The sequence below is a fragment of the Nesoenas mayeri genome, assembly GCF_963082525.1.
Source record: "Nesoenas mayeri genome assembly, chromosome: 2".
Classification (NCBI taxonomy): Eukaryota; Metazoa; Chordata; class Aves; order Columbiformes; family Columbidae; genus Nesoenas; species Nesoenas mayeri.
In genome coordinates, this window is record NC_137543.1 from 58,389,344 (window position 1) to 58,461,432 (window position 72,089).

General features: G+C 35.7%; 1 protein-coding gene across 1 annotated transcript; it reads right to left on the minus strand.

Annotated features, from left to right (window-relative positions):
* Window positions 1-15,325: 15,325 nt before the first annotated feature.
* Window positions 15,326-55,911, minus strand: CDH19 (cadherin 19; the record flags this gene model as incomplete). Its single annotated transcript, XM_080338675.1, has 11 exons — window positions 55,435-55,911; window positions 51,297-51,591; window positions 44,396-44,515; window positions 43,615-43,779; window positions 42,736-42,920; window positions 41,219-41,472; window positions 37,981-38,117; window positions 30,921-31,042; window positions 22,365-22,482; window positions 20,010-20,261; window positions 15,326-15,816 (listed from the first exon to the last, which is right to left on the minus strand). The coding sequence occupies exons 1-11, from the start codon at window positions 55,630-55,632 to the stop codon at window positions 15,326-15,328; spliced, it is 2,337 nt and encodes a 778-aa protein (XP_080194801.1). The 5' UTR covers window positions 55,633-55,911.
* Between the last annotated feature and the right edge of the window lie 16,178 nt (window positions 55,912-72,089).

Consider the following 72,089-nt stretch of genomic DNA (forward strand, 5'->3'; position numbering starts at 1 on the left):
TGTGTGAGATTTTACTGTGAGACTGGTATTTAAATACAGTAGAAGATAGAGCATAAGTGAAAAGTAAAATCTTGTAACAACAGGTCATAGAAACCATTTCCAGGCACATGAGGGACAAGAAGGTGATTGGGAGATTTGGTGTAGTCAGCAGGTACTCACAAAATGGAAGCCATGCTTGACCATCATGATAGCCTTCTACAATGAAATAACTGTCTGGGTAGATGCAGTGAGAGCAGTGGATATTGCATACTTTGCCTTCAGGAAGGGGTTGAGTCCTCTTCCACATCTTTAATGATTTGAATAATGGGGCATCCTCATCAAGTTTGTGGATGGCATAAAGTTGGGAGGAGTAGCTGATATGCCAAAAGGTTATGCTGCCTTCCAGAGATACCTTAATAGGCTGGAGAAAACAGTGGACAGGAATGTCATGCAGGTCAGCACAGGGAAGTAAAAAGTTCTGAACCCAGGGAGGAACAACCTCCCCAGTATACACTGGGGAGTGATGCTGACAGCACAAGTATATTCTGGGGGCTGACCAACTGGAAGGCAACTTTGCAGAAAAGGACCTGGAGTTCCTGGTGACCACCAAGTTGAACATGAGGTAGCAATGTGCCCTGGTGGCAAAAAAGCCTAACGGTATCCTGAGACTCATTAGGCAAAGTATTGCCAGTAGGTTGAGTGAGGTGATCCTTCTCCTCTACTCAGCACTAGTGAGACCACACCTCTGTGGCCTCAACCTACTGTGTTGATTTCTGGGCTCTCCAGTACAAAAGAGACTGGAAACAGTCCAACAAAGTGCCACAAAGATGATGAAGTGACTAGAGCATCTCTCCTATGCGGAAAAGCTGAGAGACCTGGGACAGATTAGTCTGGAGAAGAGAAGGGTCAGAGAGGGGATCTTACCAATCTGTACAAACACATGAAGGAAGGGCATAAACAAGACAGAGTCAGGCTCTTTTTAGGCACTCAGTGGCAGAGCAAAAGGCAATGAGCACATGTGGAAAGACAGAGGGTTCCCTCTGAACATCAGGAAACACTGGCTTTTTTTACCGTGAAGCTGACACAGCACTGGCACAGGTTGCCTAGAAAGGCTGTGGAAACACTCAAAAGACATCTGGACACGGTCCTGAGCAAACAGGTACAGGTGTCCTTACTTGAGCAAGGACCTCCAAAGGTTCCTTTTGACTGTAACCATTCTGTGATTCTGTGGAAGTATAGCACAAGCAGTTTCAAATACCTGTTTTGTGAAACAGAATATGTGTGTTTTCAGCTTTTCATGAAGATCTGTAAAGGTGGCTTGTGAAGAACTGAGGAGAAAACCTTAGAGGCTTTCCCCTCACCAAGACTAGATATGGCAGTACAGGCCAATAGCTAAATAATACGAATTTTATAAAGAGTGGTGTAATCATTCCTCTCAAAAAGATAATTCAAAGGAGTAGTAGAAGGCTGAAAAATTAAGAGTGAAATGTAAAAATAAATATTGTAAAATCAGAGAATGTTGCAAAGTCAGAGAAACTATTACTGAACTGAAACGAGAGTTTCAGAGGAAAAATAATAGAGTATAGATACTCATTAAGACTTCAAAGACAACTAGAAAGAAAAAAAAATGCTTTTTGTATTTTAAACTAATATTTTCCTGCAGGATTTTGTAATTTCGAGTGATCCTTTTCCTGTTTTTCTTATCAAAACATTTTTAAAAACAACAGAATTATGAAAAGTTATGTAGTTTAAAATGTTGAGAAGTTTGAGCTTTCAATAGTTTGTCCTTATAGACTATTGATTTTAAAAATCTAAGTATTTAATCTTTTTTTGAAAATAAAATGAAAATATTACTTTGACAGCTGCCTCCTGCAGACAGATGTTAATATGTAACAGAACAAAAATATTAATGTATTTTAAAATGCACATCAATTGAAATGATAAGACAGCAACCAAGAAGGAAGTTAATATTAAAGCCAATGCTTGAAAGTTTGGAATGAGTGGAAGAGAAACACACCGAAACAGCCATTACCATAGACTAGGATTGTCTTACTTGTCTCTGGGCTCATGCTGTAATCCTTTCATACCTGACAAACTGAAATGAATGTCGTGTCATAGTCCCAAATTTTCATTATGAAGACATATACATATTATATATATATATATGGAGCTAATATAATAGCTGTAAAATTTCTCACCCCAGAAACTTCTACTAAGAAGAACATGAATGAAGAGTAATTTCAATAAAACTGAATGAGCGAGTGCCATCAGCTGTGATAGCTGGTGATAAAAATCCTGTCACAGACTGAAGAACCAGAATTTGTCATTCCTGTTTGGTGCCAACTATCTGCCTTGGGATATCAGCCAAGCAACCTGATGGGCTCAATGGACCCTTCATGTGCAATTTTGTAAAACAGGTTCAGGGCAAAGGCTGCCAGCTGCATGGAAGTCTCTATCAGAGTTGCTTCATATGGTATTTTTGAATAATTGGGATTTTTTTATTCCCCTTACACAGACAGTACAGGCAAAGCTTATCATGCTTTAGGGAAGTTCAGTCCAGAATCATGTTCCTTCTGGCTATCATTCCAATCTTTTGAGCACTACATTTGTTTCTCTTGTTGTTTTTAATTGTTTGTTTGTTTGTTTGCTTGCTTGTTTGCTTGTTTGTTTGTTTGTTTGTTTTTTAGCACAATCATCAAGCCTTACTTACTCTCAGCCAAGTAAACCACCACGGAGGAAATTAGGTTTATTCAGAAAATCACATAGCCTTCAGACAGCGTGAGGTCACTAGGCTAAATAATCTCTCTTTTTGTCCTCTAGACTTTCTTAGTGGGCAAAACACAGTATGCAAAAAGAACAAATCTTACTCTTTGTATTTGAGTAGTAGCCAAAAACATGTTCCTGTAGTGCTAAAAAACACAAGCAAGGATTTTCATACAGAACACAGATGTAGAAACTTAACGTCATCATGCAGAAAGTGGTTTTCTCCTTCCTTACCCTTCCCACAAAGAAGTATCCCTCGCTTCATACTATGAGTCTTGGAACAAGTCACCACCATGTGCCCCTGGTGCTGTAAGAATGTGCATCTGTGTTTCTCATGGAAGGCGCTGCTCAGAGCAAGGTGTTTTGCATGAGCTCTGACCTCATTACCAACAAGGAGGATGAGACAGGTGCTTTTTGCCAATCCTAAGCTCTGCCTGCTTTAAGAAAAAGCTGGATATTTTATTCACAATTCCCTTTCCCTGGCCTTTGGCTGTCCTACAGAAACCACTGCAACCTCTTGACAGCAGGACACCCATCGTGTTAGAGAAGCAAAGACAGCTCAGTTGATAACCCCTTTTATTATTTATTTTTCTTTTTTTTTTTCTTATTTTTTTTCTTTTTTTCTTTTTTTCTTTTTTTTTTTTTATTATGAGAATCCTTCCTTTATTATTTTACTCAGAGATCTTTCTAAGTAATACTCTCTCTTTGTTTGGTTTGTTGATTTGTGCAGTATTTCAAAGCTCTTCATTTATAGCAATAACATTTCTCTATTGGCTAGAATTGCTTATTCTTCATTCTTTTTATTTATAACAATAATAATGACAAAACAAAACAAGCATCTGCTTCACTGCAGTAAATTATCTGGCTTTCTATGCTCTGTGCAGAGTAAAAATAGATGAAGTTTTTTTCATAAAGTGAATGCTTTCAGGCTATAGTCTGCTTGACATAAGTACTGCTCAAAGGCAGAATTTAACCTTTGTTCTTTCATGGCTGGTTTGAAGTGCTCAGCTACACTCCCATAATTTTCAGCAATTTCTGGCCCTGAGTTTCTGTAAGTCTTATATGACCAATTAATTAGAAAAAAAGAGCACCACTTGAAGAAACAAGTGATTTATAATGGAAGGTCCACTTCTGCAATTTGCAGTGTTATTGGATGCTGTTAGAGTAGTTAACTCACAAAATACTAATGCCAATTCCCCTGAGAAGCTGCTCTTTTGAATTTGACCTCTAATAGTATAATAATCCTCATGGAATAAGTCAGGGCTAGGCTAAAGCTAGAGCACCTACCTGCAGAGAAGTGTAGGCAGGCAGGTGTAGGTATGTCAAGGCAGCCACACATAAGCCAGTTATGTTTCTGAAGCTGCATACAGGAGATGGGTTTAGATCAAGTTAGTATACTTTCTTGCTAATGAGGGTTTATTTCTGTGTTTGAATGGTAATACGGTTTCTATACTTACAGCTGGCTGGCATCTGGACAGCTCAGATCATGGTGGGAATATTCACATGATACTCTACATGTATCTATTTATTTGTACGTACATACATACACCTGAACTAGGGTGACAGGAATTAAACATCACCTGTGCAGACCCCTACCTGTGCCACACTTCTGTTGCCACCTTCCCAGTAACGTCTCCCACAGGAGAGCATGCTACACAACTTTTTGCTGCATTGGGTATCCCTTTGCACAGCATTTTTGGTGAACTCATCAAGCCTTCCTGGTCCCTTGCACAGAAGCTCTTATTGTCTGTGTATATTGTAAAGTAAATAATTTTCAGCCGTTGAAGGGTGCGGATCAATATCCAGACTAACAATTTGTTTTTACAGTTAGTTTTATGATGACTATACTTTTAGAAACTGGAGGCAAAAGCATTTCGGGAGGCAGATAAAAGTTGCACTTACAGTGGAATAAATGGGGGGAAAAAAAACAGAATGCAAGTTTGAATATCCTGTAATCAAACTGAATTGATGGGCATTTCTGAGACAAAATAACAACAGCTACATTCAACAACCTTGGATTACATAGGTCTTAAGACCTCTACAATGATTCTATACCTGTTTCAAGAAGAGTAACACTGTAAAACATCAAATAATTTAGCCTATTGCATATAGAAGAGTACTAAAATTAACAAAATCACTTTCTCATAAACAGAGACTGAATGATCCAGGCTGCTGTTGGGTGATGGCCAGTCAACTTGCAATTCAAAAGTCAACTTTTAGAACTGTATAGGTGGACATTTTCTGAGCATGATTGTTCTTAATTGTTTAATGTCCGAAAGTCAGTTAGAGGCTTGAAGCCAGTCATTTCCAAAACCTTTGACAAGACCTTCAGTAACTTTTCAGTCCTTATTATTTACTGTTTTTCTCCTCTCCTCTAACTGAACCCATATAGATAAACCACAAAGAAGCCTGATTTAACAGTGGATGCTGCAGTAACAGTTATGTGTGATTCAACAGAAAAGACACTTGGAAAGGAAAATAACTGAAATATTGAAGTTTGAAAGCCTTGTGTGAGTCTATTTTGAAATGAATCCTTTAAGAAAGAATAAGCATTATGTGCACAATTGGTTTATGAGAAGCTAAAAGAAAAAAAAAAAAAAAAAAGAGGATGTAGGATCAAGACATTCCATATGAAAATAGTGTATTTCTAAGCAAAGTGTTCAGTTGATAACTGACACAAGCTTATTAAAACCTAGAATTAAAAATCCCATCCTGCTGCCTCTGAAAAGTTAATCACAGTATGAAGCTAATACTGGATATCAGGATTTTCCCACCAATAAGCTCTGTGATATATAAAGTAATATAAAGTAGAACCTACTGTAGCACATCTATACTTTATATACTAAGACTTGAACCCATATGAACCATCTGAATTTTTTTAAAATAAGGAAAAAGAATAAAGAAAATGAAAAAGAACCACAATAATCAGCATTTAAGTTAATATAGGAGCATGAAAGGATGTATATAATCATCTGCTTAGTGGAAGCTGATTGTGCAGTAATTCTCAATAAGGACTGTCTCTTCAGGTTTCTTGTAATGAAAATTCACGACTTAACAGCATATTGTTGCCTGCACCTTTATACTTCATCAGGTACATTTTGACAGCATTCCTACCCTTCAACATATTGAACTTCCAATTTGATGTTGTCCATGAACTTTCTTAAGCTGCACAGCCTACCATTTCTATGTTTTGTTTTTCTACAAACACATATTAAAGTGTCGGCAAAAAGTTGTTTGCACCACTTAAATAATAAAAATACCAAACCAAACCAAACCAAAAAAAACAAAAACAAAGGGAAAGCCTGTACTTTGACCTAATCTCTGTACTAACAGCTTTCTAGATAAGTACATGGTTATACTACTTATTGTGTACCTTTCTTTTTTTCCCAGCTATGATATTTCTGGATGTAACTATTACATTTGGTGAAAACTATCCCTAAAGCTAAATTGTCTAATATGTTGCTTTCCCTTCTGAATTAACTGAACAAAAGAGTTGACAGTGAGTATCATATTAGCATGTGAAATTCCATGCTCAAACAACTATTACGTCTCCCTGTTCACTAGTGGTATTTGGACACCTCTTGTTTTGGTTGTTGTCCATTTTTTTTAATGGAAATCTTAACAAATTCATTCTATCATTCATACAAATGAGTGACCTTTGTCAGAGCAGGACACCTACAAACAGCCACAGAGCAATGTTTGCCTATGTCTTGGTTCAGCTGGGATACAGTTAATTTTCTTCCTAGTAGATGGTATAGTTCTGTGGTTTTGATTTAGTATGAGAATAATGTTGATAATACACTGATGTTTTGATTATTGCTAAGCGATGTTTATACCAAGTCAAGGACTTTTCAGCAAGGAGGCTGGAGATGCATGTGATGCCAGGAAAGGACAAAGCCAGGACAGCTGACCCAGACTGGCCAAAGGTTTATATACTGAGTATGACAACATGTGATATGGAACCATACTCAGTATATAAACCTGAGGAGCTGGCCAAGGTGGGGCACAATCACTGCTTGGGAATGGCTGGGCACCAGTCAGCAGGTGGTGACCAATTGCATTGTGTATCACTCATTTTGTATATTCTTTTATCCTTATTATTATTGTTGTTCTGTCTTTTGCTGTCATATTAAACTGTATTTATCTCAACCCATGAGATTTTTGTTTTGTTTGTTTTTGTTTGTTTGTTTTTTGTTTGTTTTTTTTTTTGTTGTTGTTGTTGTTTTGTTTTGGTTTTGGTTTTGTTTTTCCCTATTTTCTCCCTCATCCTACTGTGGGTAGAGGGAGTAGATAACGAATGTCTGTGTGATGTTTAATTGCCTACCGGGTTAAATCATAACACCCTGCCATTTCAGCATATTGTTGCCTGCACCTTTATACTTCATCAGGTACATTTTGACAGCATTCCTACCCTTCAACATATTGAACTTCCAATTTGATGTTGTCCATGAACTTTCTTAAGCTGCACAGCCTACCATTACGCAGGGAATTGTTGAAGATGATAATCAGTATTAAGTTCAGCAACAACCAAATCCAAAGGAACACCACTACACTAGAAACTGGTGAAGTGTAGTGAGCCCAGTGGTCTAGCCAGTTTCTCATCCATATTGTAGTCCATGCAGCCAACCATACTGATCTTCTAGTTTAGGTAGAGTACCTCTTAACCAGTCCATAGCATTAGTCCTGTAACTAACCCATCAGATTCATACATTAAACAGCTGCCACTTGGCATGCCAGAAGCTCCCAGATTGCTTGCACCCTACTGTGTTGCCCTCCAAGCAGATGTTGAGGTGATTGAGGTCAGCTATGAGAACCAATATAATGTCTGTCTTTTTTTTTTTTTCTTTCTGTGTGAGCTGGCATAAAGATTTGATTATCTTTTCCTTAGATGATTCCTGTAGATGAGGAATATCCATTCTTATATATTTCTAAACTGTCTTGCTTTAACTGTCAAATTATTTAAAATAAAAACAGTAATAATAATAAAACTCAACAGGAATATGAGATCAGATCATCTGCATGCAACCATCCTGGTTATATCTACCTTAAAAACACCTTTCCTATTATCAGCTCCCGATTAAGGGTTACAAAATGTTTCCTAGTACATTACCACAAGCTTAAGAGTTACAGTAAAATATCTGTAACATGCTACACTAAGAGAGTAAGATGATGGAAAGCATCTCTGATGTCCCAGGTGTCTTTGACAGCAGGAAAATTGTCAAGTGTTGTCGAGGTTTTGATTGCGAGGTGACAATAAAACCATGGCAGATGTATTGTTAACCCCTTCTCCCCTGCCTTCCCCCTTCAGCCCGTCCCTCTCCCCACTTCCCACTAAGGACAGGTAATCAGGAGGAAAAAAAGGAGAGAGAGAAGAGAGTTGGAAAAATTAAAAATGTTTTACTAATGTTACTGATAAAATAGAGGAAAATAATACAAAATATATAAAACCAATCTTGAAAGTCCCGGCAAATTGGAATTGCTCCAGCATATTGTAGGGTCGGCACCCAAAGTCCTGGACTGGACTCTTCAGCCAACTGGAACTGGATTCAGTCTGTCACTAGGCCTCAGTTCTCAGGGACAACTAGCAAGGTACTCTCCTAATGTCGGCCATAAGGAAAAGGGACGATATCCTCGTGATCTCCCACTTTAATATGAAATATTCACAGGAATGGGATGTTATACTCCATTGGTCAGTTTCTGGGCACCTGTTTCTTGTTGCCCCTCTCACGATATTTGTGTCCATTTTTATCAATAACCTCACATTACATTGCTATGTTTACCAAAACATGTATCTGTTTTTCCAGGAAAATGAAGCTAATATGAAAGCTTTATCTGACAGGCAAATTCACTAAAAAAGAAACTTGTGTTTAACAAAACCGAGATAGGTGTTTATTGGGTAGTTTGTGCCCTGCAAAGGGAAAATGAAGGTCCAAATTCTTCTTTTATTACAGCTTAATTTGTAAAACACCTGGTAAACTCCATTTCTGATTATGTTTCAAACTGCATTCCACAGCGGTATTTCTACATGCTGGCTGAGTTTTTAGTTCCCTCCTGCTCTTTCCCTTTTTTTTTTTTTTTATTTTTATTTATTTTTTTTTTTTAATAGCACACAAAAATAAGCATCAAGGAAATTCTCTGAGCAAAAAGTGCACATCTGTCAGAATCCTACTAACCAGTAAACCAATAAGGAGGGGAAATTTGTAAAGCTCAAATTGTTCTGTATGATCTTTTAAGTAAACCAAGAAAGTGTGAATTTTACAAGGAATGTCAGAAGCAGTTAATTTATGTCCTGGACACTGCAAAATAAAATTAGAAAAGTGGTACAAACTGGATGCAGTTTTCAGTGTCCAGAAGTATTGTTCCTTTCCGTTGATCCCACTGCTCAGGCCTAATATCCCACAACGATTTGCTTCATCCCTAAGCAGTGAAGTGGGGCTCCAGAGTGCTCTGCTACAACAGCTAATCGGTGCATTTTGATTGTCCTCACAGTGGCTTGCATTATGAAGCACTTTCACTAGACAGCAAAAAAGAAAACAAACAAACAAACAAACAAACAAACAAAAAAGCAAACAAGAAATCATCAGCCAATTAGATCCTTCTTTGAATTTCTACTCTTCCAAAATTTTGCAAGTTTATAACAGAAGTATTCACTTTGTGGATCTTCTTTAGAAGATTTGCTCTCTAATCAGCAGGTCCTCATTGTCTCTCTCTCTCTCCAATAACAATGGAAAATTACTATTACAATCCATTTGCAGTAAGTATTGCAGACTGCTTGTGGGTTTTTTTGTTGATTATTTGGTTGGGGTTTTTTTTAGCAAATCTCAACCATCTAGCACATAGGAGCAGCTATACAGCAGAAGGCTGAGGAACTTTTCAACTGGGAGCAAGTATCTCTGAACCAAAACATATGTTGAACAGTCAGGAACTTCGTATTGCCAATATAACCTTAGGAAGGTTATGGAAACACAATTCTGGCAAATATTTACATATTGTCTTAGTTCTAATGTTAGTTACTTTTTGTCTGGTAACTTAGACCAACAGAAAGGTCAGGGTTATCCTCTCCTTTCAGAGGTGATTACTCTTCCAGAAATTGTAGGAGACATTTAATTCTTAGTTTCTGATTGCGATTTCCATTTGAAAATCTTTCAGGGATTATACACTTGTAGGTAGTAAGTATGGAGATGCCACTGTTTGTAAGAGGTTTAGTGTCACAGAATCACAGAATAGTTTGGTCTGGAAGGGACCTTTGGAGATGATAGAGTCCAACTCTCCTGCTAAAGCAGGTTCACCTAAAGCAGATTGCCCAGGAATGTGTTCAGACAGGTTTTGAATGTTTCCAGAGAAGGAGATTCTACAACCTCCCTGGGCAGCCTGTTTCAGTTCTCTGTCACCCTCAAAATAGAGAATTTTCTACTCATATTCAGATGGAACCTCCAATGTTTCAGTCTGTGCCAGTTACCCATTGTCCTATAATTGGACACCGCTTGAAAAGAGCCTAAGCCCATTCTCTTGACACCCACCATTGAGATATTTATAAACACTGATGAGATTCCCTCTCAGTTTTTTCTTCTCCAGACTGAACAGACCCAGCTCCCTCAGTCTTTCCTCATAGGAAAGGTGCTCCAGGCTCCTAATCATTTTTGTAGCTTGCCACTGGACTCCCTCCAGTAATTCCTCGCCCTCCTCAAACTGAGGAGCACAGAACTGGACACAGTACTCCAGATACAGCCTTCACCAGGGCAGAATGGAGGTGGAGCATAACCTCCCTTGACCTGCTGGTCACACTTTTCCTAATTCACCCCAGGATACCATTTGCTTTCTTGGCCACAAGATCACATTGCTGGCTTATGGTCAACCTGTTGCCCACTAGGACTCCCAGGTCCTCCTTTGCAATGTTGCTTTTCAGTAGGTCAGTCCCCAACCTCCATTGGTGCATGAGGTCGGTACTCCCTAGGTGAAGGACCCTACACTTGCCCTTGCTGAATTTCACCAGGTTTTTCTCTCCCAGCCCTCCAGCCTGTCCAGATCATGCTCAATGGCAGCACAACCTTCTGCTGTATCAACCATTCCTCCTAGTTTTGTATCATAAGCAAACTTGCAGAGAGTGCACCCAGTCTCTTCATCCAGGTCATTGATAAACAGGTTGAACAGGACTGGACCCAGTGCTGACCCCAGGGGAACACCACTAGCTACAGGCCTCCAACTAGACTCTGCACTGTTGATCAAACCCCTCTGAGCTCTGCCATCCATCCAGTTCTAAATCCATCTCACTGTGCACTCATTCAACCCACATTTTCTAAGCTTATCTATGAATATGTTGTGGGAGACAGTGTCAAAAGCCTTGCTGAAGTCAAGGTAGACAACATCCACTGCTCTCCTCTCATCTACCTAGTCAGTCATACCATCGTAGAAGAGTATCAGGTTGGTCAAACATGAATTCCCCTTGGTGAATCCATGTTGAGTACTCCTGATAACCTTATTTTCCTCCACGAGCATAAAGATGTTCAGAATGAATTGTTCCATCACCTTTCCAGGATGGAAGATAAGCTGACTGGCCTGTAGTTTCCTGGGTCATCCTTCTTGACCTTTTTGAAGACTGGAGTGACACTGGCTTTCTTCTAGTCCTCAGGCACCTCTCCTATTCTCCACAACCTTTTGAAGATGATGTAGAGTGGCTTAGCAATAACATCTAGCAGCTCTCTAGGCACTCATGGATGTACCCCATAGGAGTCAGGGTACTATAGGCTGCAGGACCTGCCAGTGCCATATATCTTAGTGCCATATATCTAACTGCCTTTGCTGGCAGATATCCCCTTGTCAATTATGGATATTTCTGACTATTGGTATTATTTATTTGCTGTGGTTAAAGTGTTTCATACTGATCTAAGTGGTCTCTCTGTATATGTTTTTTATCCCTCTGTACGCTATAGTTAAATCTTACTGTTCCTTGGACTCTGTATGAGAGATAAGGCTGATATAGACCCATATATGAAGGTGGGTTTTTTTTTCTGAATAAATGTGAGAGTATCCAAATTACTGCTGTAAAATCTGTCAATATAAACATTAGTCCACTCTATTTTTCTTTAAAAAATATAGTTTTACCCATTTTCTGATAGAGAAATCTTACAGACTTTAGTAATAGCTACTCATTTTTTTATATGACTTCTATTCTATTTGTCCATATTCTGGATCAAGGGTTAAATGTATTCTTTGCCAGAACATAAAACTGCATCATCTCCTTCAACTTCTGCTCCTCAGAGACCATACATTAGATCTGACTTTGAAGCATAAAATGCACACTGCCTTTTCAGAAATATTTTACTCTCATCTGACAGGGTTACCCCATACAGTTAAGAATGAGTTTTAAAACAACTACATTTCCAATGCAAATTTTGAAAGCAAAACTAGGAGTATAATGACAGTATCTGTGAGAAAATGCGGTAGGAAAATTATGTGAATTAAAGACTGAGATCATCCTTGGTGACAAGCAGGATTGCTTCTCAGTGTTACGATAATAAAAAGCCTACATTGTAGTATGCAAAATGAAAAGCAAATGAAAACATTTTATTTTGAGTGAATTTATAAATAAAATACCCTTTTCCAGTCACAACAATGAGCCTGAAGGTGCAATGTGCTGTCAAGTGATTTTGTTCTTCTGAATGTTAAGCATTTATTAATATATGCATAGTATTCATTTCCTTGACTTTTAAATAATAAAATCATTAACACAACACTCTGAATCCCTATGAGTGAGAAATGAAACAGGAAGCCAATGTTTTATCAGATATTTCAGTAGTTCTCAACCTATCTCATTACCATGTTACAGAAAAAGAAATATACAGGAACATCTCTTCAAAGCATCCAGAGACAAAAACAGTACGTACAACCATAGTCTTATGATCAGGCAGTAAGTCTTCCTTATATTCCCTCAGGCAGGTCATGAACAGCGCGATATATATTTACCATCTGATACTCTTTTTGCAATCTTCACTTCAGCCAAGAGCATAGCAAATTCTAGTTTCTATCAAATTTTAAAAGATAAAGGTAGGAGAGGATTCTCTTGGGAAAACCATTCCACAGTTTAACAGATCTCATATTCAGTAACTCTGGCTTATAACTTATCTTTATTAATTTCATAATATTAATTTTAGTGATATCTGTTATGTGTTCAGTTTTGGCTTCCTCAGAATGTTTACCCCCTTGAAATAAGCAGACACTTCTACAAAAGTTTTTTGCAGACATTGTATAAAACAATTAAGAAGAGTATATTAAAAGAAGTGTAAAGTTTCAGCTAAAGATCATTCAAGATCCATTTTAGACCATTATTCTCTTTCATATAGAAGTGACTGACAATGGCATACATTGGTTATAAAAATTACATGACAGCGGTATGCACTGGTTACAAAATTATCTCTGAAGTTCCTTCCAATGCAAAGAGGAAATTATAATGGAAGTGCAAATATGGTTGAGTGTTCAAGGCTATTTCCCCACATAAACAGACAAAGTCTCTGGATTGAGACAGGATCAGACGCTATTATCCTTTTTTTGTACTAAATGCAACCTGAAAATACATGGAATTCTATTAATGCCACTGGGACCATCTGTGGAATAAGGATTTATTTAGGGTATAACCCACACAAATCTATAGACCTAATCTTAAAAATGTACTTTTCACCATCTCCAACAACCAGTGCATGTATAGTTGTTCTCTCTCTATTCCCCTCCATGGAACAAATTACTAATATATACAATATTATCTCAAATAAAAGTTATTTTCCCACATCTTTTTGAGAGCTATTAAACGCAAATATTACAGCTGTTAATACAATGTTTTTACTTGTGCAGCTTGTAAAACTGTTTTGTAGCTGCGTATTCACACAGGCATCCTAGCATGAAACTAACAAGAACCATTTTTTTCCTTATAAAGCAGATGCTGCTTCATCTGCCCCTGGTCAGACGACAGCCCTTCCCCTTATTTTTCCAGCTACGAATATCATATATAATGTTTCTGCCCTTACCAGACATCACATTGGAAATCTCTCTCGATTTTCAAGCTCCTCCACATGTTTTATTTTTAGCTGACAGGAATTTAAACTCTGCATTGGCACTTTTCCATTAAGTCTACATGCTTTGGTTTTCTTCAGTGAACAGCAATTGTAGCAAACATTGCAGAGCCTGTCTGTTACATGTCTTTTTTTGTTTGTTGTTTCTATTTGTTCGTTTGCTTTTTTCCTTGCATAAGTATTGCCCGACTCTCCATAGTACTTACCTAAAATCTTATTAAAAAAAAAAGTGGGGGGAACCCCAATTTTGTCTATTCTGATGCCAGCTTTCAGCTCTGCATCAGTAGATTAGATGATGTAGTTTCTGTAAAATAAATAACTGATGGAAGAGAAGTGAATAAAAAACAAGCAGGTTGCTTTTTCAGAAAGGCTGTTTTGAACATGTTTGATGACCCTCAGATGCTGGTGGGTAGTAGTATAAGTAAGAATAAAGAAATATTCTGACACAGCTTTATATTCATTATCAAATGTTTGGAAATAATACAGTGGGAAATTAATGTTGAAGTCTGACTTGAGTCTCTCAGAATGTTTCAAGATCATTTTCAAAGTGGACTAACATCAAAGCATTTTATTATCTTATTATCTGATGTTATACATAAAGTTTTATCACCATCAGCTTAGCATTTTAAAGATTCTTAATGTTGTTATAATAAAACTGACTACTGCAGATAATTTTATATTCCACAATAAAAAAATATATCTGTGCTGGTAAATCTGTTATCTTTTAAACTCTTAATAAAAGGAAAAATACCTGTATTTGGATATCATTTTATTCTAATTACAGTAATATATAATATGGTCAATTGTAATATTTATATTGAATATTGATTCTGACTTGAACTGATTTCTTTTTTCTATCTTATTTGCTAAATTAAGTATTGGTTTATGCATTTTCCAATAACTCCATTAAAAACTAAAATGGCAGCAAATATTTGCTGATGCTATAATAGGTCTTTATTTCTACAATGAGAGGAAAAAAACCCACTTGTTTGAGTTTTACTGTCCTAAGAATAATAAATAGATGATTATGTGAGTGCTTATATTAGAATATTTAGGGTCTATTTTTCACACAAGTGTATTTATATAGTGAAGCATTATACAAATATGCATTTTTAACTTTGGTTAATGAACATATTCAACTGCAACAGCAAAAGTCTTAACTTTGGAAACAGTTTAAAGCTTATGGATGACAGAATATTTGCAATATCCAGTTATGGCTTCTACTCCTCCTTTTGTACTTACAGGATGCAGGTTTTCAGTATCCAAAAGGGGACCTAGATATCCAAAGCAGCACAGTTTGCATTTGGGCACCTAAATAGCCACCAGATTTTCAAACGGGAGACCTCATGACACACCTGGTGCGATTTTTAGAAGATCTCCATATCCAAGATTTTCCAGAAAATACAAACTTGGGCTTTTATTTTTCATGCTTAAATTTGGGATTACCTCCTTTTTAAAAAGCCACAGGTTTTTTTTGGTTGCTGAAGTTTAGGAAACTAAAACAACAAACCAAATGGTACCTAATCCCCCACACTTCTATGGGAAGTGTACATGCCTGCAAGCTGTTTAAAGTGAGGTCCCCAGTCTGTAAGGTAGTCATAACTCTGATCCACATCTGACATGTTTGAACTTAAAGAGCTGAGGGATCCTGCCAAAGAGCCAGTACCCTCAAACGCATAGGTCTGAAGTGAATCATATGGAGGAGCACTAGGATCTGTATTCGCCTCTTCAAGCTTTTCTGAAATGAATTGCCTGAAGATCGCGCTGTCAGGGCCGACTTGTAGAGACTGTCTGTAGAGGCTGTGGATTTCTGTGGTGACCTTCTTCCGAGGTTTGTGGGTTCGCATGACAGTGTGGGTTCTCAGTGCTGAAACATCAAAGGCTTCTGTGTCCTCCTCACCACCTCCTTCGTCATCATACCTGACAATGTTCTCTCTGAATTCTTCAATTTTCTCTGAAAAGGGAGACTTCTTTCTCTGCTGCCTTATGGCTAGAATTGCCAAAAAGAACACTGAAAAAGGGGAAGAGAAGGGAAGGGAAACAAATAAATGGTAACATTTTTTAAGATCAAAGCTATTGCAAAGAGACGCTATTTTGACAAATTTAGAGAGCTGTAATTTTAATGGATTTTTTAATTTTAAGATGAGCATAATATGTGGTGGTAAAATAGCTACAAAGGGACTTTTAAAATAGGTACATGAAATGGAGCAGTTGTTTTGTTAGATAGGAGTTTGAAACTGATAGAAACACAGGCTACGCTTTTTGAAACTGCTTTGTTTTGTCACGTTATATACCAGTTTCACATTCAGAATTTAAATTCTTAATCCTTCCCTTTCTCTCAGATCAAAGCCCCAGGAAGATCAAATGAAATATGAGTCAATGAGTAAGATGTTCTCCTCAGCTGGTTGAATCATTGAATTCCATAGACCATGCAGAGTGTGGTTCAATTATTTCTGTAATACTGTTTGGGAAATCTGAAAACTGTCACTAAATTTTGCCTAATGTTGCAGCAGTACTGACTACCAAGGCATATGAATCAGAGTAGCCTGTTCCTCTGATATATGAAAACTTTTTAAAATTTTATTTTAAAGCATGATTTTTTAGTCCTATCTCATTTATTTTTCTTTTTTTTTTTTTTTTCTGAATGATCCTTTAGAAATAGTACATGACTTTCACAGAGATTAATGATTTCAGTTTTTAACTAACATTTACTGCAGTTCTCTTTAATAAGTAAGTAGTTTGTGAACTGTAATTTTTTTCTCAGGACATCACATGATACAACTACCAACAACGACAAGATTTTGCCTCACTTGGGGATATGAGGGACCTAAACCAGTTCTCTATTTCCACATTTTTACTGTATACTATTTCATTTGATTGGGAGATAACAACACCAAACTTGAATGCATTGGAAACAGGAATTTCTACAATGTACTATATATTTACAAAACCCAGATACTTTCAACTCTCCTTACACTTTGCATAGTGAATGATTTCTAACGGTACACATCATGACACTGGTAAATGGAAAAAAAAAAGGAACTTAAGATTTCATTGGAAAACATACTGTATGTAGAACCTTTTATTATTTCATTTTAATATTCACAAAAATTCATTTGAAGATTTAATGCATTTACAATCATAGAATCATAGAATTGTTTTGGTTGGACCAAATATTTAAGATCATTGAGTCCAGCCACGAACCTAGCACTGTCAAGTCCACTTCTAAACCATGCCCCTAAGAACCTCATCTACTCACCTTTTAAACACTTCCAGGGATGGTGACTCAAACACTTCATTGGGCAGCCTATTCCAAAATATGTGTGTCTAAGAAGAATGTGGTAGATTCTTTTTCTTTTGAATTAATATATTTATCTATATCCCTGCTTTCACTTTTGTGATGTGCATAGGGCCAGTACACACCATGGGTTTGTTCTATATGGAGAGAGGACCTCTCTACATGCAACCAAGAAGCCTTTGATAAATAATTCCACTAACAGACTGGATAATGCAGACTGGATAGTTTGCCTGATCCTCAGTCCAGTAAAATCACAACACAAAGTGACCAAGTTCAGATATCCTGCAACAATCAAAGAAAACTTGAAATGCACACTGACCAGACTGCAAGGTCTGAGGCAGGGACTTCAGTCAGGGGGCTTGCTTTCCAGTACCACTATTGAAGATTGCCTGGGACAAGGAAAGCTCAAATTTAAATAAGATGACTCTGGAAGTACAAGCAAGTCTAGAAAACACAAATCCAATTGTATGTTCCTGTTTCCTCTGTTGGAAACCAAGAGATGAAAGTAGGGGAACTAGTGCATCCCTGGACTTGTTATGGAGTCAAGAAATGGCTAATGTCTGGACAAGAGTACTGCTTTCCAGACATAATAATTATGAGGTACCCCTCTGTTGTTTTCATCCCTTCCCTTTCTATTCAATCTGTTCACAGCAGTAAATAAAAACACACGTATTTTTTGTAGGTCATTCTGTTTCTCCGTTTCTACTGTTTCCTGCATGTCACTTTATCTTGAGAGTTCAAAGCCATATGAAGATGCTGACTCACAATTAACAGGCACACCCATCTAACTTCTGGACAACCCATCTAACTGTGGGACTAAATTACACAGTTCCATTTTAGAATTTTCGATGAGTTCTCACCAAGACATTCAATCAGGAGGTCAAAGGTACAACAGGAAATAAGTGTAGACCCAGTTTCTGTTCCTTCTGCTAAGGAAAATAAGCAGTAACCTTATGTACAGAATGAAAAATATGGGTGATTTTTAACTTGTTAAATTTCTTTTTTCACTGCTGTAAACTCAAAATAATTCCATTAGCTTTATTAGACTTGTTATTCTTGTCTTCTACTGCTACTATGGCAGATCAAAATACAGCATCACAATAGAGCTGCAAGCCTTCATTTTCCAGATTCAGCTTTCTTCTGGTTGATGGTGATATGCTTAGTGTTGTATGATGTTATTTATAGACTAGTAGAGGTCGTACTGTATGAAGGTAGAAAAAAGAATGTTCTTTACCTAGATATCCTTCATATGGAAAAAAAAAAAAGGCTTTACTTAAAATTGTGTGCATCTTTTTCAGTGATATAAGAGTTTAAAAATATTGCTATTGTATTTGATCTCATTAACAAATACATTGAGAAAATAATTTTCACTGAAGGATTTTGTTTCTTAAGGTAATGTAATTTCTGTTATTATTACTTCGTTCTTTCTGGACATTATATTTGTGTAGCTAGATACTATGGTGTAGTTTTCTTGTTTTTTCTTTTGTTTACAATTTTATTGAAAAACAATTTATTATAGGTTTGCACAACTTATAATGATGACTTGATGTCACACTGCTCATTGAAATCCTGATTCTAGCTTCATTTTCTTACTTTGGAGTTACTTGTAGTTTCATTTGTGGCAAAATGGGTTTACTTACATAGTACATTGATTATTTTGTGGTGGTTTTGGATATGGCATTTTATGAAACATACTGCTATAAGCACTGTATGATATGCCATATTATTACACAGGCAACAGGGATTTGGAGGTCTTTCCCTGTTGCTTTATTTGCATCAACTTGAATTTGGTCTTGAGGCCCATGACCATAATCAGTGACCAGGCTCTAAGGTAATTTTGCCTTGGAAAACAAATCTAGCCATCTCTATCACTTCTTTCTTTCATGGCCTCAGAAGCTACCATACCTTAGCCTCACTAACTCTGACAGGTACAGAGTTTCAGGATGGATATTTAAACTTTAGGGAATTATTAGTGCAATGTGCCTGCCATTATAATGTGTCAGTGTCATCAAATCACTCATAGGACACTGCAGGAATATCGTTTTATTGAGAAAAGGTAAATGCATTACAGCAGCGACAGCTACATGCTTCACCAGGTGAAGAAGCTGTTTTCCTGAATACTGTCACTCCAATATGTCTTGCAGCATCCCTGGCCCCATGCAAAGCAGGAACAAGCAGCCTTGGACAGCTAGTCTGGTTTTGAGTGCCATTTGCCAGCCATGCATGACTCTTTGCAGAGGTACAAGCACAACTCCTGTGCGTTTAAAGTGTTTTCAAACCTACTTTTCACATCCACAATCTTCCAAATGTAGTGGAGGCTAACCTGGTCTCTCATGAGAGGAAAAAGGAGATGTCCAACATTTGCAGAAAAATCTGTCTGGAGAGGTAACCTTTTTAATTGATCAAGAAACTCCTTGTTTTGTTTTGGAGTTGGTTTCTTAGAGTATAAGGTTATCTTTTTCTTTTATTATTTTTAATTGTTTTTAGCTTTGTATTTGGCATACCTAAGGCAGAATTTGTAGGGTGATGTGCCTTTTATTATATTCTTATAACTAGCCAATTTTCCTATGTAGCATTGTCTTCACCTTAACCTGGGCTCAAAAGAGACTTTAGATTCCAAAATCTTTATTATTATCAACCCTGCAAAAGTAAGTAGGACCATGACTCAACTGGAGTCAACATTTAGGAAATTGTGTTAAAAATAAAATTTTGCGGAAAACTGGAGGGGCAGATAGTGAATTATAGTTAAGGAAAACAAAAACACAACCAAAGAAGCAACATTTGCCTTATCGCAATTTTTTTTCAATGACACAGTAGTTCCAATCTTCCAGTCAAGAGAACATCTTCATCCCTTAACCAAGTCCGCTGTAAAAAGAAACAGAGTAATTTCTCTTACTTTTACTTACCTAAGAGTATTAGTATGCAAGCCAAAATAGCAACTAAGGCTTCCGTGCTGAGACCCATGGAATACAGGAAAGCTCCATATCTACAGTAGAAGGTGTTAACTTCGGTGTCACAGTTGCAGACAGTGATGGTAAGAGTATTTGTGCTTGTCAGTGGTGGGGTTCCGTTATCCAGAATTAAAATTGGCAAGTAGAAATAAAACTGCTCTTCCCTCCTGAAGCCACTTTTTGCTGTGAAAATTCCAGCTGTGTTATCTAGAAGATAAATTATTATTCATGATACATGTTTATCACTATTTAACAACATTAAAGCTCCAGTGGAATCTGGCCTATTTTAAAAACAACAGTACAGAGTGAAGCTACAGTTTTAAGAAAGTTAAAAATCTAAAACCAGGCACTGACATGTGGAAGATTTTTTTGTGTCAATCATGAATAAATCACATTTATTTTTGACAGATGTATTCTAGGGGCAATAATAATATTTAACATAGGAGCTCTATTTTTAATGTTCAGAGATAAAATATATTCCACTGTGTTCAGTACCTGACACCTGCTCAGACTAATTAATTGGTTCTCAAATAGTTCCCTGTAAGCAGCTGCTACCAATCCAGCAGTTCACAGATGAAATATAGACAGTTTACCAGTTAAGATGTTTCAAAAGTGTGTCTGGCAGCACACAGAGAAAGCAGGTGGCAAGTGAAAGAAGAGAAACCAAGAGAAGATACACTAAATTAGTCTTTTATTTCTTTCTCTGACTCAAATACTGGAACTAGCTGAGCACCTACTATCTAAATTAGCAAAGAGTTGCTAGAGGTTCTTGTCTTGCTCTGTATTTAACTATTAGTGTTTAGAAATCAGTTCTGTACAAAAAAACAGTAAGCAGCTTAAGTTCAGCTCCTGTTGCATATCAGCTCATTCAAATCTGAAAATTAGTTTGTTGCAAATCCAAGTAACCCTGTCTAAATCTGTGTATGATGGAAATGAGAAAAATATATAAATATTTACATGTCAGAATTTTTTAGCATGGCAGGATGAATTACTGAGTGTGAGAATACATGTAAGTGGGAAAAAAAAAAGTTTCTGCCATTGTCTGTATAATACATCTAACCAAACAGTCTACTGAAGTTAGCTCTCTCACATTTAACTTCTAGGTTTCTGTCATAGTTCAGAAAGTAGCTCTGCGTTAAAATGCTCCACACCTGTAGAGTCACTTTTGCTTTTGCCTAAGACTATCCCAAGTCACCTCTCCATTTCTATGCAATGCAGCAGAAAAGGAGAGATTGAGGGCTGATCATACCGTATTTTAAAAGGTTGTGGTTCGGGATTTTTTTAAGGGTCTTTTTTTGTTTGTTTGGTTTTTTTTCCCCATCAGTAGCCACCAAAAGGAACTAGAAGTATTGTCTTGTGTGTGGCTCTGCTCTGGCTTTGCGCAGAATGAGCAAAGGTGGGAAACCCTTGCGGCTTGTATACTATTTGACCTTAATGTAACAACTCATCTCTTTCTGGCACTGAGAGAGAGGTTAATGAGGTTGAGAACTGAAATACATATTAATACATTGACTTTAACTTTGGGGATATTGAGAGAAGTTGTTCACTGTTTAACATAGTCTGAACTTTCCAAAACTTATTTCCACTGATTTATTCATCTAGCCAGATCAATTAAATAATTAGCAAAGTAAATTAGAGCATTGTGTACTTTAGCTGAGTCTGAAGAAGCTCTTCTTTGTAGTCTCAGCAGGCTGACTCTAAGTGGTCATCTTCCCTGAAATTCCACCAGATATTGCACTTGTACATTTTCACCTCAGACTGGTTTTGCTTGATATCTCTCTATATCACTCTTTTAATAAGAGTCTCAATAAATATCAGTGCTGAATATCATTCAAATATATATAGAATATATTTTTATGCTGTCATCAGTAGTTAGTGTATGCAGTTTAAAATATATTAAGGAATAAGATTACATTCTTATTTGTTCTATGTTTTGCCTTGCTGAAGTGATGAAGTAACAGACTTACAGTAACAGCAATCTTCTATGTCTGGTGATCTCGTTTCTTAGACAAATCACTAATTCTAAGAAGAAAGGTGGAATTTTCCACCATATCTTATATTAATAAAATAAATTCTAAGGAATACCAGAGTATTTTTCATTTCAGTATTTTTTTCTTTCCTTGTAATAACACCGTCTTTTGCTGTTTGTGTTACTCTGCTGAAAAAGGAAAATAAACTCCTTGATATTATTGAATTATGTTTTTGAAATTCACTTCATGACATGTTCATATCTTATAATGACAATTTCTACCACTAGAAGCATGTATATTTCATTGAGAAGGTGTTAAAGAGCTACATGAATGACACTACCTTGATTATCTTTGACAGAAAAATGTGAGTTGTTTGTGGCCTCCTGAGCCAATAAGAAGTAAAAATGGTGACCTTCTGGTGAGTCATCTTGATCCACTGCACTGATGCTTTGAATTAGCTGGAAACACAGATAAACAAAATTGTTTAAGAATAAAAGTATTTACTTGCCTTTTAAAACAATAAAAGGACTTATCAGGTAGGTTAAACTCTTGATGCTAGAGATGTGAACTCTGAATACATATTGAATTCGTGTTACGTACTCACAAATGTATATATTATATACCCAAACAGGCTGATAGAGGCTTGTATTCTGAAAATAATCTGCTTTGATTTTTTATCTATTTGAGAGAGGCAGGCATTAAAAACTAGTGAAAATGTAAAAGATTTTCTAGATCAAAAGACCAGGTGTAAATGAAGTTTCCACAAATGGAAAAAATAGCCAAGTATATAGTGTTTTGTTCTTTTTTTTTTCAAGGTGCAAAGTATGTCATTCTACATTTGAAAAATCCCTCTATACAAAACCCATTTCCTTCTGGTCCACAAAGACATTGACATCATTCAACTGATATACTGTAGCTCCAGTAAGTGAGATATAGTGACAAGTTCATGCGCTGAATTGTTGATTCTGTACAACAGATTGATTATGTAACTTGTTGGCTGCTTTTTCTCAAGAGAGCAAAATAGACTTCATTTGCAAATATGTCAAACTAGACAGTAATTGCAAGATTAAATAAAAAATAACAGTTGTAATTCAAAAGAATATGGTTCATCTCTGTAAATAAACAACCAGCCAAAAAGCAGTTATCATAATTAGCAATATTTCTGCTTAAAAATAGGTTATATTTGTTATTTTTGTCAGTAAATATCTAATGATCTGAGCATCAACATATATTAGTGAGTATCCTTAGCAACCAGGAGAAAAGTAAACTGATGCAAACCCACCAACTTTCAGAAAAATAGTGTCCGACTTGACCTTGGCCTCAATTTTACGTCATTTCATGCTTTACATCTATTTGTACCTAAGAGACTTGAAGCCTCAACTTTCCCCAAATCAAAAAGCACCCAAATGGTACAAGCAGTGCTTTAAAAACAAAGCAGTAAGTCAACAGAAGTGACTACAGCCTTCCATCTGTGCCTTTGAAAACTCTTTCCTGATTAAATCATTTTTCAATCAAAGATCTAAGACTTCAGCAAACATTCTTTTTCTTTTCAAGCAAGCTAAGTTTGATTAAAACATCACAGCAGAGTGCAAAATGTGGCTGACACCCCAGAAACTTTATATTCTTAGCACTCCGACCTTTTTATATGTGACATTTATTTCAAATCTGTATTTTTACTCTATGGAAAAATAAGGACCCTTGAGATTTTTTTATTGCCACTAATGAGAGGAGTGATTGTTATTTATGTGCTTGGTGACATTGTACAAAGGATGAAGCTTCCTGAGGGAATTTTTTCTCTTTCCTGAGACCAAAGAAAATAGCTAAGGTGGTACAAATAGAGGTCTAGCCATGCAGGTCAAGAAATCAGTGAAAAGCGATAACTGATCACTCATATTACCTTGATAATAACCCACAGGTTGCATTTTTATAAGAGAATACAGTTCCCAGAATATGCTCAATATGAACAGCAATAGAGAAGAAAAATATTTATCCAGTATAAAACACAAACAATGGCACATTTTCATGATAATATTCTGCCATATACCTCAAAAAATTAAAAAATACTATATTGGTGTTTGTTGATGATCTCCACGGCTGCAGCTGAGAAAAAGCTTTGTATGGATGTATGTCTGTCCATACAATCCAGGGTGTATCAAGATAAAGTGAACATACAGAGTAAAATAGTAATCCACAAAGACATCTTAGACACATCTATTTTGTTTGTTGTTTGTTTGGCTTTTTAGTTCTGTTACTTGGTAGAGAAGAATTGCCTACCAACCAAAAAAAAAAAAAAAAAAAAAAAAAGGTAAATTATAGATATGATTTTTATACTTCATTCTGATTAATAGTTATTTAAGCAGGTATCAGCAATGTCTTTGTAGAGGATATTTTTAGGAGTCTATCATGTTTGAAAATCATAACATTATTGCAGTTGAGAATTAGATACTCTTTTGATATACCATTATTAACTGCAATTAGTTCACATACAGAATGTATTTGCCCCATCAATTTTATCTATACTTGATCCAATAAATAAAATTCTGAGGACTGTGTGTGTCTAGCTGAAAAAATCCCCACCTTCTCTTGTTTTGATTTGTACTGTGCCATTCTACACAAATCTATCTCCTATGGTTATTCTGGACACATTCATATGCCTTTAAGGTTCCACCCTATAAGCAGGGGAATAGTTGGAACATAAGGGGGAATAGTTGGAACATAAGGACAGGGCAAGCCCTTATTGTTTATTTCTTACTGTATTGCTTCCACTAAGATTCAGCAAAACCCAGATGAGTCTATAAAATATTCATCGAGCAATAGGCAGATCTGATTTTGCTGACTCTAAAGGAAAAATCACCCAGAGAGAAGGAAACTGTTTCTTATTTTTCAGGTTTCCTAGGCTTTTGTACATCTAACCTTAGAGATTCTAGTCTTTCACCAGGGAAACTGGCATAAGAGACTGAAAACTGCACTTATTGCTTGCGAGTCAAGGTTTAAAAAACCCCTGCATTTTAGAATGTAAACAAAGAAACAGAATCAATTATGTGTTCCTTCTGCAAAGTTATATCTGTTGCCATATTGACTAGGCTGAAATTTCATTGCTGTAAAATTTATTTCAGGTCTCATTAATCTAGAACCTACATTTCTTCAAAGCTGAGATTAATTTATTCATTTTTTTTTCTTGAAAAACTGATATGAGTTCATGGTGGGTGGGCCTCATTTACTATTTCTTTCCACAGACAGAGATCACCGCTGGGAGCAGCAGGACCTCCTTTGATCAAAGGTCAGAAAAAAATGTGACCTACTATACTCAACTTCCCCATCCACCTGACTAGTTGGCACTTTCAACTGATAAATATCATCTGTGAGGGACTCTAAGATATCAGTAACAGCTCTGATCTCTCATTCATTAATTATTTTGCACCAAAGAGATTTTCTGTAAACCTTTCTGGACTGATGTCTCATTGAATTCTGTTTGTCTTGCAAATAACAAGTTATGGAGTATAGAGTAGTTGACTGCCTGGTAGTCTTGATGAAAATTCATTGAAAGTTTATTTCTTCAACCCAAAGTGGTCTCACTGAATTGGAATTACAGGGGTCTTCAGAAGGAAGAAGAAAGCTTCTCTGTTACAGTCCTTTCTGCTTCTAAGGGCTTTCTCTTGACCAAGTTCAACTTAAGGTATAGACTGCCTGAACAACAATCAGTACTATTAATTTTTATGATAGAGTACTTGAGTGTATACTTTGGAGACCTTTGTCCATGCTTCCATATCAAACCATAGTCTTACTATTCCCTTTAGACAGATGGAAAGAAGAACAAATTTTCCATCTGCCTCTTTCTACTTCAGTTTATTTTGTTTTGTTTTCCACCCAACATCCTTTAATAGGAGCTCTGCTGTGTTTTATGGGATGTAAGAGATCTGATCACTCACCTGTTTTGGGAATACAGGAGGGTTTTGTTCTAATTGGCAGAGGTGTTATGAGTAGTAGGATTTTTCTCGTTGCTTAATTATGTTTGATTATCATCAGAATTTATTGCAGGTAAAATATTAAAATGTTCATTAGTATAACCATCTGCATTTTCCAGGTAGAGCTTCTACCTCAGGACCAAGGTTTTCCTTTTGACTGCTTCTCTATCTTTTTTGATGAGCAAATTGGCACAATATTGATCTAATTTCTCTGGGTCTACTGTAGGGTGTTTCTGCTCAGCTATAAAAAAAAGTGGTCTACATCTCAGCAAAGGAATGACAAACAGAAAGTTCATGCCATGACACTTAGTTGCCTTTTTATGTTTGCTTGTATATGCTGATAAACTCTTCCTACCTGTTCCATCCTGCTATGAGATAATGTTGTTGAATCATGGTCCATATAAAGCAGAAAAAAGGAGTTTTCAATTGGCCACTGTGTCCACTGTTTCAAAATGTCACAAGTTACACACAGTGCATCTTCAAGTGTAGTTTAGAGTCAGGGTCTGTTAGAATATATGATGCTTTCACAGCTTCACCCGGTTTTAATACTCTAAGATAGGGATGTCAAACTCATTTTCACCAGGGGCCACATCAACCTCTTGGCTTCAAGGGGCCAAATGTAATTTTAGGACTGTATGAATGTAGGAGTAGTTAGGAGGAAGAGTTTGACATGCCTGCTCTAAGGGATGTCCTCATTCCATTATTTTTTTTTTTTTCTTTTTAACTGTTTGTTTTCTTATCATTACTGCTCAAATGTTACTTTGTAAATGACAAAGAGAACACAACAAGGTGAAATAATAAACATTACCTTACTAACCTATCACTATCATCTCTGTACTGTCAAAAGTCATTTTATATCACAATTTATTAGAAAGGATCAGTTTTAGCAAACTGCTTGTTTTTAACATTGATCACATACCTCTAGAATTTGGTTAAAGATTTCCCCTCTTTTCTTCTGTCAGCATTTCATTATGTAGAGAAGAAATATCAAATGAGTACTCTTAACTTTCACTGGAACTGATGATTATTTTATTACATGTGAAGTACTGAGTAAATATTTTTTCCCTTATCTCTAACTTGAAGTGCTTTGCACATATAGTCACTTCTTTGGAACTGATAAAAATTACTAGGCAAGCTACAACATCAAAGCCTCTTCACACGTGGTCCCTAAATTACAAGAACTCAGAATTGCCGGAATAAAAATGCACTAGAGAAGACAGCATTAATTCAGAATGTAGGTGTGTCCAGTGTACCTAAAATCTGTTTTCTGCATGTTATGGAGAAAGAAAAAGGGGCTGAAATTACCATGCATACACATAGGTACATTCTGGATGGTCAACTTGCTTACACATAATATACAACATTTGATGCGGCTTATATCAGACTTTCAAGCTGCAATTTCTGGCTGAGTTAATTTATTAATGCCTTAGCAACTCAGTTTTCTGCATCAAATCAATTCTTGCTGAGATGTCTCTAGTGTTATGTTTGGGACAGATTTAGTCTGCTTTGTGTTGTGATTATTTTTACAGAATATTTCCTCTGGAATCCAACAGTCTGTAGTTACCATACACGCACATAAAGGGTAACTATAAATAATTAATATCACATTACGGTCATCATTTACCATGTCTACATGCAGTTATAAAGTCAAAAAGTTAAATCAAAATGGAATCCTGTATCTGGATGCCTTGTTAATATTGTTCTATTTGATCTGATTCTAGTTATAGCTGTAGTAGGATAGGAGTCTACTTCACACAGCAACTTTCACATTCAAGTAATTTTGCAAAGAATGTATTTAATACTAGTGGTGCAGTGAAAGTGCTTTTTCAATGTGCAAAATAACAATTTAGTTGTGGTTAGTATACAGCTGACTTTTGGATTATGGGACAGTATAGAACTATAACAACAAATGGATAGTGAAAAATCCATTCAAAATATCTGATAAACATGATGAATGGATTTTCCATGGTGACAAAAAATAACCTATCTATCTTCTTTACATTCATTTTTATTGTTAAATTTCAGATTATAGTCCCACAGACAAAAATGTAATCCTTTTGTTTGAATGTCTTTTTGAAGCTAAACATGTCTGTAACTCTCACAAAACCACTGTGTAGGGATACGATGATCAACAATTATTCAATAAAAGCAAACAAATAATCTTTCATAATCTTTCAGAAAATTCCGAACTTCAAAACAAGCCTTCTTTTCTGGACTGAAGCCACCATTAACTGCCTCTGAGTTTGGATAGATAGCACAACAATCAATGTTATTCATGATGTGTTTCATATTCTTTATCATAACATAGTGTATGCTAAGGCTATATAAAAATGACTTATTTGCCACATTGTAAACCAGGCCGACACCTAGAAAAAGGTCACACAAATAAGACAATTTATTTTTTGACATTAACTTTCCCTTTGCAGTCCCTTTCCTTTCTTTCCTCCAAATACTATAAATGTGAATATATTTTGGAGTGTCCCATGAAAATAGATACCATTCAGCTGAAATGAGGGAAGGAAGTGAATTCCAGAAGTTCAGAACTTCTCTGAGAATATCTCTCAGCATATCATTTGCAGCTAAATTAATAGCGACAGCTACTTTAGAAACTGAAATATGATAGAGTATCTATAAAAGCTTTAATCTCAACTCATAACATGTAAGTATATTCCTGAGCTCTTTGGAATTGATTGCAGAAATATGGCTAAGATAAAAAGGTATGTAATGTCCTGATTAAGCCCTTCAGCTGCTTAAACTGATTCTTCTGAAATGTAAATTCTGTCGTTCAGTGGACGACCACACCATCTATAAAATCACTTTTGAACCTTTTGGCTTCTTGATGATGAAAATAAAGAAACTTTTTATCCATGAGTGAAGAAAAAAAAAAAAATAATATCGCTGAAGGAGACAGATCAGCTATCAATTATTTTTTTAAAATCAGAAACATTACATAAAATATCATAAACTCTGTAGTAATTATGCACTTCAGTAATAATTTCACATTGCTCTTCCTAATATGATTTGTTAATAAGAAGATTATTTAAAATTACTGTCGTGGTCTTCAAAGGCTTAACGAAATATGTCTATGAATCTCAAAAACCTATAGCAACGAAAAACAAACAAACAAACAAACAAAAAACCCCAAACCAAAACAAACCAAAAACCCCACAAACAAACAACACACTAGAGTAACAAATTGCCTGTCTGTAAAATAGGAAAAACACTCTGCTCATCCCTGATTCAGATATTACAATGTTAAACTGGAATAATTCTGTATCCTTTGCTCAAAGAGTTTATTATTGTTGTTAGTACTACTGTTCTTTACAGTGCCACTTTCTCCGGTGATTGTGAAAATACTTACAGATATGTATACTTAATTTGTTATTGAAAAGTAGACATCAATGGCCTAGCATACAGATGCTATTCTTCAATAAGCAACTGTGGAATAATAAAAGCCTTGGCAAATAAATCACCTGGGTTTTTATATTGTAAGGTAGTCCAAAACATGAATTACAAATATCCATTGTATCAGCTTCCATATTTAATTCATGGTGCCCTGAAGACAAGGAACATGAAGTAGCATTTGCTTTAATGCCTGTACTTTGATCTGTTGATGAGTTACTCAAAGACCAAAAGAAATGGTTTGCTCCAAGCACCTCTGAACCAGAGGTAGCCTTTGCAGAGTGGAAAATTATCAAATGCAGAACAAACAAACCAACTGCTGATAGACACACACTGAAATGGATGCAAAAAGCTATAAAGAAATTATTTTAGCTACAGGGAAAGCTTTATTTAAATGGAGACTAATCAAGGTCAAAGTAACCCAAGCTGGTGTAAAAGAGAGGCTCTGTGATTCAGAAATCAGAGAGCAAAATGTTTGAATGGAACCATCACATGTATCCCAAAGGTCTCTTTCATATGTTCAAATAATACTTTACACTGGTGAAAAAGTATGTAGTTTTTTTCTCTCTATAGCTTTTTGTCGCTGTTCTTTTTGTTGCTCATTTTGTACCTTGTTGTTTTGGTTTGGTTTGGTTTGGTTTTTTTAAATTTTGAACATCCCATTTTCCTTTTCGCAGATTTCTTTTAGACTCCTGTGTGGAGCCTGGCAGAATGCTTATTGCACAGTTTGGTGGGCAGACTGCAGAACTGGATCACTTGGAAAAAAAAAAAAAAAAAAAAAAAAAAAAGAAAGTAAAACTGTAGAGGAAAATTTGTGAAGGAAAATAAAAAGTCAGCAGTGTACCTAGGGGTTTAGGGCATTTATCTCCCCATTCATGTGTGGAGTGAGTAGGAAATCAAAAGAAACATTCAGGGAAGGATGCTTAATACAGCAATCCTGTAAGCTGCCATTTAGGGAAGGTATTGTAAGGGCTGTGACTTAAAGATCTTCAGACTTCCACTGAACTAGACAGGGTTTGAATTCAGTTCACAATAAATATTTTCTAACTGAATAATGCAATGAATCTGGTTTAAATATGGTCTAAGTCTTGTTGTTCCAGACTACATTATACTGTTGGTGTAAATGTAATAGGTTTTACAGAGATTTTACATCTGTGACATCTAGTTTCTTTGGTTGGTTGGGGTTTTTTAGGTTTGGTTTGTTTTATTTTGGTTTGGTTTGGTCTGGTTTGGTCTGGTTTGTTTGTTTTGTTTTTTCCCCTGGAAGTTTCTGCATGTATTTCTCTATTACCTGTTTTGCCAGACAAACAAGGAAATGTATTAATTTTGTTTTAAAGGGGGAGAAATGTATGCCAGTCTTCTGAAATTTAATTTTCAAACCATGCATATACCAAAAAAACCCAATTTTGTAAATTGATTAGGCACAGCCTATACTCACAGTACCAAAATAATATTATGATAAATAGTAACATCTCAGATCAAATCTTCATTGTAATCAGAAAACTGATAGCTAACTCTTTCACACTTACCTGACCAGAAGCTGCATTTTCACAAACAAAAGTTTCATAATATTTGGGGAACTCTGGTGCATGATCATTGACATCAAGAACTTGGATATACACATTTATTTCTGAAATTTTTTCAGGATTTCCTAATGGTTAAAAGAAGACAGAAATCAAGAATTATAAATAATCTACTGTCCATTTCAAAGTAATGTGAACATTAGAACATTTTACTTGAATTCTTTAGAAACAAAAATAATTACTAAGATCTACTGATACGTTTTATTCTAAATCTTTTTAATAAGTTCAACTATACCTTATACATATATATGATTTTTCATGTTCTTATAAGGTTAGGGAAAAAATTCTTATCTGAATTCCCAATCAAAAGAAAGAGATCATTTTAATTTGTTATTGGGATTCTGTTTAAAAAAGTTGGTGGGAATTTGTTTTTCACCAGTCCACACAATAATAGTATAATTTGAAATATATAAGGATATTTCAGATAATATTTAAGATTTTTTCCCTGTTTCATTTGTCAGGTTGGAAACTGATTTAAACATAAAAATAAAATCTGATCTGGAAAAATCCAATGAGGTTTTGTTCATGCAGAACAATTTACTGTACTAGTCATGTACCAAGCTACATGGAAGTGAGGTGTCTAGTTCTCTAAAGATATCTGGTCAAGTACCTTTTTCAGTGCAACAAGAAATAATAAGAGAAGGAGGCAGCCATAAACAAGAACATACAGGGACACAAACCTGAGGGACAAATGGTAAGGGAGGGAGTGATGAGAACCGAGAACTTGAGTGATGGGAACTTGGTCTGGCACACTAACTGACAGGGACACGTTAGAGTGTGAGAAAATGTATTCCTGGGAGCTTATGTTATCAGGGACCTTGTCAATTAGGGAACCAAGGGAGAAAAAGAGGAAAACAGAAACAAAATATACTGAGGCACAGGCTTGACAAAATGTAGAGACAATGACAAGAAACAAACCTCACACTAATCGATGGGCTATTCAGAAAACACAGGGCAACACTTGCAGTTAGTTCAGCCTGGACTTGGAAATGAATAAGACTCTAAACCAGGGGCACCCCAAACCCAGAGGGGTGCAGAAATTGGCGGATTTATGTGGACTCACAAGAGATGTGTAGGGGAAGGGAGAGCAAGGCTGACATAGAGGAATATGAAAGGGGTGAGTCACGTGTAAAACAGAGGTTGTGAGTGTCCCTGGTCTATGGTGCCAGCTACTGGAGTGAGTGAGGGGCACAGGAGCTGAGCGTCCGTATCTTCCCCAAACTGGGTTTATGTGGGCTTATGCATGGATAATTTGCTTACAAAACTTAAGCTGGACGCAGTGGCAAGGAGGGAGTCCTCAGGTCTAGGCCAGAGTATTAGATGGGCAGGGGTCCATGCTGGTATGCTCAGGGGGAGCTTGTGAATGTGGGGTATCTGAGAGATGAGTGTGTGAATGTTGTGTGTTTGCCAGTGAGCATCAAGGTGGACCAGCTGCTGACTTAGAGACCCATGAAGTGGGTAAGAGGACCAGAGGTGCCAGACAGACAGAAGGTCTGTGCAGGTACTAAAGGGATTTGTGAGTGTGTGTGTGTGTGCTTGTGAACCTGGTAAGCATCCTTTGTGTGTGTGTGTGTGTGTGTGTATGCCTGCACTAGTGACCTTCTGCCTCTGGTAGACGAAGACAAGGAATGGAATTGGCTGGCTGTGTTTGTGGTTTACATGAGTCCTGTATGTAGGTTCTGCTGAATGTAGCACCTTGTCTGTGACTGTCTGTGTGATTCCAGCTGTGTCAGTGTCTTCTGTGCATATGTGTGTATCTCTGGGACACGTGTTCAGCTTTGCTCCAGGTTGAACCTGCAGCTGGGAAAGCAGCAGTCATGTCCTTCAACTAGGGCAGACGTGCTGGGTTTGCAAGCACCAGGCTGGGCTCCAGTGGCTGGGCAGGAGGGTCCTGGGCTGGAGCGGCTGGAGGAGATGGCCACACTTTCTTACATCATTTAACATCATGGATACCACAACAATTGGTCACAATCCTTAAGAAAATCCTTAAAAATATCATCTTCTTCTGTAATATTATGAAATTTTTAAGTTTTGTGAGAAAATTTCACCCAAACTCATATGCTTTCAAAATATTTCTGCCTCTGCTACACATGGAGTAATTGATGTGGAGGCTGATACCCAACACTAAACAAGACAGGAAGCTGAGACTCTTGTAGAAAGAAGGGTTTGAATTTGGAACAACAGTGCTGCTCTATCCACTGTCCAAACACACATTTGCAAAGAAGCCTGATTTTGCTCAGGCATGTCTAAGGCATTACTGATGACAGTTTTCATAGACTGGGCTTACAGTTTTGTTCCAAACATTATTTGCACAACAGGTTTATTTCTAGGCATTTTGTACTCATAGAAGCTATTTCTATTGTACAAGTATACTTTATTATTGTGTCTTCAGATATAAAACCTATGTCAATATGACTTATTCCCACATGAAAAGGAAAAGAAACTCTGCTAATATAAGGCACTTTTATTTCTGGATTTACTGCATTTACACACGATTACATTGCTACAGCTATCTTGGACAAGTAAAAGGCAGACCTGACTACATTAGTTTCACAGTACAAAAGTTGGTTGTAGACCATTTCTAAAAAAAATACTTGTTTATGTTATAAAAATGTTCATAAGTATGTTACCAGAAACCAAGACAAGGAAGATCTGCAGGTACTGAACACCTCCTGGGGGCCCTTCACCTGTCAGCACATTGAATCCTCACATTGCATAGCTCTGAGAATTGTCTGCCTTACCCACAATGTAACAGTACTCTAGTAGGCTAGAAGTTTTACTGCAACAGAATCATTCACATTAACTTGGATGTGTTGTTCGTTAAAGACCATAATGAAGGCATTTTTCAGGTGAATAAAATAATTTTAAGACATTCCAGAAATATTAAATGTCTATCAATATCCCAACTTGCTCTGTCCAAAGCAGAAGTATGTCACTAACAAGAATATTCATTGTTGTTAAAATATGCCTCATGGTGCGGACTGGTGTAACTGCTTCTGACCTGCTCAGAAGTCCTTAAGGCATTTTCGTAAATTAGTTAAATGAACCATTAAGAGAAAAACAAAACGTATTCCTTTCTGCCTCACCTCAAATTATATGGGCTTGGCTGGTTCTTATATTGCTTTTTTATGTATAATTCACCAGTTGCTTGAAGCAAACATTTGTTTTCTTGGATCTTATGGAATCTGTGCTGATAGCTTTGAGTGTTTTGCCAAAGGAAATGGCAGCAAAAACAGCTACCACAGAGATAAAGGGCTAGATACTCAGCAGTTCCACATTGCTATTCCTCTTGTGAAATCATTAAAGACGTACTAATTTCCCAACGCTTATGATCTGTCAGACTCATCTCAAAAATACTTCTTTGTGGGATGACATTTCTCTTGTTGAATTCCAACATCCATAATAACACAATAGGCAATGAAACAGTGCTCATTTTATCTTTTAAATATAACAAAAAAGTAGCACACAGACCTTTTAGAAATAATACCAAGAGTTTAGGACTTAACTTCTTCTACTTAAGTCAGAATTGGATGTGTATGGCAGAGATTTGGCTGGATTGGAATGGAAAGGAAAACTTCGTAATGCTCATTAGGAGGCAGGGAATACCTTTGGTGGCTTCAATTGTACACAAAGTGTAATGGGAAGGACCCAGTTATCTTGGCCTGTCCCTAGCTTGCTTGTTTGTAAGAATCATGGATACTATATTGCCTTTAAGACCTACTATTTTCTTGCACATTTATATAGCAACTTCCAGCTTACAGCTGCCATTCACACCTGTTTTCTTCCACTAAATAACCCTTCTTTTTATTTTTATTTTTATATATATATATATATATATTTTTATAATCTTATTTCTACTTCCTTAGTATATTTGGGTTGCTGCATTGTAGTTGTGGGGTTTTTTTTGTCTGTTGGTGGCTGTCTGTGTGGTTTTTGTTTTGCTGGGTTTGTGTTATTTTTTTGCCTTTTTTTTTTTTTTTCCTCAGCATATGGTTAAACAAAAAGGAAGAGCATTTCTCATGTTGTTGGAAGATGACAGTATAGAAGTTTTTAATTTTTCTGAAATCAAGGGAATTTTTTTGGGGGAGGGAGCAACATATTACAAAGCCACTCTTGGATTAAGTATCTGGTATATATTTAATTATTATTTTGGGTGAAGCAGAATTACTCCTTTGGTTGCAATAGAGGAAGACAGTAGGCAACACTTATTTTAACTTTTATCTCTTACATGGGACAATAGTAGTCAGACTTTGAATACAGTTATTTTATTTATGTCCTACATTAGGCTAAAGATCTTTCAATAAGTAGAAAATTTCTTCCTCATAATCTCCATAAGAGAGATCAGAACTTGAAAAATAAGGTATGAGAGAACAGGTTATAAAGTGCAATAGGCTGGATCAGCATGAAGAAGGAAGTTGATGCTTTAATTACTAGAGACCAAAATTAGTAACTTCCTTATTTTGGAGCTATGTGAAATGAAAAGAAGTAACCACCTCTAGAGACAAGGAAGAACTCAATACTTGTAGAGGATTAAAGAAAGCTAGGCATAGTCATCATCCAGTTAAAGGAAACTTGTAGTAATAATAAAAATAATAGAAATAATACTATTTTTGAATTATAATTTAGGCTAAAGAAAAATTACTTCCTGGAGGAAATGGAAACTATATATATAATTTTTTTTTTAAAGGTCGAACCTAAAAACGTAGAAGACTGTCAACAAAAGTATATATGACCAAAGTGGGTTGACACTAAAATAATGAATGTATTATATTACCCATGACAGAAACCTTCAAAGAGCTGTAAGTTCTGTAGTCGTGTAGTAGCTCTGGAACCCACTGTGAAAAGATATTTGCAAAACCCAGTGGAAAAATTACTGTTGTCTCTTGAGGGTAAGCTTGCTTATAACTGGTAGTGTATTTTCCAGTGGACATACAGAAAAATGAGGATTGAAGTAAAATCAAGCTAGTTGCTACCATTGAGAATTTTTGTTGGTCATCTATAGTTCAATAGAGAGAAAGCTGAAGCAGATATTCCTCTTAGGAATTAATTAATTGTCAGTCAATTATTCTCTGACTCAGTAAATCAGTAGCAAGTAAAGTTGATAGCTTAAGGATTTCTTGCTCTCATGCATGGTTAGAATGTTGCTGTTTATGTTTCAGCCTTCTATTAGGTGGAGGCTGATTACAACTAAGTAAAAACTGATCACAGGAAATTATTTCCCCTGAGCTAGAATCATTTTATGCATAAAGTGGAATGAGACTTAACAGCTTGTAGGTTATGACTGTTTGTACTTAAGGTCCAATGAATTAGTTCTACTTATGGGTATCTTTAAATAGGTTATCTCAATCATATGAGGATAGGATGATCCACACCACAAGTCTGCAATAACAGAGGCAAGCTGCTCTTACTAATCTCTGATCCATGTCATTGCAATGGAGGCAAAATGCTTGTGTCCTGTATTAATGCCAGGACATCAATAGGCTCCTGGAGAGGTTGCTATTGTAGTGCTGTTTCAATATATGTTTCAGCTGCAACGAATATCTTGTGTGGATGAAGTATAATGGCATTTTGATTTGGCTGCAGAGAAGCCACAATGTCATCCACCAAGTGTTTCATACACACATTGTGTGTTATGACTGTATTTCAAGGCATAAAATGCTACTAGTTCATAATATACATCATTCCAGGTATGCTCAGACCAAGGTGACCTATCTTCAATGCTTTTGAATATAGTCTTATAGACAGTGACCTTATCATCATTAAAAAAATAAAGATCAAGAATATGAAGATAATGAGGGCTGAGTCTCTCCACAGTAACTTTCATTACTGTGAAAGACTCACTTTCTTTTGCTGCAGGAGACACTTATTAATTTGTAACATTTGGTTCTTTCCTATTTTATTGTTTAACTAAACAATAAGTACAGACCAAAGTCAGCCTGCTGTGTTTCCATAGTGCTATTCAAGACATGACAAAAATACGCCAGAGATCAATTTTACCAACACCTGCCACCTTCACATGAGAAGTAAAATACATTCCTGCTTAAAAACTCTCAGAAAAGCTGAAAAGGAAGATAATGCTACCAGTTCCCAAGCACCAAATACAGATTTCAATGAAAACAGCTACTAGCTATCCTATATTAAACTTCTAGCAGTGATATTTTATATATGTGCAGGAAATGCTCCCTTTGGGGAACAGTGAAATTTATGAATATGTGTTTAAAGTAGTTTTAGCAATAAATAGCATTTAACTGAGATTAAGGACTAAACAAACATGCTAAAGGTATCTGGCAAACCCTGTCTGATTTATCGATTGTACTCTAGTTTCATATGTTTTTTCTCCTTCTGGAGAATGGATGTGATTTTTTTTCTAAATAATATCACAATAATCTTGTTAAACTGCCTTATAAATCAATAGCTGTTAATTTTCTAGGGTGTTGTTCCAGAATTAGGGTAATCAGATCACCAAAAGCACAAATGGAGACAATTTGCATTTGACTTTCAAACAAAACTGATGAGTGAAATCTATATAAAGGATGCTTCACAGATTTAATTGTCACTGAAGAGAAGTCTAACTGATTTAGGCCTTACATTAACAATTAATTTGAGGCACAGGTTTCTGCCTGGTGTTAAATTAGACCCTGGCTAATTTCACACTAGTCAAAAATCCAGTGTGAAATTAACCGGGGTCTAATTTGACATAAGATCTTGCACTGCAGGAGCAATTCATATGCTTCAGTGTAATTTGAAAGCTTTACGATCTCGATCCTATTACAATTTCCTTTCTTTTTTTATAAGGTCATCTTTTATGAAAGAGCACAGGACCTTGGAGCTCAAATACATTCTGCTTCTATTCAACTAATCATTTTAATAATGCTCCTTAATGTAGCAAGCAACAGTAATATAACGAGAAAGGAGCATGTATTCTCCACTTAAAAGAAGGCATATTCAGAGGATAATTACAATTCCCAGTGTATGAAACACAGCGTTCCTTAAATTTCTTACTCACTTGTTTCTGTGGCTGTAACAGTTAAGTTGTGCCAAGAAGCTATCTCTCGGTCCAGAGGTTTAGTTGTAATGATTGTTCCGTTGTGTTCATTGATGCTGAACAATCTCTTTAAATGCATGCCGTGAACAATAGAGTACCTGCACCAAAAAAAGTAAAGAGATTCCTTAATATTGAAACGTTCCGTCAAAAGCAAGGGCATAAAAAGCTATTGTCAGCCGAGAAAACAGAGTTGGGCATACATGCATATAAATTTGCGCTCCAACAACACAGGAGTCATGAAAAATGTACACATATAAACATTTAAAATTCACTGCTGCCAAAATCAAGGCTCTTCTTTTTATAAAACTAAACATGTCTCAGATCTATATTAATGTGAACTGAATCCAAAATGCATTATTCATTCTTACTTCTAAGTCAGGCTCACAGCAGGTGAATGACTTCGTTGAAAAGAAACAGAAAAAGTGCCACTTGTGAAGTGAATAACACTAACAGCTAAGTGGAGGTATAATGGCAAATCTATTTTATCATTGCTGACATGCTCTGATACCAAGGGAACAGGCATTATAAAGAACGACTGACAACTATCTGTAATGAGGTGTCACTTAGGTAAGGTACAAAATCCTAATGCAGGAGACAATTGCAAACAAGTCCAGTTCCTGAGTCTTCACTGAAAAGGCTTGGGATACCATATCCGTATGCAGACATGCACATGCACACCTACATACACACCTGCCATTCAAATTGTTAAACTCTAACCCCTAGTCACAGGCCAGGGGTGGGCTGAAAAAGACACTAAAGATATGGGTTCAAATGGAAAGGATGTTTACACATATTTTTCACAACATATAAAAAAAAAAAAAACCACATACGTCACAGTTCCTAGTAGAGTCTATTTCACTGAAATGAAACCTGCTTGAAGAGTTGAAAGGTTAATACCATTCCAGTTTGCAATTCCAAAATTCAATTATTCCCTCTTTTATTGTACCTTTAATTGTGCTTGACAAAGTCTTTCTGTCTCCTGTTGGCACTTAGATCTCCAGCTCAGATTATGTACCAGTGGTTGGATGACTCTATGACTTGTTATTTGTTTTATCTGTTTTGAAAATCACTTAGAGCATAATTCAAGGAACCAGTACCACACAGTCAGTGAAACTTCTTATCATCTGAGCCAAAGATGTGATATTTTTAACCTTCTGGTTTAGGGTTTTACTCTTTTTTTTTTTTTTTTTTTTTTTTTTTAATGTGAGTATTTCTCATCTTCTGCATACAAAGCTTGTTTAGAGTTTTCTGGCACTGGTGTCTTGTTTCTTGTTTGTTTTAGGTTTGGTTGGTTGGGTGGTTTGGTTTGGTTTTGGTAATCTGATTTGTGATAGATAATTTTCAGAAAATCTATGTTGGATGTTTTTTAATTATTTTTTATTATTGATGTAGTGAGGTTCTGTTCATGTCTTTGCTGGCATCCACAGTGCAACACAGCTGGTTTTCTATATTATAAACAGCTGCTGTCATTTATGAAAACAATGGTTTCAAAATTTAATTCATATGCATGGCACTTAGCCCAATAAACATATCTTTACATTAGAAGTTACATGCTCTATTTTAAAGAAACTCAGTTATGCAACATATGTGTCACTGTTTTGGAACTATGCAGACATATTCACTTTGTAGCAAGTACCATCAAAATATTTCAAACTAGGAAGTCATAGATGTGCACTATGTTTAAATGTTTCACAGGAGAAGCTGCAGTCATCTAAATAAACCACAAAACAGCCCTTTTTCTGGGGAAAAAAAAAAAAAAAGTACACGTATATATATTTATCTAATCTTATTTAAAGAAATCACAGTAAAATCATAGTAAATTGACTAAACCATTGAAGTCGTAAGTATAGGTAGCACTCTCTCTATGTATATTTCTATTTGGATTCTGCTAAGTTAACACCAAAAGTTATTTTGTGTCTCATCCATTTGTCCCTGTATCCTAGATTATCTAAATTGCACAGTACACGGTGACATCAAGTAACTTAAGAAGAAATTTTAATTATAAACTCCCTGTTAAAGATTAATTACCTGTTTTCTCCCTTAAGAAACAGCAAAAGTATTTTGCAAAATTAAAAGCTTGGGGACTCTATTTATATGATATCTCTAGGAAGCACTTGTGGTAGATGTAGGGAATTGGTAAATTTTTGGTCCTGCTGAGCTGAGCAGATGCCAATGGAGCCATTTTGTGTCTCCCATTCTGTCTCCCTCCGAGCAATGAGTCCATCTCTCCATATCTTAAGTTATTTGGAACGGACTGGACCACCTCCAGGCACTTACAGGTTTGGCTGAGGTACCCTAGCTCTACTGTTATGCACAGTCTCTTCCAGGCTACTGTTTAAAATATCACCCCATCTCAAAGTGATTGTAAAGGTGCACAAACAGAACTCATTTATTGAGATTTAGGGCTAAAGGTCAGTTGATAACACAGAAGTGTTATAGTTACTGCTCAGCAGTGCTTAGACACCATCATGGCCTTTTCTGCTTCTCACATCGCCCCACCAGCAAGTAGGCTGGAAGTGCACAAGAAGGTGAGAGGGGACACAGTTGGGATAGGTGAGCCCAAGTGATCAGAGAGATACTTCATACCATATGACATTATGCTCAACAATAAAAATGGGAGGGAGTGGAGGCTGACCATGGCTACTGTTGCTTTGGGACTGACTGAGTATTGGTCAGCTGATGGTAAGCAATTGGGATTTTTTGCCTTTTTTTTTAATCACTTGTTTTTCTTACTTTTGTTGTTGTTTGGTTGAGTTTTTTGTTGTTAGTGGTGGTGGTGGTTTGTTTTGTTTAGCTTCTTTCTCCTTCCTTCCTTCCTTCCTTCCTTCCTTCCTTCCTTCCTTCCTTCCTTCCTTCCCTCCTTCCTTCCTTCCTTCCTTCCCTCCTTCCCTCCTTCCTTCTCCCTTTTTTATTTTTTATTTTTAAATTTCATTATTAAACTGTCTTTATCTCAACCCATAAGCTTTCACACTTTTATCTTTCTAATTCTCTTCTGCATCCCACTGGGTGGGGGAATGAGTGAGTGGCTGTGTGGGACTTATCTGCCAAGTGGGATTAAACCACGGCACCTAGAATGACATAGGCTATCACAAGAAAGCATGGTAACTGTAATCATACACCAAGGTAAGGAACAGAAATAGCCTTTGGAAATCCCAGCTACATTTATATTTGAGATCTGTGCACATTTTAAGTTAGGTACCTGACTGGGCAGTCATCAGTGTCTGGATCTCTAGCAGTTACAATTCCCACCAGTGAACCACTCGCAGCTCCTTCAGCAATCTCCATCACATAGTTCTCCAAGGTGAAAACTGGAGGTTCATCAGCATCTTCCACATTAATTTTGACAACAGTTTTGTCTTCAAATGGTTCTTCTTTCAGAAAACGGTCATCAATGTACCTGTTTATAACTTTTGCTCGAATACTGTACCTCCTCTTGCTCTCATAATCCACTCTCTGTTAAGAAAGAGAGATGTGGAATATTTATTTCTTTCCACTTGAATTAAACACAGTGCAATAAGTGGTGTGAGATCAAAGACAAAAACAGTGCTACCATTTTTTTTGGGAAATGTTTTAAAAATATCTACTTACAAGATTCCTTTTTTAACATTAAAAACACTTTTAACTATGCTATGTGTGTTTTGCATTCACATGTAGGCTGGCTTTAATATTACGGTTAACACTGTACAAAAAATTCTTCCTATAGAATGCTAGCCCTAAGAAAAATAACAACTTCTGTTTGTACCTGTATTTCTAGCATAGGTGTAAAGTTAGTGAGCACTGTTCTTGAGTCTTACATAAACAATGTGAATCAGTTAATCTGTAGGGGTTAGGCTGAGTATGTTAAAATTTGGTCCCTAAAAGAAATAAATTCCAGCAGGTAACAATGTGTGTTTAATAAACTCACAGCTATATTACAATTTTAGACATCTATTATCTTCTTTAATTAAAAAAAAAAAAAAGAAAGAAATACTAAATAATTACCTCCCTGAATTGTAATAAATCTACATAGAAAAACAAAACAAAACAAAAAAACAAACAGAAACCAACAAAAATGACAAAACAATGAAAACCAAACACATCCCCCTAATTCTTATAGGATTCAGTTCTTTAGGCTCCTAGATTTTACCAGAGTATCAAATTCTATCATTATTTCAGATGATGACCCAGATGGTCCAGAAATCTTCCTCTTCCCATGTGATTCCAAAATAAATCACACAATATCAAAGCTTCTTAAATATCTTAATTCACAAACTGGTATCTTTTTGAGTGTCTTTTCAAAGTTCTGTCAAAACAAAATCTCCACTGTTTATCTAATACTGTAATATATTCTGCCTTTAGTTAAGTTTAATAGCACGCATTAGAAGGAGGGAAGGAAATATTGTGTACAATTTATTGATAATGGTTTTACTGATGATGCACAAAAGAGGGAAAGCATTTTCTCACAATGAGATACGCTGTGTTGCACAGCTAGCTATAACATTAAGATACTTCAACTGCAGTATTGTATTCAGCAGTAATAGGAACAAGGAATAAAAAGTAAACATCAGGAAAAGGATGTTTCATTTTACCCTCCTAATATTCCAATCAAATCACAAATCCTGAAGAAAGAGAAGATAATAGAATCCAAAGCGATAGACATTTGTGAAACATCCAGCTTGCTTGAAGATCTTCTTTCCAGTATTTAGAGATTTTTTTAGAAGGTCTCTGAGGTCTTACCTTTTTTAATAAGATAATTCCTTCTTGAGTTTCATTGTTAGTAATTATATCAAAAACATCTGAGTCATGCCCTTCAATGGAATAGTTCATGGCTGCATTCTCCCCTATGTCACTGTCTTCTGCACAGACTTTGCCTACGGTAGTGCCCACAGGAGCGTCTTCAGAGACATTCATGTAGTAGAGTCCTAAAGAAACAAATACTGGCATAGTGAGCTGCCATGGTTAATAGCTGTTGTAGATATGACAGCCTGAGGGTCTCAGAGATTAGGGGAAAGCCCTCAGCTTTTATTAGAGCAATGGATCTAATTCAGCAAGGAACAGATCTTGGGGGCGGGGGCTGACAACCTTTCCACTTGTGAGTCCTCCTCTCTCAGCTAAGGAGAGACAACAACATTGGTAAAGAGTGGAGGGCAGCATTTCCAAACCTTATTTCACTAGTTCTTCCTGACAAACCAGTTAGCAGCTCCCATGTCTGGGAGAAACTCTCTGGACAGAGAAAGTCACATCATTTACCACAAAGTTTACCCTATCCGTCAGCAAAGAGTTAAGGGAGAAAATTACACGAAATATCTCTTTGCCCAGATTTTAGGCTTGAGTAGGGAAAACTATGTGGAAAACAGTTCAGTAACTCATTTGTCTTCAAAGCCTAGTGATAAAAACAGCAGGCCTGAGGCCTTTTGTAATGATAGATTCTATTTTCCACTTTGTATTTGAGTGTTTTTATGGGATCCTTTTTTTGTTCTGTTTTATTTTTTTAAATCACTATGCTGAAGTGAAAGCACAGATCTGTTCTGAAAAGACCCATCTGTGAACTTAATAGAGATACAGTAGATATAAATTTGCTCAGGACTTCAGATACTGTAAGTAGCCTATACTCACGCTGTTGAAATTTAGGTGGATTGTCATTGACATCTGAGAGGTTGATGGTAACTGTGGCTGTTGCTGAAAATGCTCCTGCTTGCCCAACCATATCTTTGGCTTGGATGATGACCAAATACTGATCTTTTGTTTCTCTATCCATTTCAGAAGCCATTCTGATGACCCCTAAAAATGAAACGTATAATACGATATCATCTAACAGTCCCATTTTTTCCCCCACATCTGACTATATAATATGACTATATAATATGGGCATAAAACACATCGCTGAACACAATTATGATTTTACATTCCAAACCATACCTAATACTGGGAATTAGTACTCCTGGCAACATCTACACTGTATGACAGATCCATTCTGCAATCTTAGAGTTATACATCATATATCTCCTCTACCATATATAACCATTTGTCTTCCTCAGAAACTGAGATTTTGTAGTGGTGTCACTATCTGTGATTTCTCCAACATAACAAGTGATAGAACTCTTAACTGAGAAGCATTCCCAGGTCCATTTGTTGAATAGGACACTCAGAGTCTAATTATTTTCTTTAGTAAGATAATTTGCTAAGTAAATTGTTGATTCTCTAGAGAGAAAGAATTTCAGCTTCTTATGGGAAAGAAATAATTTATTTTTTTTTAGATCTAGGAACTATGCAAAGATGTATAAGTGTAAGGTGATATCAGTTGATCTTTGTGTTGAAATGAAGAAAAACATTTCTACTTGAATCCATTTTATGTTAGTTTATGAATGTTTTCAAGTTACAAGATCATTTGTAGTACCTGTCTTTGGCTCCACAGAGAAATAGGGCTGTCCTTGAATTAGACTGTAAAGCAGACGGGCACTATTTCCATAAGAAGGATCATCACCATCTGTAGCTGTTACCTGTGTAACCGAAGTACCTCAAGAAAAAAATATATACTGTTTATTTTCTTCTTGTATTAATTATTTTTTTTTAATTTCAAAACAGAAACTCTTTAAAAGACTTTTAGCATACCAGTAATATTAACAAACAGTCCTGGAAATTTACAGAAACAAAAGGCATCTTCTAAAATTTACCATTAGAAAGGGAAAATATTTCCTTAGCAACTGTTCTTGTTGCATTCAAATTTTCAATTAAAAAAACAACCAAACAAACTACTTTAAAACACTATATTTATGTTGCTTAGAATACTATATATCTCATGCCTTTTCCCTAATTTCTGATATCTGAATGAAGTATAGCAAATTGTTTCTTCTCCCCTTTTAAATTTTTCGAAGTATTTTATGGAAGTTTCCCATGGAAATAAGAAAACGCAACCACTTTATCACCAGTAGGCTCACTGGAGATAAATAAATTACTTGTTAGCAAGCATAGCAGCCAAGAAGTATAACAAGGCTCTGATAACATTTTTTGTCCTTGAGTCTTTAATGAGCCTGTCCCAATACAAGAGCCACAGCTGAATTCCCACTGCAAAGCCACAGCAGAATCAATCTGTACAGCTTGATTTAGTCTCTAGTTGGTAGCTGGTTATATCCTAAATACAAGTTTGACAGCAATCTCATGGTACCGTCAGTGATGATGTCCTTTAAAATAAAATATCCACAGCATCATTTTATAAGGTAATTATTATTTTTATCATTTTTCCTCACCTAGGTTCTGTATAAGAATACAAATTTCACTTCTTGTGAGGAACAGCAGGAAATCAAGCTACTTTCTAAAACTTTCTGGCATATGTTCGCACGGTTGCACCTGCTTACCAATATAGCTGTATTGTTACGCTGGAGGAGAAAAGAAGAAGAAACGATGGAGTGCAAAGAGTTAGACCAGAAACACCTTTTTTATGGAAAAATTAAAGTTGATACTTATCCCAGATAAAACAAATATATTAATTTCTGAGTTTTCTAGCTTTTTTTTTTTTAAATAGAAATGAAGATTTTCTCATGTAAGGATACACTGATTGAAATATTTTGATTCTTTTTTTTTTTTTTTTTTCCCATTTTTCTCAATTTATTCAGTAGCACTCCAAATGATTCTATAAGACATGTTGTTTTCTCTCTGAGTACACTAAAATGTTATTTAGCACACTAAAATGTTATTCCTTGCCACTGACTTTTGCAGTTATATAACCTTCAAACTGTACCTAGGTTACCAGTCTTCTGCCATGTGTGTATTAGGTGTGTATGTAGATGTATGCTTAGATATACCTCTCTCTATTGCTCTGAAAAAATGTTAAAGATGACAGATTAATATCTAATAGGGGCACATATATTCTCCAGAAATAACAGTATTCTTTAGAAGATTGAAGGGGAAAATAAATCCTTAGCTACACAAATGTTAACTTCATATCAGCTGTGGTCTATGGAAACAATTCTAACTAATCATTCATTCTTTAAGACAATAAAGCATGACCAAAATACAGTTGCTTTGAAAAAAAAAAAATAAAAAAAAATAAATAAATTGAGTGCTAGATGGGAAGGGATCAAGTTCTACAAACAATCCAATAGCTACAGTCTGTTATAAATGCTGTTTTCTACTAAAGAAACCCAACTACCCACAACCATGTTTAGAAAAGGACTTGTTTACAGCACCATAGTTAATAAATCAGGAATAAAATCCAACAAATATAGGACTACAAAGTTACCATTACAGCTTTCTGCATCTCATTCATTTAAAGGTAGATTTATTTTCTGAACAGTTTCTAACCATTAGAAATAAATGTTGAATCTAAACCAGCATATACTGCTTGTCTAAGTCCTAGTCTACTTTTCTGCTTGCCTGTTGACTCTTCCAGAGTATAGCAGAAGGCAGAATCATGGAATTTGCCCAGTTGGGCTCATGAGATACAGCTGGTGAATGTAATAGAAAGGTGAGCAGGCAAGGGGCATCTAGCAAAGACAGAGACGACCTGGAGGGAAGCAGTATCAGATCTCCTACACCCTCAAAAGGAAGACCATTTTTAATCTGGCAGGACACCATGCATGCAAAGAGAGGACTATGGCTTCTCCTTTCTTCTCCTTTTTTTTTTTTTTTTTTTTTTTCAGGACAAAGACTTCATGGTCACAATATGAACCTCTATATCAAATACGAACTATAGAATCATAGAATTGTTTTGCTTGAAAAAGATCTTTGAGATCGTCAAGTCCAACTGTTAACCTAGCATTGTCAAGTCCGCCTCTAAGCCATGTCCCTAAGAAGCTCATCTATGTGTCTTTTGAACATCTCCAGGGATAACGAACCAACCACTTCCCTGACCAGACTGATTCAATGCCTGACAATCCTTACAGTGAAGTTTTTCCTAATATCCGATCTAAACTTCTCCTGGTGAAACTTGAGGCCATTTCCTATTTAGCAAGAAGAAAAAAAATGTTATCCTGGGTTTCAAACACCTCTTCATTTTGTATTTTTTTCTCTGCTATGAAACCTATCTTTCTTTATACATTTAATCTGCAATAAATAAATCAAGCCATTTACTGAATGGAATCATGTTTACCTAGACATTTGTATTTGAGTGATAAAAATTACAATGCTAATACTACATACTCAAAAACTCCAAAAAGCCATTTTTTGTAACTCCATGTTTGGCAGAAGAATAATTGATCAGATACAAATAATATATTTTTTAAAAATCCATTAACACAGAACTTTCCCCCAAAAACAAACAAACCAACCCAAAAGTCCACCTTCTTGACACTGCAACCATTACATGATATAATTGACAATCCAGCCAAGATACAGTTTTACAACATTTATGTGAAAATGGATATCATGGCAGAGGCAAATTAACTGAATATGTCTGTGGGTTTTCAAACATCCATTTTTGAATATGGGAGTCTGTGTGATGTTGATACAAAGTTTAGTTCCAAATACAAGTTTTATGTATACACTAGTGTTTTAAGTGGGACAGTAAACATGCTTAGACATTTTTTTGCTTTTTTTTTTTAGCTTTATTTAAGGAAAACTACATTTTGCTGATTGCTGTATAAGATTTTTGTATTCCTGCAGCCTCAGTTTTACCCTTCCTGGGCAAAACACAGTAGTGCCACTTGTGTATTCCATCCCATTAGGTAAAATGTAGGACCCTCATATGACAAATAATTATTCATTTTTCTAACTAGAATTTGAAATCTTAAAAAAAAAACCACCAGCATTGTGTGCTGATATATTATGGTATCTTTCACTTAACCATTCCATCAGATATGCTGCATTTGTACAAATTTAACAGCTATATAGAAGACAGAGTAATTTTTTTTTCAAATGCCTTAGTGAAAAGCACAGTCCTGTGTTCTCTGACGAGAGTCCATTTGCTGACACACTTTTCATTTACAGTGACACTTGTATATAAAATCCTAATATAATTTAGTACTGAAGATAAGAGCTAAGACACAAGTAAAATGTATTCTAATTTGTTGTCACATTAGTATATTTATATTTGTACCTAACATCAGGAAAATTATATGTGCCTATTTTCTTTTTTTTCAGTGATTCTCTGAGGCAAGTGGCTAGCTGTGAGTTATTCTCTCTTTGCTTTCTTAGTTGCAGATAAAATGTTCACTAATAGTGGACTGCTTTCCCAAGTACTGACCAAGATTCCTGAGCATGTTTTCTATGAGGAAATTTTGAGGATATCCCAGGTCTAGCACCAGTGAGCTGAACTGCTGCTAGAGAGCTCTGGGATAGAGCAAGGCCAGTCTCTGTATTTCACTGTATTATCTAAACTAAATCTGGTATATATCCATCACTATACAAAAGTATATTCTATTTTATTGTGAGAAAAGAATGATCTAATGAACCATTACAATAGCAATGCTACAAATTTGGGTTGGTTACTGTTTCCATCTATTGAGAGGTTATAAGTTTCACCCCAGAAGTTCAGTCTGTACCCTTTGAGAAGCAGGATGAGCTCAGAGAATTCCTCATGGTATGGCTCAGTTGTTTCATGTATTGGAGCTGACCACTGTTAAGGTGTATGCTATTATCTACCACTCCACTTGCATTCTATTTGCCAGACACAAATTAGTATGCCAGTAGTGTTGTAGTGTCTACATGGAAAAAGTAGGTGAAAGACTGATCTCTGAAATAGCTATGTTTTAGTGATAGAGAGGTCAAAGTTAGAAGAAGCAGTGTAGAAAATATTTCAAGATCCATAGGACTGAATTAGATTCACATACACTGGACGATTACAAATCTGTGATTTTTATTTTTCAGGTAGTCTGTGTCTAAGAGGGGTGGCACTAGGCATCTTGTTTTATTTTTTACCCATTCTGATAAATGTGAGGCACTGTAACTTCTGATTTTATTTTTTTTTTCATTTTATCTATTTTTACATTTTATTGGAAACTTTAATAATCTTACAGAAATATCACAAAATAAATTGAGCGTTTTACAGTTTAATTAATCTTATGCTGAAATGACATGGTATTTTAGGAATTTAAATATATAATGGATGACACAGGAGATTGGATAAAGACTGCTGAGCCTTCCATTATTAGGATGTCAGTTTATAGCCAGCTGAAGCCAATATAGATTGAAAGTTTCCATCTGTCAACTGCTTATTGATGATTCCAGGTGAGAAACAGAAGAATATGGGAAATAGTACTACTGTTGGTTTTGACCATAAGTACTGCTCTGCCTATTTTTTTCTCACTGTATAATCATTATTAAGACAGGAGCTCATCATTAAGACAGGAAGATAAAATAGAAGGAACCCATAAGTGAATTTTTGTATATACTTCTGTGAATTGTTACAGGTGTGTGAATGCAAATTAAGCTATATTAATTTATCAGTTACTTTAAAATTATTTTCACAAAAGATCAAATGCCTCATAAAAAAATGCTTTAGCTCAGGAATTATTATTGTGAGCACATCAAATAAATGCAAAGTCCTTGACAAGGCACCTGTCTTTTCATCTCCAAACCTGGGTCAATGAGTAAAGATGTGAAGGCCAGAAGTATGCTGTGAACAACCAGCATAATATGTTAGAAAAAGTTATTTGATCAAAAGCTCAGCTGCAGAAGTCTCAAAACAAATAAGTCTGTCTGCATGGAACAAAGCAGCAAGGATGAAACAATCATACACCTAAAAGTTATTTCCCTAGTAGAAGATGGATGCCTTTTGTAGCTACTGCTGGTTGTGATGGTAAGCTACTCCTTCCTGGCAGAACTTAGGTTACTAACCCCACATTTGATTAAATCCCAGGCATGAATAGCTTTTTTCTTGCAATTACTATCCAGGTTGGCAGAAGATGGTAAAATTTACAGCTCCATTTGAAAGTTTTACTGAATCTACTCTAAAAGTTGACCAAGTAATACTGAATGGAAAATGTTTTTTTATTACCTTTTATGATCACTGATGCTATTAAGTTAATTACCTCATTAATTCATACAGTTTTAGGTAGCACAATATTTGAATTTCTTTTAAATATTATTTGCAAGAGTAATATACAAAAGAGATGGAGGTAGGAATTTAAAAGATTATTGGGATCCTTTCTGTAAGATTTAAAGAAGTCAGTGATTTAATGTACTTGTTTATGTCAGCTGCATTCACATTTTGGGTTTTTTTAAGGATTTAAATATATGTGTACACAAATGTGTATGTCCACGTAGATGCATACATACACCCATATTTGTCAAATGTTATCTTTGCTTCATAATTGTTTAATTAGGTTTCCAGATACATGACAGACCCGAGTACAAGTCTGTTTGATCATGTGGAGGTGGGAAAGAAGAGATGTAGGGATTAAGTTGTACATGTTCACAGGAAAATTACAAATCATATGTTTAGGAAATCAGTAGGTAGTCTTTTACTGTACACTTTCTAATCAAAGGGAAGTTGACTGATGGGAGTCTTGGCAGTGTAAATAGGTAGGCATCATACCTGGTGTGAGGATGGTTATCACATCAGTCCTGCATTGGCTTCATATCATTCCTGCTCAGAACCCATTACTTACAGGAAGGAAACCCCATCCCTATCTTTGAGGGTAGAAATCATAAGTACCTGTGATGTGAATGTGATTCTTTTCCTGTTACAGTACAATATGATTTGTACTACACAGGGTATGACGAAGACATAATGTTTAGTTATTAAGCAGAATCAGAGTAGACTGAAGGATGTGGTTCAGTACTTTTCAGTTCAACCAAGCTTATATTTCTGTCCTTAAAAGAGTCAACTGAGGTTAGAGGACTTTAAAATCTACATGCATACTACTTTTCTTTCAGATTGATAGAAGCTTGAAGAACTGAGAGGTTGTAACAATAATCATACCCTGAACAATTTTCTGGATACTAAGGTGCTCTACTCATTGAAAAAGTAGTGAAATCTGTTAGCCCCAAACCTCCTTTGTAGTACCAACTGGTGACAGTACTGTGCCTATTTCAAATGGTCATGTATTTTTTAAACAAGTAACAATTTCAAGGCTGAATCACTGATGGGAAAGACAATAGTCAATTCAAGCATATATCCAGACTCTATAAAAGAACTTGGATACATGTAAGTACTTAAATATTTAAAGGCAAGGATGATAAGCAGAGGTATTCACAATCTTCAGTTTAAGCATATAGCTTTGCAATTTCAGACCTTGTAAAATAGTTTGTTTCCTTCTCACTGAAAGGCAGTCTATGAAATAAGCTATTAAGATTTTATATTAACATAGATATCTAGAAAAAAAATCAGGAATTAAAGTTTGGTTCACAGTATGTCATACCTTCAGGTGACATCTCTGGAACAGTGGCCACATAAGGTCCATCCAAGAACTGTGGTTCATGATCATTGATATCTCGAACGTTGATAATGAATTCTGATTCAGGTTCAACAGGAATCTGAGTGCTCCTGTTAATTGCTTGTGCTCTTAGAGTGTAGAAAGGTTTCTTTTCTCGATCCAGCTTTTGTGTTACATAAATTTTGCCGTTATATTCATCAATGATAAAAATACTTCCAGCTCCCTCCCCAGTCAAAGTGTATTTTATGTTACCATCCTGCTTCTCTAAATCTGATTTCAGCTGCAAGTACAAAACAGAAAAACAAGCCACATTTTTTATGGAATAAATTTTGGAATATTCACTTTAGGCTTTGTTTGTTTTCATTCTACAGTGAGCCCTGTCACTAGTGAGCCTTCTTGGATACTAATATTTAAAAGAGGGTACTGTTGTATTTTCAGCCAGTCATGGCTCAATTCTAACATATTGATATAACAGACATGTAAATACATGGTAAACCTGAAAAAGATGCTTCAGCCACTTTGAAGTGAAGGGAATGAATGTAAATACCTACTTTAGTTCATTGCTTTATCAGCTCCCATAAGCTTCTGCTGAAAACAAAACAAAGGTCATTAAAATTATCTAAATTTTTTATTATTATGAATGACAAGTGTACTTTGCAAGTTTTATATATATTTTTGTAATCACCAACACTAGCTGTAAATATGAGATACAGTGGTGTTCGTGTTTCTGTTGAAACATGAAAGAGATGAAAAGCCATTCTGGGTTATAAGACTGTATTATTTATTCTGAAATAAATTGATAGACATTTTTCATTTCCTTCCAGGATTATCTGCATCCTCTGTTGTCTTGCTAAGATGAACTTTATGATGATGATTCCTCTGATGAAGCTGAGCCCTGGAGACCATTGAAGTCCAGCTGCACTTGTTCATGCCAACAAAACAGTTTGTTAATGTTAACAATATGTAAGAATACATTTTAATAGCAATAACGGAATTTCTTAACATGCCAAGCATCCACAATTAAATGCTAAGGGAACAGCAATTTCTGTCATATCATTAATTCTCTAATTTTTTCTTTATTTATTTTGGGTTTAGAACAAAAGGTATCAAACTCACTATGACCCTGGATAATTACTGAAAAAAAAAATAAACTTATCTCACCTGCTTATCCTATAAAGCAGCAGGGTTTAAATGCAAATAATATGTCAACCTATTGACTTCAGTAATCTCACTCTTTTTATTCATGCTTATTGAACCTACAGGTCAGTGTAAGTCATGAGGGCACAAAATGGGAAAGAAGTTATATGGGGGGTAAATGGCACAGTTTCATATTGGATCCGCTCAAAAATATTTTGTAATAACTTCTGAAGTTGCAAAAATATTTTAAACTTTTATTTGGAACAATCATAGAATCATAGAATATTTGGGTTGGAAAAGACCTTCAAAGGTCATCTGGTCTGCTGCTCCTACAGGGAGCAGGGACATCTTCAACTAGATCAAGTTGCTCCAAGCCCCATCCAAACTTATCTTGAATGTTTCCAGGGATGGGGCATCTACCACCTCTCTAGGCAATCTGTTCCATTGTTTCACCACCTTCATCATAAAAATTTTCTTCCGTATAACTAGTCTAAATCTACCTTTTTCTTGTTTAAAACCATTACCCCTTGTCCTATCACAACAGGCCCTACTAAGATGTTTGTCCCCATCTTTCTTATAAGCCCCCTTAGATACTGAAGGGCTGCAACAAGGTCTCCTCAGACCCTTCTTCAGGCTTAACAACGCCAAGTCTCTCAGCCTGTCTTCATAGCAGAGGTGTTCCATCCCTCTGATCATTTTTGTGCCCCTCCTCTGGACTGTCTCCAACAGGTCCATGTCTTTATGTACTGAGGACTCCAGAGCTGGACACTGTACTCCAGGTAGGGCCTTAAGAGATCTTAGTGGCAATTCTCATAACTGGAATATTTTCATAATGCATAGTTTTCTTCATGCGTCAACTGGATAGTTTACTCAGATTGTGACTGGGACATTGCTCTGAGATACAAGGAACAGTTTTGAGTTCCTGCTCTAAGTTCTGACAGAGTATTTTATCTCTAAATTATACAATTAATTCCCCTTGCCAGTACAACAGACAGAATTTTCAAGACTGTGGAGTTTAGAACCATTTAAAATACGAACAATTTAAAGTGAAATGTTTTCAACGTAAATAGTTGTGTGCAAAACTTGGGCCAGGTTCACCACTTTAAGAGTGATCTAATCACACTCATTTTAACATCATCCAAATTTGGCATCTAGATAAGGGGCACCACCGATTCTTTTTGATCCATAAATCTTAGTTTCCTTGTCATGAACCCCAGGGCATGGGAAAGGTGATGAATAACTAGATCTTTAACCAAAGATGGAGTTCAGATGTGATTACAGAGGGCATCAAGCCCTTAGAGACTGGAAGCATGCCTCCAACTAGCTGTTTAGATGGAACATGTGTTGAACCACTTCACTCAGAATCATATGTGCCCAAAAGATTTTCATGACCTTGACCACATTAAATGAGAGGTCTCTTACAGGTGACATTTTCTCAGAATGCATACTGAAGGTTCTCAGCTCACCTGTTTATTAAGCTAGACACAAAAGAATGAATTGCCTTTCAATTTTAGATGAGAAATGGGAAGAAGAATTATGTACTTGCTTTCATATATCTGCAATTGCAGTCTTGATGGACACATTTCTTTTTCTTAAACATAATAATGGAAAAAAGATTCATGAGTCTATGTTAAATGAAATTTGAAGACTGAGGTCTGAATCTGACTGCAAAAAAAAGTATATATGGAATAGTGACTTAAAAACAGAGACCGTCTTCCTTTGTATTTTCATTGATGCAATTTCCTTCAGGGCTTTATTTACTAAAAAATCATGTGTTGATCACAGATTGTCACGTCATTTACTGAAAACAAAACATATTCTACTCAAGAAAAAGACACAAGTAAATATGTTTGATTTAGACAGTGGTTAGACTGCAATAAATTAACCATAATCCTCAAGAAAAAAATCCCAATGGTTTACCTGAGAGAAATAGGAAGGCAAGATTATGAATTTTTTCTAAATCTATGTGTAAATATATGACATTTTAGTAGTTTCTTTTACTGTTTTCTAGCTATGGGAAAAGTAATAATAATTTAAAAATTAGTATGTCTACACTTGTTCTTTCAGAAGTAAGACATCACACTTTCACAGTAGTTACTTTGAAGGGGCTGTGAAAAAGTAATTAATGAGTTTTGAGCACTTCACCCTTTGGGCCCAATTAAGTTTTAGTGCTAGTTAATTAGCAGTTAAACTTATTTTGGTTCATTTATCTGGGAAGTGACTTAAATAAAAGATAACTAGATCTCAATATTACAATTACTTCCAGCAAACAAAAATAACTAATAAATAATAATAACAATAAGCAGAGAGAGAAGAAAGGGGCAGATAAAGTCTCATTAAGACAATTATCTTAAAGCACATTTTTAAAGGAGGTTGAAAAATAATTGGTCATTGTGCTAAAGCTACGTTAAACTAATGAACCATGCAGATTCCTGTAGCATCTCAGTGGTAACAAGATTTAGTATTAATCTGCTTCATTAAAAATTAATGAAGGGTAAATCATCTGCTACTTAGTGCAATAGAAAATCATGCTAAATACTGTTTGTAAACTACATTGCACTCAGTATGGATGCTTTGATGCACTGCCAAAAATAGCACAAGCAAATTGCCAGATGTTGATAAATGAGTCCTTAACCTTCATTCAGAAGACAGAAAAGAACTTTTCAGCTTGATACCTTCATCTGCTATGTATGGAACTAGTTTTAGTAGCAGAGTGAATGTACAGTTTCATTGACAGCAGAATTAAGCGATGGAAGGTCCTGGGTACTGACATGACCTCCAGGTATAGGAGTTGTCTGACTTTGTCAGGTCACAGGAAATGAGAGATGTTTTGCTGCCTAAATACAGCTTGCTGAGCTCCTTTTCCTACCTTTCTTGGTATTTCCAGATCTCTGGAGATGCTTGGTCTTCCAAGTCAAGTTAGTAAACTGTTAATCAGCATGTTATATCTAACCTTGTACCACTCTTGAATCATTACGTATCATACCTGTCCAACATATACAGGTACCACTGAAGTCTGTTCCTCAGTTGCAAAAAGTGGCTCCCACACCCAGGCACGTTTCACCCTTCGAACTGCTGTGAAAGACTGATCTGTATTTTCAGTGCCGCAGTTTTGTGTGCTTGGAGAGCAAGGCCAAGATTGAACCACCATCAGCATGAGAGATAGCAGTGCAGACCAATTCATGCTGAACCCTTCTTTCAATGAATTTTAATCTGAGGAAGAAAAAAGAAAAAGAAAAAAAAATTGACAGAGTATCACCTATGTCTCTTCACTCTTACATATTGATTCTGTGCTAATCTAAGAGAAGATTTGCAGTGTTAAAATCTCCCTAAATGGAAAGAACTTAAACAAAATCTGCTTTGGTTTAAAATAGAGATTCACTTTAAAACTCTGGCATGAAAGTCAAAAGTTCAACTTTCCTTTATGAATATCCTACATAGGGACCTTCTACACAAAAAAGAAAAATCATCCTTCAATTAATTAATCTTCCAAATTAAGCTGGATAATTGTGTTGTGTAGCCTAGGAATAATTTGATTGGAATAATTGTATGTTTCTGCTTAGACAGGGCTCATTTTGAGCTGCAGTCACAGAACTGCCTGAAGGGTGAACATCTAGCCTTAGTGGCCATGATGACTGACAGCTGAAACCAAGCAATGCAGATATTTTTTAACCTCTTATTTCCCTCTTTCCCAATTCAGCAAAATGCCTGTAAAATGTCAAAGGTAGAAGGGTATCATGAAGAAGGAGCAAAAATATGCACCTTTCTCCTCCCTGGTCAATAGAAATTGTCTTAACCAATTTTACTACCTCTGACTTCCCTGTATTTAAATAAGCAGACAAAGGGCAAATGCATCTTGAAAGCTGTAGGTTTCATTGGCACAAAGTATTCTTTCAGAAAATGAAGGCTTTGAACAAACTATATGCTCTTGTTGACTTATCAGTGATTTTTAGTACAATAAATGAAACTCTGGATTTTAAATAAGGTGCTACATTCAGTTGAGAATGGCCGTCTTCTGTGAGACAAAAAAGAAAATTTTGAAAATTCTTACCGTAAATATTTCAAGTCTTAAAACCTTACTTTACAATGTCATTAGCCATTCTTTTCAAGGTTTTAGCCTTGAAGAATAACATTTCCTATTCAGCAGCAGTCTGGTTTATGAATTTATCACACACTAGTCAGTTTGTAAAACACATAGGACAAAATATTTGGCTGCATTTATATTGGGCCTGAAAAATACATGAACTTTTTACCTCTCCAGGATAAGATACAAATTTATGTATTTTAAGATCATTATTTAAATCACAGTTTTATAAACACCCATTCTTATGCAAAAGGAAATACCATAATTGCTTAAAATGACAGGTCATATAAAGAACTATTTCTTTCCTTCCAAGAATTTTGTAGGTCATTGAATATTATTCTGTTAAAATGTTATCTGTGAATGTATATTTAAGAGAAAAAGATAAAGGAGTTCTAATAGTAAGGCATAAATAATTGCAGTTGTTAGGATGCAGGTTCCAATTTCTTACATTTTTCAGTTTTTGAACTGTAAAGCTGTAACCGTGCTAGACAAGATTTGAATGCAAGGAATGCGACCTGGGTACTCTCTCATTTGTTTTCTGTGGAAAATTGCTTGTTTTCCTAAAGCTGGAAGAATAATATTTGTGACATGGAAGACAAGGGCAACAAAACTCAACTTGTCTATCAAATAAAGCTTGAGTGAAGCTTAAAAGACCTTGGAATGTCTCTGTGTAAAATGGTTGTATTTAATGCTAAGCAACAATTTGAGAAAACTAATCTTGAAAATGAAAATTAATCTTATTGCAATACATAGCAAAGGGCAGACAACTCAAACAACAAAAACTGAATAGTCGAAGAGACCTTTCTGAAGTATCATAAAGAAAATTATTTCAATCACTCCTTAAATGAAGAGACAGGTGTTCCATCTGGGCCATAGCAAATGCTTCTGGCTATCCCTTATCTGGTGTTTTGGCCTCTTCTTCTGATGCTGCCCACCTTGGTCAACAAAGTATTTCAGGCTTGTGGGCAGTATTTCATGCAGAGTGAATGTGAAACAGACCCTCACTATCAAACTCATCTGACAAACACCATGTATATACACCAACGTATCACAGAATCACAGAATGTTAGGGATTGGAAGGGATCTCGAAAGATCATCTAGTCCAATCCCCCTGCTGGAGCAGGAACACCTAGATAAGGTTACACAGGAATGTGTCCAGGCAGGTTTTGAATGTCTCCAGAGAAGGAGACTCCACAACATCCCTGGGCAGTCTGTTCCAGTGTTCTATTACTCTCACTGAGAAGAAGATTCTTCTCATATATAAGTGGAACTTCCTGTGTTCCAGTTTGCACCCATTGCCCATTGTCCTATCATTGGTTGTCACTGAGAAGAGCCTGGGTCCATCCTCGTGACACTCACCCTTTACATATTCATAAACATTAATGAGCTCACCCCTCAGTTTCCTCTTCTCCAAGCTAAAGTACCCAGCTCCCTCAGCCTTTCCTCATAAGGGAGATGTTCCTCTCCCTTAATCATCTTTGTTGCCCTGCACTGGATTCTGTCCAGCAGTTCCCTGTCCTTCTTGAACTGAGGGGCCCAGAACTGGACACAATATTCCAGGTGTGGTCTCACCAGGGCAGAGTAGAGGGGGAGGAGAACCTCTCTCGACCTACTAACCACCCCCCTTCTAATACACCCCAGGATGCCGTTGGCCTTCCTGGCCACAAGGGCACAGGGCTGGCTCACGGTCATCCTGCTGTCCATGAGGAACCGCAGGTCCCTTTCCCCTACATAGTGAGTACAGAATATGGCTGTGCTGGCCTACTGTTGGCCACCTTTTAGCAATGCCCTCAGCAGTTAGCCATCATCAGTGAACAGCTTAAAGAGCATAATTAGTATTTTGGTCCATTTCAGTGTGTCCTCTTGACGATTTATGTTAATAGCCTATGATACATGTATTCAAGCTTCATATCTTGGACAAATTGGGGGGAAACAAACATTTTCAGATTTTGACATGTTACACATTGTTCTGTGTATAGAAAGACTTTAACTTGAAAATACAGAAGGCAGTAAAATTATTGTAAAAAAAACATTGTGCTATGTAATGGAATTGAGAGCTCTATGTATTTCTGGTTTTCGCTTCTCTGCTATATCAGACATACTGTATTTGCCTTTACTGTCAGGATCTTTCAAAGCATATTTGCTTCCAACATCTTCCTACTCATTTAGCATTGAGATACTGCCTCCAGCCTCTGGCCAGCACATTTTGCCACTTTTTATAAATCCCATTTTTCCCTTGCGAAACAATCACCTTCATTCTGTTTAACAGACTGTAACTCACCCTCAGAAGAAGCTCTTGTAGAATACCCAGAAATTAATTCCTTATTCCCTCTATTTCTAGTCTTCCCTTAAAAAAATAAAATAAAATAAAATAAATCTAAATTTCAGTGTTGCATACTTAAAGGAAAAAAAAAAAAGTGCTGGCAGTGTTTAGGGTGATTCTGTACTGAGACTGCTGCCTATCACAGTGACTAGCATTGTCTCATTATTCCCTTGTACTCCTCTGTCTTTCCCTATCCAACAGTTATCTCTTGATTTGCACTCAATTTGTAAGGTCTTTGTAAATGAAATTACTCTATTCTGTGTTATAACTATAATATGTAGCAGAAGGGAAGATTAGTAAAAGCACAGAGTTTTATGTGCTGTAGTAATATGCACAAATAGATAACTTTTAATAGCATAATCTCTCACTGAAAAAAAAAAAAAAGATAAATATGTTTTTCAGAGATGAGCAAATGAGCTGTCACTAATAACTTCCCAAGAGAATCAGAGAAATGGAGACTCTTGTTCTGCTCCTGTCCTATTCTTCAGGAAGTACATCTCCACTCTCTCTCACATTGGATTGCAATAGTAAAGACCGATACTTAGAACAGAGTAATGAGAATATCGGTTGCAGCTGTAATAAGCAGGCTACAGTTTTTAAAGCAGTATCTTCCTTTTATACCTAATGAAAATCACAGGTTTCCTGTAGACAAGGAACAGATTTACCTTCCTGGCACAAAGTTTCAGAATCCTTTGTTAGGTTTGTTCTAGAACTATCACCAACTCACAATTCAAAATGGGACATTAGTTTTAGGTGTGCTGGTAGACTGACTTGGTTCCGAATTCCCTTTGTTTTAATAATAGTAATTTATTTTAAATTATGACCATGTGCTTACATTGCAAAATAATACCTGTTACTGCATAGAATTGCAAGAATAACAATAGGAATAACAAGAGGTTTAAAAAATACAGCCTCTAGAATGTAGTGAAGCTATATATTTGTTAGTGGGAAAAAAAAAAAAAAGAAAAGAAAAGAGTAAGGGCAGACAAAACAGCAGTGTTCTAAAACATTAAAAAAAATGGCACACAACAGATTACAGTGAAGGTGGGGATAAATTCTTTTCCTGTTCTGTTAGCTGAAGAATAAGTGAAAACAGCTAAATTTTGTAACCAAACCCCCACAATGATATAAGTAAAGCCTTTTAATTACTGGAACATGATAACAAGGGGCATGGTAGATACTCCTTAACTAGAGACCATTAGGACCACCTCATATGTGTACTTACTCCTACTTTATAGCAGGATTTTGAAACAGTGACTCATGAGAAAAATAAAACTCTCTGTCCTTGAATGTACTGAGCAGAAACAAAAATGCCAGACTGAAAGACATTAAATTTGTGGAATTCGATGTTATGTTTACTTGTTTTAATAACATCAGGCAAACTACAACAATAAAGTGGAAAAACTCATGTAAGCCAATCTCGTTCATTAAAATGCAACTTCTGAAACACATTTCTTATCTCAAGCAGAGGCCTAACATAATGTTTCAGTTGCAAGTCCTATTTTGTGCGTCAGCCTTATTACGATTACAGTGAAATTTGTCTCTCTCATATGTTGCTATCTTTAATCTTCAATTAACAGGATAAAGAAGGGTATTTGTAAGTAACGCTTAGAGATTACTGTTTTAGAAAACACGTGAGTGTATAGAAACCTTCATAGTTTCAACTATACATTTGTTCATTTGTACTATGTCCACTGGCTATTTGTCCTAGTTACACTTCATGCGGCTAATTACTGAGTGTATTATAATGCTGCTGCTCTATTCTCCTTCCAGAATTGACTGTGTATGGGCTTATTTTCATTGATCAGTTTAGATATCACACAATATGGTAGACACCTAGGCTATATTACTTCTAGAATTCCCAAAGAATTAATCATATATATCAACTAGTTTAACTTATGCTTTTTTTTTTTGTCTGTATAGAACAATGACAAAATCTTCCAGAGTGTGCAAAGTAGTGAAGTTAATCCTATTCTTGCTGCTTCTTGCCGTTGCTGAATTTCACATACAGGCAGATAATATTTTTAACAGTTTTGGTATGTTCAAAACTCTTAATTACCATTTTCATTGATTTTTAGCTGTGATTTGATCATTTGTAACCAGTGCCAAGATATTTTTAATGTGAGTTTTCAATTTTTTGTGTATTTTTAGTATGTTATTTGGAGACCCTAGAAAAGGGCATAATAAACCCCTAAGGGATAAATACAGCATATTTAGCTCCAGCTATGCTGGATTTGCCCTCTAGTTCCATTGAAAACTATCATCACAGACTGGCACAGGAGAAGTCACTATTGTGACAGTAACATTTAACTGAATTGATAAAAAGCAACAGTGGGAAGAAAGGACTACAATTTGAAAAAAAAATTTACTGAATATCTGAATTTTCATATGCCACACATAAATATTGTGTGATTGATCGATTGATTGATTGGTTGGTTTTTGTGAATTAATAAATTTGATACCACTCCTGCTGTATGTAACTTTTTGTATAAAGCCTCTCAGTCTATGTTTTTCTGTTTGATTTCTTTTCTTTATGATTAGTGGAGTGTTTAACATTGTTTTAATTTTAACTTTTATTTGTATTGAATTTAAATATTTAAATTTAGTGTTCTTTGACTTTCTGGTCTTTCACATACTTTTTTGGTTTTTAATAAATTTGGACTGCTACATCTAACAAGTATGCTGAATTTAATTATGCTGTGGTTATCAGAAGTAACATCTAAAATGTAATCATGTCTTCAGTAAATTTATTAGAGCTATGTCAACAACAATCTTGCTATGCTGTTGTACAACTAGCTATTTTAGAAGCTACACTTAACCTTGAGAAGTCTTTTTTTTTTTTTTTTCTGTACGTCTTGATGTGACATTTGACCAAATTATATTCATTGGTAGTGCATATTAACATAGCACAGCTGTGTGTGTCACCACTAGTCACCCAACACTTCACTTACGTAGAGAACAATTACTTAGATATTATGAATTCGATATAAATTTCACTTCCTTCTAATTGGTACATTATTTTCTTCAATTTGTAAATATGCCACTGCATCATTAGGGAAGGCCTCCAAACGATTACATAGAATTGCCAGAGTAATTGTATGTCAGTTACACATGGACAAAATAGCTTTAAAGAAATGAATTTCTAAGTTGATTAGTGACTTTAAGCCTGCAGATTTTAATCAGTGTAGAGCTGACTGACTAGAAATATTGTAGTTCCTATTTTATTCACGGTTTACTGATTATCTTTCCAGGTAGTGCATTAACATGTGTTACCCGACCCCAGTATTTTCCTAGAATATCTGTGACACTCTAAAAAAAGCCCAAATGTCATTTCAGATGACAAAAATCTGAGTCTTCAAAGTATAATAAGCAGTATCCAGAAGTCTGTCCGTATTAGAGATTGAAAACATCTTTTGCAGTACCAAACTGTGATATTTATTTCTTCAAATCCTATGTCTCCCATTAAAAACCTTTAGGAACTGTAGGGAAAAGTAAGAACATTTGTTTTAAATAAGGGGAAAGGGGCCAAAAGTGAAGGCTGAGATTTCCTGCAGTGACTGAAGAAAACAAGCAGCAGAACTGTTCCCTGTTCAGTCCGCAAGTCAAAGGAGAAAGTATAGAAGATGAGGTGATATTTTATGTTTTACAACACACATCACAGTATCTTAGGTCATTTTTATTCCCTTGGTGGAGTTATATTAATCACCAAAAGACATGAGTAAACCAACATGGAGAAAGAGCCTTTTTCTGAATAAAAGCCAGTGACTATAGGTGCTATTGTTAGAACTCTGTCATATAAAACCAATTGCACAATACCTATTTCCTAACTGAGACGAGATGGCCAGTCTCTTGCCTTTTTCAACTCTGTTCCACTAGTGCTTTTAGAACTGAGCAACTAGTTACTGATATGCAGTTTGCTGGAGAAATATGCATCTGGGACCAGCTCTATATTTCTGGATCTGGTTCAGCATTTTTATGTTTGACAGTTGCCACTTCTGTGACTCTATGGACAAAGATTCTTATGATTTTGGAAACATTAAATCATTTTTTCACTCACTGTTATCAATCATAATACACAGAAGTGAAAGTGCATCCTCAAATGCTTCAGTCATGCCTGAGGCAGAAGGAGAAATTCCTTTGAGCTCCTTTAAAAATGCTATGGTAAAGATGGGACACACCATTCTGATCAAATTAATAGAGTGTGTGGGGAAGGATAAACTTGTGATGGGTAGGGCTCTGCCAGACCTCTTTCATTCTGCAGCGGTAACCTTTGCAAGCATTGATTAAGGTAAACACCACATATGGGTGGAGCCAAAGGCAATATGATATTACTGTAAACTTTCCATGCGAGTGGTTGTGTTGCCCTTTTTCAGCTGCAACCAAGACAACATTAAAATTAAATCTGGAACATCAAAAAATAAGAAAGAATAATTAAAGTTGTCTTTTAGAGTCTACTGAAATTCCTCAAAGGGACCAGCAGGCATCACCAAAAACATCACACTGACATACACACAGAACTCCGGCAGGTTCCCCAGAGGTAATTAAGCCTTTAGGATTTCTCTCAGGTTGGTTGTTATCTTGTCTTCTTTTGGAAGTATAGCTTTTCACCATGTTATTAACTGAAGAGTATGAAGAGTATAAATTGTTTAGTTAGTAGTTCATAGACAAGAGAAAGGTATTTCTACTTCCTTTTCTTGCAAGGAAGTAAAAGAAAAATGAATTAGGAATATCTGTGTCTCTTGTCTAAGCACTGGTAGATTAATGATTATATTTAGTTCTTTTTCACAAGCTATTCTACCATACATCTACATCCTACTTCAGTCCAGATGCTTCCTAGCTAAAGATAAATGGAAATGCTTACATTAGGACTTTAAAAAAAAAATAAATAAATAAAATCATTTTCTGCAGTAATTCAATAGCTTCAGCAATTTTATTCTGATGAATAAATCAATTTAGATTCAGTTATGCCAGTAGTTGTGGAACACTGCAGTCTCTACACTAAAAATAAGTAAACGTTTAGTTTTAATTGTAGCTTTCTTTCGCTATGACTATTATTTATTTTTAAGATAGTTTGCACTATAGAAAATTATGACTAAACCCATGTCTTTTAGCATAAATATTTTGCTGATTAAAAAGACTAACACATATACACAGTAAAACCAGGAATTCTTGCCTTCTGGCATTTGCTTTTTTATTGTAGACAAGTAGCAAATCCAATTACAAGATGTTTGATTCACTGGGCAAATCCTACTGGAACATTTTCGGCTCTGCAGGATACCACTCAGTACTAAAGAACCACTTGTCAGCATAACGATGTAAAGGACCACATTCTGTGATTCACACTTGAATCTGTTTGTCAAATGATTTTCAGGAAGGCACTTCATGAAATGCTCCGAAACTCTCTTTAGGATTTATGTTCCTTTCTCTGCTTTCATTCATAATTATTCTTTGCATACATTAAAACTAGTTGCACAATGAATTCACCTTTCCCCTGGTTTTCAAGGAGATTTAATTCCTCCAAACATTAAATACTCAAAGATAAAAAGAAGCTTCAACATTTCAGTTAAGAGGATGGTTTTTGCTGTAACATGACTTATTGTTAAACTGGTGGATTTGGTTTTAGAGTCAATTTTCCACATAAAATTAGGTAAATTGTAAACACCCTTAAATGAAATCATTCAGTCTATATCAATGGGAAACTGGACTGAAATCAGATTTAAAAATTCATACCTGAGAAAATTTAACAGGACTCATTTGTAAAGTAAATAGTAATAAAAACTACTTTTAACATTATTATTAGTTTTCCTCAAAAACAAGAAAATTTACTCTGATACCTAATATATTTTAAAGATGCAACTTAAATTCATGAACAGACAATGTCTCTTGCATGCATGCATACTTTCTGTGCACCACCACAGTGGAAGTCAATTGGAAAAATGCTGAAAGAATGCACCTCCCTCACAAAGGTTGCAATAATGTCGGTCAGGAAAGGGTAGAATTTACCTGCTTTGTGACAGAGGCAACAAACTGAAGAATATTTGTAGTTTTCAGAATAGTGAGATATATAGATTAAAAAGACTTCATTGGCAAACTGGCTAAAAATATAATATTGCTTCTTGTCTTTTTATTTCTTAGTCTAGTTTTCAGCTGATGAATATTCTAGTATCTCCTGCAGTGGATTAACCTCAGTTTCAGTTTTGCTTAAGTCTCAATAAGCAGAGGTTTGTCTCTCACTTATTTCTTTTTTTAATATTTAACTGTTCTACTCTGCTACCAGGAACATATCCTCTTTCTTCATTTATTCTGTCAATTATGTTAGAAGCTAATATATATATATTTTTTAAATCTGTTTCATACACCAAAGATATATTAATCCAGCACAGTTCCATTAAACTTTGTAAGCACTTTCCAGGCAACAAGATATTCAGAAAAGGATAGGAACAGAGCATTAGGTCACCCAGGGCAAATAAAAGGTGTTGCATAACCAATTTCATGTCAAATATTTTTTAAAAAGGGTTTGATTTATTTTCTTTTCTGTTCTGTTTCAAAGTGTGGAATATTCCAAATGTAGTTCAATAAACCCCATCAGATTTGCAAATTATGCATTTTTTAAAAAACGGATCACATTTTCTGAGAGTCATAAAAAGTCCTAAAAATAAAATGCCTTTTCTAACTATTGATATTGCATCTTCAAAAAAATTATTGACTTTAAAGCTATTTTTAAAGGATATGAGTTGCTTTAGACCCCTCCTATATTTCTATATTCTTATATCAGAGAATAGTTTCAGGTTAAAAAAACCAAAACCAAAAACAAAACAAAAAAACAAAACAAAACAAAACAAAACAAAACAAAAAAAAACCACACCACACCCCCCCCCCAAAAAAAAAAAAAAAACAAACCAAAAATAAAAACCAAAACAATCTAAATGTCTTGACACTCTTCCTGGTCAGCTTGCCTTTTCTTCCTATGATATCTCAGAGTATAAATTTGTCCACTATTTTTATGTTTATTCATGTTTATTTCATGTTTATTCAAAACATCCATTCGTGTGGTTTTATCCCCTCATTACTTGTATTAGCCTGTGTTGCTTCTCTGTTCAATGTTATCTCTCAATCAGACCTTTCTGTACAGATTTCTTTTGATAGTTTACTTCATAGAAACATACTGTAAAAATTAAATTATGCTGTGTTATATTGTTGAGCCAAAGTCCCTCTGAGTCACTCAGAGGGTAATTTTGTCTTTTTCAAGAGTGCTGATATACTTTGTAGCCTCAGCTTTTGTGTTACCAACTGAGCAGGTATCCTCAGTGCTTTAGTTTTTACTAGAGTATTAAAATGCATAATCAAACTCAACATTTTTAAACTTCACCACCTAGTTTTTCTTTCCCTAGAAGATGGTTCTTAAGCCAAAAAGGAGGAGTTCACACTAAAATTAAATCCTTCCTGGGATGGGTAGGAATCATGGTAGTATTAAGTATTCTCCCAGTTGTTTCAAAACATTATTAAAAACACCAAAGACTAACAATCCTGTTGTGACATTACAGTGGTGCATTGCATGGCCAAAGTAGTTTCTCTGTAATGAAGGAGGTAAGAGACTGGGTTGAGAAAATTATAGAATTATTATTATTATTATTATTATTATTACTACTATTATTATTATTATTATTATTATAATATCTTGATGATGAAGTGTCACAATATGAAATATCAAAATAAATTTTGCAGCTAAGAAAGGAGCAGAGTTTATGGAAGGCATAAGTAGTCTGAGAAGATTTCAAAGATCCATGCAGAACTGTATTGAAAAGCAGGAGACAGAAGGACTGGAAGTTGAACTAAGGAAGAAATATGAGGCCTTTGCAAATAGTAAACATCTACAGATGATGCATGTTTAAAGAGCTAACAGGCCCAATAGTTCTGTGTTTCTTTTAAATAAGGATGTCTAAAGATAAAATATTAATTTCCTGAATGAATTTTCTTGATAAAGAAACAAAGTAACAAGGTAAAGTTAAAAAACAAAACAAACAAACAAACAAGCAACAACAACAACAAAAAACAAAACCAAACCAACCAACACAAAACTAAATGAAACTTGGAAGTACATAATGGGTAAAATTGACTTTCTATAACTAATTTTGTACCATTTTCTGTATTAATTTTCTTACATAGAAGCAACTACATAATAACCAATGTTAGATCTTGGCAACTCACCTATAAAAATTAAACATGTATAGTGTTTAGTTGGCAAAATATGATCAGGAGAATTTCTGTCATTACCACTTTGGTAAATTTTAATTTTTATATTCGTAACTTCTATATGTCTCTGTAAATTCAGCTAGCAACTCATGGGGAAGAGCAGGAAAAACAAACATGATTTGTGTTTCCCATCCCTCACTGAATTAATTACTATGTTTATGAGAAGAGTGGGGGAGTTTCCTCTAGGAAGTAATGTTTTGTGAAAATCCCAGTATAGGAGGTAAGAGACTTCTTTATGGAGAGAGGCTTTTTTTTTTTTTTGTGAAACTGATGCATAAAACTTTGAGTATTTCTTTCTAAGTTTATCCCTTAACAGTGGATAATGCATTTTTGTAATGAAGAAATGGCACTTCGAAGTCCATTGAAATTAGTGGATACTTTTCAAGTCACTTCTTGGTCTTGGACATGGCCACCAGCAAGCCTGCTTTGTAGTTATTTCATTTCCTTCATCAGCTTTGAGAGCATTCTCTGGTTTCTACTCAGCTGAGTGGATAGCTTCAATGCATATAAACATACAAATATGCATGAGCTCTCAAAGATGCCATGATTCACTAGATCACATTGTTTAAATTTGCCCCTAAAATAAGTTCTTATGAAATAAATTACTGAAATAGGTCTCTATGGATATCTTAGTTCTTTAAAGCTAGTTTCATCCACATAATCCCCCTTTTTTTAGTAGTCTTTTGGAGTTTCTGACTGTTTAATTCATTGCAAGCCAGCTGAAACTGGAAAGTCCACAAAGTTGCCATAGTAACTGAATGGACAAAGACTTAATTCACTAGTTTATATAAACCAGAACTCATATCCTGCAGACAGTAATGGTTTTAAATTATTTAGATGTGCAAAGTCCACTGTTAATGGTTTATATATATATATATTTAATAATTAGGTGTCAGTTCCTTAGTTAGTGAAAAATGGGTTTAGATAGCCCCATGCCATCTCAAAAGTTGTTGCATGTTGGATAGTACACCAATCAAAAAAACACAAAGGGAATGAAAAGGAACAAGAAGCTAAGTTATAGTAGCAGTAGTGCTTTCAATGTTAGGAGAGGCTATGAGTTAGGTTATTAATTTATTAATTTACTAAGAGTCCATTTTGAAAAATTTCCCCAAACTGACTTGTTATATTCCATATAAGCCATATGGATTTAATAGTAACAGATGACAGTGCACTTTAAATTTTGCAATCTAATGAAAACAATGGGACTGAAGTCAACCGTTATTGTTCCTAGTCCACATATATAATTTGCAGTGACACTGCTCAGGTAGCAAGAGAGATGTGGAAGAGCAAGACTGAAGGAGAATTCTCTCGAAGAATGTGTTATGAATCATCATTTTGGGCAGCATGATTTATTTATGGGCACTGGGTTCTGTTTGGTTAAAATAAGGGTGTGGCATAGTTAACTGTCATGCTGGGTAGTGTCGAGATGGAAGTGACAAAATTAACTAATAAAAATAAGTATATATTTGCTTAGTTCAGGCAATTCTCTGCTTCCCAGTTTCGTGATCATAAACTGAAAATCTTTTACTTTGAACTGGTTTGAGATCACTCACTAACTCTGAGAACAACAACAGTTTTACTTTTTTTCTGCTTAGTTTTGTTTTTCTTCCCCACACCTTCTGCTAACATCAAGCAATTGGGCAGATTAAAATTGTAAACTAGGCCTGCTGCACTGCAACTTTCTTAAATAGCATTGGCAAATACTGTAAATATCATGAACATTCTTTGGGAAACGGTAGAAAGATATTTTAATCATTGAATGTACCTATAAATTCAATACCTCAGAGAACCAATTCTATAGAATTCAGTTCTGTAGATTAATGAATTCTGTAGCTCTTTTTTTGTGAGATTCCTGAGTACATCAATTATTCGTTTTAATCCTGCAATTGTGAAAAGAACAGCCCAAATGAGAATTGCCACTGCAGCTTTATTGTATTTTATGTTGCTTTATTTCATTATTTTCTTGCATTTTAATTCCAGTGCCAGCTTTCAGCAGGATGTTGAACCTGAAAGTTTCCCCTGCACATTTAATTCAAATAAGACTGACACCTATATGTCTCCCTGGGTGGATTTTCACTGCTCATCATGCTATTAGAGTTTATGTCTAGATTTACAATTTGTTTCATGCCAACTATCTCTCATTGTTACAGGTGGCTTAAGTCCTGTTATAGATTCTTGCCCAGGACTTGTAAATAAATGTAAACTTGTAAATAAATGGCATGAGAGGCAACAGGATGTGGAAAACTATTCAGAGAAAGAAATATAAGATTGTTAACAAAAGTGAAAGAAAACAGGGAACAGCTAGATATGACACTATTGTACATTTGTTTCATTGTCCCATACAATAATAGAAGGGTTGTGGATATTTTTGTGATTTTAGGTAAGTTTTGCTTTGTCCAGAAAGCTCTCATGAGCTGTAAGATAACATAGGCAGCTGTCTTAATGATGAGTTTCCTCTCATCTCCTTTCTCCAACCTCCACTACTGTTCAGGACTTTTTCACATTTTAGAGCTATGTTATTGAAAATGTTATTATAAGATATCCTATAATTCAGGACTTCTGATATAAAACTAGATTTATAGATTTTTTTGAGTTAGGTATTTTTTTCCCTCAAAGGGTGTTACAGACCATATAAAATTTGTGTTGTCTATACTACAACCTATTTAGCCTTCAACAGTAAGTGTTAATTTTAAAGTGAATATCTGTCCTCTCAACACTCAAAATTAAAAGACCACTTTGAAGATCAGTGCCAAAATCCCAGAGATCTAACTGCTTTCACAAACGACATCATATGCCAGTGTGCAGTGATCTAAAGTCAGCCAGTAACCAAGTATCACACAGCGGCTTGCTCATTCCCCTCAGTGGGATGGGGGAGAGAATCAGAAGAATAAAAGTGAGAAAACTCATGGGTTGAGATAAAAGCTGTTTAATAAATAAAGCAAAATCTGCACATGCAAGCAAAGCAAAACTAGTAATTTATTCACTACTTCCCATTGTCAGGCAGGTGTTCAGCCATCTCCAGCAAAGCAGGGCTCCATCATACATAATGGTTACTTGGGAAGACAAACACCGTAACTGTGAGCATTCCCCTCTTCCTTATTCTTCCCCCAAAATATATACTGAGTATGATGTCATATGCTACGGAATATCCCTTTGGTCAGTTGGGGTCAGCTGTCCTGTCTGTGTCTCTTCCCAGTCTTTTGTGTATTCCCTGCCTTCTCATTGGCAGGCCAGTTTTAGAAGTTGAACATTCTTGACTGCTTCAATGACTAAAACATCAGTGTGTTATCAAACTATACCAGCTACTGTGAAGAAAATTAACTCTATACCAGCTGAAACCAGGACATAGTGTAATGAATGGAAGTGTATTTTCTTACACAGGGTATTTCCAATATACAGACATTCTCAGTTACTTTGGGTTGAAACTTCATTCAGAAGTACATTATAATTTCACTAGTGTATTGTTTAAAGAAACCTAATATTAAAGTATTTAGACAACTGGCTGAAAATTCATGTAGAGATAAACTGGGATTACTCCCTGGTCTCACGTTTTGGCTATAGAGAAGATACACAAAAAAGCGCTACAAGTATTTTAGTACTGAGTTCCTGCTGTTATTACCAGCAACTGTCACCTAGGAAAGCAAATGCTGTACATTTTCCCTCTCATTTTCATTCAAATTGCTTTTGTGACCTCCTCACCCTTAATTGAAATACGACTCAAAATGTAGGTTGCTAATACTGATTATGTTATTGCATGATTTCACCCTCGCAGACGTATGTTAACAAAGGAGACAAAACAGAGACAGGGAGTTAGCATGGTGCTGTGGAATCTTAAGCATGGCACAGAAATCGCCCTCTCTGGGAAGGGGCCAGGGTTGTTATCCACATAAATAGTGTTAGGATATCAATGTGAAAACAAAAATAATCCCCACTAGATAGACTGTGGATTTTTCCTAGCAAATAAATAGGAGAATTTTAAGCTTTCTTAGTAGAATATGAAAATAAACTCTACTCTGTGGAGTAACCAATCAATCTGCTGTGTTAACTTTACTCATTGCTGAAATAGCATCAAGAAGAATTAGGTAAAAAAAAAGGAAACAATGTAGAAAACATTCAGTCACAATCTCCAAAAGGAAAGAGGTAACATGCCAGCTATAACATGGAGTAGGTAAAAGATTCCACATCTTCTAAATTTGCTTTTTGCAATGTCTTGCCATTTTCTGTCCTTAGTATCAGGTGAGTTTTACAGAATGCACACAGCATTATTTAAAATAAATGTTTAAAATAAATCCAAGCTGATCAAATTCTCTGAAATTCTTCAAATGCTTCTCTCTGCTAAATGGAATAATAAACAAACAAACAAAAAAACAACAAAAAAAACCCAACCAACCAACCAACCAACCAAAACCAAAAAATAACAAAAAAAGCCCCCACCTCATAGAAATCCAGTGGGTTCATATAAACAGTAAAAGAGACCATCTTTATCCATGGTTCACATCACTTGATATTTTTTCAAGTATTGACATCAGACTGGATGCTGAACTATTTACAGCTAGGATCAGAGACCAAGCAAGCTTTGTGAAAACATAACCTTAAAGCAAAATACGTTCTATTATCAGGATTCTCACAATTCAATCTATTTGGATTTACCATATCATTTTTGTGGAAACAGCAACTGATTCAACATACAGGCGACATAATTTGTCTGCAATGTAAGCACTTCACCTTGAAGAGCACTTCTTCCACTGGCTTTCAAGTAGAACACTGTTTTGTATTAAAAATTCAGTTCTACCTGTGCTAAATGGTAAATGAATTGTAAGTATACTCCTTTTTACCCCCTTAGAGGATTACCTTGCTCTTCTGCAATCCTCCCAAAGAATAGTTTATACTTCATAGCTTATAGTTTAACATATGTTTTTTCAGCAGCATAACAACTTTAACATCCTTTTTCTTTTTTGTCTACCACCAGTCACTTTTGCTG